Here is a 72,089-nt window from a genome sequence, read left to right on the forward strand (position 1 = left end):
AATGATACAGAAAAAGGAAAAACATATGACGATTATTTATGTGAATTAATGATAAATATTCATAACTTACAAGAATTGGCTCGAGAATGTTTAATAGCTTCAAAAATTAAATTTAAAATTATTATGATCGGAAAATTAATCCACAAAAATTTCAAATTAATGATCAAGTTTTCCTTTTATGTGAACCAAGAAAAGGAAAATTAGGAGATCAATATTCTGGACTACATATAATAACAGATATTTTATAAAATGGAAATATCAAAATTCTTTTTAAAGGAAAACCAAAGAGTGTTCATCCTAATAAAATTCGAAAAACCAAAAAATGACAATTACCTAAGAAATTAAACTTGTACCGCGCAACAACTTCAATTTCATTCATAATAATATTTCTTTTAAAACAGATGGAAGCGAAAATCTTCCTCTTAATTCTCATGCAGAACATCTTGATAGAATAAAGCTATGGAATTATCTTGACTGCGGAACGTCAAACCCGAACGTAACAACATTGTCGTTAATGGAAATAGAAGAATGTAATATATCGCTATAATCGAACCACAAATACAAGAAACTAAAATTCAATTATTACAATTGTCAAAATTCGAATCTATCAATATTATACAATGCAAAGTCTCAATTTTGCGAACAATTTATTATTGCGGCATGTATTCACATATACTATACAAACTGCGCAAACAGAATATATAATCGACACAACATTCGACCAATGCAAAAATATGCTCAAAACCGGGACATTAACTGTAAACATAAATAACATAATTAACGGATTAAAAGTAAATTATACAACTTCGCGACCAATTATTTTTGCTGGATCTGTAACAACCGATGGAAAATGCTTTAGAACACTCAGATCCATATGGAACTTGGCAAAATGTAGTTGTACAAGGAATAATGACTATAAGTTTATTTTCATATCAAGCAATAATAAATATTGAAACAAATCAAATTTATTTAAAAACAGGAACAATTTGTCAATATATTCAGAAATTGCATAGATATCGAAGGTAGATATACTTTTTGGGAAACCATACCAACGAATTTTTGTAAATTTAATTATTATGACGTATTATATGAAAGAAAAGCGAACAAAATGATTAGTAACATAAATGAAAAATTACAAATAATTTATTCCTTGTCAACTCAAAATATAACTTTTACACTTACTCAAACTGAAGAAGAGTTTCTTTGCGGATATACTTTAATAAAAACAGAAAATCCAAAATTATTAATTCTTGAAATTAAAATTGAAGGAATTTTTATTCAAAAACGAAAATTATCAGTTGAAAATTTAGATATTTTTGCTTATGTAAATTCAAAATTTATTTATGAAGACACATGAACGAACACAAATGAATCATTTATACACAGATGTACTTAAACAACGGTGCAATTTGGAGCAACAAATTATGAAAAATGCGCTTAGCATAGCCACACATTCTCCAGACGATTTCGCATATCAAATTATGAAAGGATCTGGATATATGGCAATAATATCAGGAGACGTTGTCCATATAATCAAATGTACTCCAGTCGAAGTTAAAATTCATCATACGAAGGAATATTATCAACAATTATCAGTATTAAAAGGAAATGAAACATACTTTTTAGCACCACGAACTCATATTCTTTTCAAACCCGGAACGCAAATCACTTGCAGCAGAATAATTTCAACAATGTATTATTTAAACGATAGATGGTATAAAATTACACCAATTCTGGAATACAGCAAATCTCCATTAAAACTAACACTGATGACGAAATCGACTTGGCAATACAACGACCCTGGATCATTGGCAGCAAGCGGCATATACAAACAGCGAACTCGAAAATTTACAAGACCATATCATGTTTCCAACAGAGAAGAACGGAATTTTAAACACAATGGCTCGTGGCGCAAGGAGAACCGACCTTATCTCAAGGAATATTATTCTCTCATCTTATCGACGAAAACTCTCTATATAAAATTACGGAATCTGCATGGAAGAAAATTTGGGAAACATTTCTATCTATCGGCAATGCAAGTGCAGGACTAATCGAATTGTATTTCTATATAAGAACAATCAAGTTAATAATAGACACACTAATTCATGGCTATGCACTTCACACAATTTATGATTGGTCAGTATATCTCATCGGAGCGCTTTGGGACTCACAAATCTTTTATTACATCAGGCTAAATAAAAACCTCAAGAAGAAAGAAAATTAGAAGAAAAAGATTAGAAGAAGGAAATCAATAAACAAATGAATAGCAAGAAATAACACAAATACCTATACAACAACAAACACAAGTCGAAATAGAAAATGAAATTGAAAATTCAAGTCAAACTTTTATCCGCAATGAAACTCAACAAACGCTATACCCGCGATTGTAATAATAAGAAGAGATAACAAAAGACAGCACAAAAGGCGAGTCCTATATCGATCAGACAAAACATGTATCAAGCGATAAACTAAGATAACAGATACGAATTCTTACGGTAGAGTTAATTAACAGTCGAAGTTCAATTGTGCAAGGAGAAAGAGCAAAGAATTATAATAGTACATCAATAATAAATAACTTTACAAAAACAATTCAGGTAAATTTTAAAATACTTTTAATTCATCTAAAAAATTACCTTTGTTGTACCCCGGATGGGCTACAACGTTAATTTTTAGAGATAGTCGGGTCCGTTAAGCCTAAGGAGTTGGGACTCCGAGCAGGATCAAACGAATGGAAGGAAATCTTCTTAAAATCACTAACACACTTTCTTTATGATATTTGATTTATTTAACAATTGCACAATTTCTTGGATTTAATATTTATATTATTTCTTTCACACACGGTTAGACACACACGGTAGACGTCGGCGGGCGCGTATCGCGTTACTCTGGCGGCCGTCGACCGAGTATGTCACCTGAGACGTTGATAGTACGGCTCGCGTGAACTTCGCTGTGCTCGTGTAATATCTTGCGCGATAATTATAGTAACGATTCCGAACGACACGTAATGTTTGATTGATTCCCGACTCTGACTCTTCCGCCTTGTGTAGCCGGTTATATAGTCTGATCGATGCCTGGTCAGCATTCTGATCGTTTGCGTCGATCGGTTGCGTGATATTGATCAATCAATATCACGCTCGATTTGATCATCAAATTTAGGAATTTGCTGATCAGCTTTTTCGCAATGTTCTCGCGATGCATTTCTTCGTCTTTCGAAAGACTGGTCGCGATTTCGGCGATCACACATTTGTGTAATCTTTCGAAAGACTTTTCGAGGTTCGTGCAACCTAATTTTGTTGCCATGCGGACTACTTTTATTATTGGTTGTAGGCCTGGCTACAACACCTGTGTGAAGATAGCCTCCCAACATTGAAAAACATAAAGTTTCTATAGCTCATTCGATTGCTCATCGTTTGCACATGTATGCACATTTCGAATTTTCGTTTGCACACTTCTAGTAAAAAAGTTATTAACAAAACAAATTTCGGGGGGCCATCTTCACACTAGCCCCCCAATTATGAGTAAATTAAATAAAAAATAGCTCAATTGGTAGATATTCGTTTGCACATTGTCAAACAAGTCGATTTTTCGTTTGCACACCTCTAGTTAAAAAGTTATTAACAATTAAAGTTTCGGAAGCGAGCGACTTCGGCAGATGAAATAGGAACAAGAATATTGTGCTTAAAATGGTATTATTCGATAGATTTTTGTTTGCACTTTTCCGAACAGGTCGATTTTTCGTTTGCACACCTCTAGTTAAAAAGTTATTAACAAACAAAGTCTTGGGGAGCGGCAGTTCTACATAAAAAAATTCGTTTTCAGGATGAATTCCGAAGATACGCGATTCAAAATAGAACCAATCCATAGATATTCGTTTGCACATTGCCAAACAAGTCGATTTTTCGTTTGCACACCTCTAGTTAAAAAGTTATTAACAATTAAAGTTTCGGAGGCGAGCGACTTCGGCAGATGAGATAGAAATAAAAATGTTGTGCTTAAAATGGTATTATTCGATAGATTTTTGTTTGCACTTTTCCGAACAGGTCGAATTTTCGTTTGCATACCTCTAGTTAAAAAGTTATTAACAAACAAAGTCTTGGGGAGCGGCAGTTCTACATAAAAAAATTCGTTTTCAGGATGAATTCCGAAGATACGCGATTCAAAATAGAACCAATAGATCGATAGATATTCGTTTGCACATTGCCAAACAGGGCAATATCGAATATTCGCGAGATTTCCATCTCTCAAAATTTTGTTTCTAGCAAGAGAGGGAACGCTTCGCATTTGTCATCTGTTAATTCCGAATAGCGCGAGCAACAGAGGTACAGCAGCGACTGTGTGTCTCAGATAGTGTGTCTAGTATTTTCAGTCCGCGTAACGCGTGGAGATTACGCATTCGATTTTACGTTTCTCAGCGTTTAAAATTGTCTTCGATTAAAATAAGATATAAGTATGCCTCGTAAAGCCTGTGTAACAGCAGAAGAAATATATTTGAGGCTGTAAAAGATAGAGATTGTTTCACAGATGGAAATCTTAAATCGCGATCTGATTCCATATGGATAGACATTTGCCGGTCTTTAGAAAGCAGAATACAAGTAACAAATCTGTATTTATACTTAAAGCAAAACAGAAATAATGTTCTCTCTCGTGTAATGAATTATAAAGGTATTGCCATTGTACAAGAAACAGAACATTCACTCTCTTTTGAATCTTGTAATATGAACAGCACTAAAGAAAACGAGAGTATTGAAAGCATCATCCATAGTGATAATGAACAATGCGTGTGAAAAATGGCAATGAATGTCCAACTATTTTATACACTATAACGATCGATGCTGAAACATGGCAGCGTATAGGTCCGAAGACAGTATTATACAAAGAAAAAGGCAAATGTAACAATAAACGAAAATATTCGATATTACAACGAGGATGGACAGATGTGATATCTAAACTATGTTGGCTTAAAACTAAAATCCCATGCGCGTATATTTTCAGAAGAGCGAAAGTATACGATTCAGTAAATAATATGTATATTACAATTTTTGGCAGATGTAAAGATTGTAGTGCATATTTTAACGCGCATTCTGTTAAAAAACCCGAAATAGGAAGTGATTTAAAATTATTTGTAAAAACAGTGGATACAAGAGGAATACCCCATGAAAAAAAAAGAGCATTGAAAGGCACGGAAAGAACATCAGTGCAAAATGATCTTCTGCATAAAAAAGCAATTGTTTGGCGTCGCGAAATGACGAAAGAGATGGAATATGGCGATCCTGAGCCGAGTCATTTATATACAACTGATGTATTAAGAAAAGCACGTCAAGAAGGTAAAGATAAAGAATTAGGAGTGCACAAGATTCAAAATGTTATCGAATCTATAAATAATTTAAAATATAATGTTCAATACGCTGGTATAATACAAGAAATCGGATTAGACAAATTTTATTGTATGTATTGGTCACCATTACAAATAGATATATATAAGGATATAATAAAATTGAATAATCCCATCTCTATTGACGCTACTAGTTCGCTCGTGCAAAAGATAGACAGAAAGAATAAAAAATCTGGTCCAATTTTTTTATATCAGGCTGTTACAGCTGGAATATGTGGCATCGTACCATTATTTCAGATGTTGTCTGAAAAACATGATGCTAATACAATTCAATATTGGATAAGTGAATGGTTACGTTGTGGGAATAAAATACCGCATGAAATTATCACTGATTTTTCATTTGCATTATTAAATGCTGTTGCACGTGCGTTTAATAGTTGCAATTTATCTCAATATCTTCAAATATGTTTAAAATATCTAAATTGTGAGAAAGTTACCATGCCAATATGTCGTATACGTTTAGACATCGCACATGTCATAAAAATGATTACTAGATGGCAATGTTTTCGTGGGAAAGCTCCACGAATTAAAGATTTTTACATGCGATGTGTTGGATTTTTAACTACTATTCAATCAAAAGATCAATTTGAAGATATTCTGCACTCAATATTAATTGTAGCACTTAGCGAATGTGATGATAAAAATACTGAGTGTGCAAATAAACAGGAATTTCTTTTAAATATAATACGTAATTTTACAATTGATGAAAAAGAAAATCCAAATGAGAAAGAAGATTCGGAAAAAAATGATTTCAATAATAATCATTCCATAGATGAAATAGATGCAATGGAGGATGATAATTCTTTTCATTTTGAAAAATTACACGATAGCGCAAAAAATTTCGCTGCAGAAGCAAATTCAGGTCAGCGACCTAATGCATATTATTGCCCAGAATTTGTAACACCGTTTATGCGATTTGCAATATTACGTTTTATGGACAAATGTCATGATGCAGAAAACTGAAACTGAAACAAAATATTTCGTAGCTTCGTCCGCTAGATCAGAGGCCTATTTTAATGATATAAAAAATATCACATTTTGCGACGAAGGCAAATCGATAAGAGCAGATAAATTTATTATCAAACATGTGCGCTCTATTAACAGTATCTGCAAAATTGAGCGGGCAGCGCTTGACAATCGCGCTACTATAAAAAAAGATAATTCCGTTGAAATAAAGGAAAATTTTAAGTGCAACGTTCAAGTAATCGATGAAGCAGCTATGAATCTTGAGCCATATTCAGATGTCGAAGAAAATTGGCGTGGTTTAAATCCACCAAAAAAACGAAAAGAAGAAGCCACAGTAGATATCGCAAGGAAGAGAGGAAAATATTTAACAGCCTGCCCAGATATTACTTTCATTCACAATCGTCCTCTCCGTAAAAAAAAGGGCGCTTGCATTCAAAACGGCTCGTTACTTCCACCAATTAAAATTGGCACAACCAAATTACAAGCATTCTCCACCTGTCCTTTTGATGCTTTAACGGAATTATTAGCAACAGCATACGCAGACTCCATTGTCTATAAGCAGACGATAGATGAAAAATATAAAGATTTAATATTCTTCCAAGTAATGTTAAATTACGTTACTAATGGTATCAGTAATGCATTTTATTTTGAAAGACTCTCTTATCTACTGACACTTTTTGACATAGAAAAAAGCGTAATTGATTGTGCTTGTAATATCTCTACATTCATTGCAAAAGTATTAATCGATGCGCCAAGCGTCAAAGAAAAGAACTCGTGTACACAGTGTCATCACAATGAAACAAAAAATATTCCCATCATAGAGGTTAATACTAAACCAATCCTTACACATGGTCTGCACAACGGATTGCAAAAATCTGTAGATATATTTTTCAATAAAGAAGTATTGTGTAAAACCTGTGGTAATAAAATATTGAATGATATAAATCCAGAAGCACATTTGCTAATAGATGTCGAACATGCATATCACAGTACACTCTTAGCTAAAATGGGATTTTTAAATTCACCCATAGCCCTGTCGGAAATACCAACATATTTATATATAAAAAATGGGAAATATCAATTAATAGGATTGATTTCTTATAACGGTTCTGCCGAACAAACATTAGGGCATTACATTGCTTATTGTCATAGAGTTACACATGCAGGCTTATGGGAAGAATATGATGACCTACGAAATAAATGTGTATCATTACAGGCAACAACAGCAGCCACTAAACATGTAAGACCATCCGTTATAGCATATATAAGATTAACGCAGTAACTGTGTTTTCGCTTTGATGCATTTCAAGATGAAAGAAATATATTATAAACAATATCAATCAGATTATTACACAAATATGTCAAATGATTATGCTCACATTTACCTACACCAAAATTTTTTCTATATACATACATGACACACACACACACACACACACACACACACACACACACACACACACACACACACACACACACACACACACACACACACACACACAAAGAAGCGTAAAACCGACAGCAACCTCCACGTGGTACGCTTTGGATAATGCTAATGCCGGCGGTATTTAATATTCTAATAATAACTCTTAAATAACTCTTTAATACTATTGCACTAAATTACAAATTCTTGATTCAAAAAGTCATCAATCAAAAATTTTATTTATGCTATTATATTAAAACAAATAATAAGCATTTCAATGCTAAACTTATCAGTTATTACAAGATATAACGTTTAGGTACAGATATTAAAGATGAGCGAGAACATGCAATAGATTTATGAGAAATAAACAAGAATCGAATATGAATGAAAACGCCACAACTTTTCGATTGATATCATTTTAAGCACAATATTTTTGTTTTCACCTCATCTATCGAACTCGCTCGTTTCTGAAACTTTAATTGTTAATAACTTTTTAACTAGAGGTGTGCAAACGAAAAATCGCCCTGTTTGGCAATGTGCAAACGAATATCTATCGATTGGTTCTATTTTGAATCGCGTATCTTTGGAATTCATCCTGAAAACGAATTTTTTTATGTAGAGCTGCCGCTCCCCAAGACTTTGTTTGTTAATAACTTTTTAACTAGAGGTGTGCAAACGAAAAATCGACTTGTTTGGCAATGTGCAAACGAATATCTATCGATTGGTTCTATTTTGAATCGCGTATCTTCGGAATTCATCCTGAAAACGAATTTTTTTATGTAGAACTGCCGCTCCCCAAGACTTTGTTTGTTAATAACTTTTTAACTAGAGGTGTGCAAACGAAAATTCGACCTGTTCGGAAAAGTGCAAACAAAAATCTATCGAATAATACCATTTTAAGCACAATATTCTTGTTTCTATTTCATCTGCCGAAGTCGCTCGCTTCCGAAACTTTAATTGTTAATAACTTTTTAACTAGAGGTGTGCAAACGAAAAATCGACCTGTTCGGAAAAGTGCAAACAAAAATCTATCGAATAATACCATTTTAAGCACAATATTCTTGTTCCTATTTCATCTGCCGAAGTCGCTCGCTTCCGAAACTTTAATTGTTAATAACTTTTTAACTAGAGGTGTGCAAACGAAAAATCGACTTGTTTGACAATGTGCAAACGAATATCTATCAATTGAGCTATTTTTTATTTAATTTACTCATAATTGGGGGGCTAGTGTGAAGATGGCCCCCCGAAATTTGTTTTGTTAATAACTTTTTTACTAGAAGTGTGCAAACGAAAATTCGAAATGTGCATACATGTGCAAACGATGAGCAATCGAATGAGCTATAGAAACTTTATGTTTTTCAATGTTGGGGGGCTATCTTCACACAGGTGGCTACAACACCTTTTCAAAAATTAAATTTTATTAATTTTTATAATATAAAAGAGAAAATGAAACTGCCAGCACAAAAAGAGGAAAAAAGCCATAATTAGATGGCGTACTGCCACAGAATCATCCAGACGCCTATGAATCTTTACTGTGAGGAACAACAATGTGCGTAATGGCAATTAATGAAGGAGAGACAATCTACAAGGAAAGAGACATACCCTATAGACGAGTATGCGATGAATGTTTTTGGGATATTGTTCTTGACATTCACAATTTTATCGAAGAAGTAAGGAACTGGCACACGCTTTGTAAGGTCGAAGAACAAATTGAAGGAATAAAACGAACATTATTGTTATTGTTGCGGAAAAATTGTATTAAATTTAAGACCAGCTCAAGACCAGTGTTAAATGCGTAGAAGAATTTATTAATAATGAAGAAAAATTTTATTGGAAAGATGAAACAAATAGATATGCAAATTATGAAAATGTTGAAAACTAATTACTACAATTATATATTATATACACATACATAGAAATAATATAATATAGAAATAATACAGTATTAATAAATTAATAATTTTATATATAATACAAATATGCAAATATAAAATAACTTTATTTTTATAACTTAAAATTTAATTTGTAATTTAAAAAAACATATATATATATATATATATATATATATATACATATTAAAAAAAAATAATCCATAAAAATATAAAATCAAATATATATATATATATATATATTTTTATTGATTATTTTTTTTTAATATGTGTATTCATTCTCATAATATGTAACCAATTCCCAAATAAAAATAGTATAATAATAATAAAAATATAAGAATATACATATATAAAAAAATTCACATAAACATTGCGTATACACGCATACACTACCAAGGACATACATACACTACAATACATAAAAACTGAAATAAGAAGCAACAGATCCACACTAAACACTTGTCCGTAACGAAACCCAATACCCTTACTTCCTAAAACAAAAAAGCGTTATAAGATAAGAATATAGCTAAGAGCCAAGAGCCTTGCCGAATAAAAGAATCATTTAGAACAATTCTGTTCCTCGTTTGAGACAGACTCTACCGAATATACTGTTGAAAATTTTATACCAATAAATACAAAATGCAAAAAAATAAAAAAGAAATAGAAAATAATTTTAAAAAATTAATGAGAGATCCAGAATTTAAATGTACTGTAAGTAAATGAGAAAAATTAATTAATAAAATAAATATAATAATAAATTTATTTCCTTTCAAGATGCAGAAACGACAAAAACAAACAGAAAATTATAAAAGGATACTGGGAGATCCGGACCTGAAGTATATTTCAGGAACGGACAAATATAACCATAACATATTTTACCACACCTCCCGGAAGAAAAAGCTGCGAGGATTTTTGATCCATCAAAGGATGGCGCAATAGAATATAAAAAGATACTCGTTGGAGCATGGCACAGTTATTCAGTAGTAAATGAAAACAATAAAGACATAAAAATTAAATGCTCAATATGTTATAAAACACTTTTAAAATTAAAAAATTTAATAGATTATGCAGAATGTATAAGAAATTATATATTAGAAGCAAAACCAATAAAAGAAGAAATGTATTTATTTTAATACATATGTAACAAATAAACAAATAATTACCTATTACCCATTAGAATAAACAACAATAACTAAAATAATAAAAAAAAAACAGACAAACAAACAAACCAAAAAAAAAGGAAAAGTGGAACATATTTCATATTTAAACCACACTGCTTTCAATAAGTAAATAAAAAAAAACAACAAAACAATAAATAATAATAAATAAAAAAAACAACAAACAATAACAAATATATAAATACAATAATAATAATAATAATAATAATAGCTAACCTCTGTATAGAAATAAGCTAATTTTGTATCAGATTAATTAGTATTATTCATAAGTAGTAACATAAGGTACTTAAGGGGAGAGGTGTCACGGCTATCTAAATCTTATAATTTTAAATGAAGGAATGCGTGCTATATGATAAAAATATTGATTTATTGATTGAATTCTTGTTGGTACCATGTTACCTGGCTGTTGCCAACGAGGATTCAGATGACACCTCTGAGAAAGAACTTTCTCCTTCTTAATTATGGGTTCGAAAAAAAGAAGTGGTGAGAAGCTCGCGCGAGGGTTCTGATCATTTCCACTTATAAATATGCGTGCGGAAAAAGCGCTTAGTAGTAGTTCTTCAGGAAGCTACAACAGTAGTTAGTAGTAATAATTCTTCGGAAAAAGCAACAGCTAGCTAGGCGTGGCGGCAGCAATAGTCAGTTCAGTTCGTTTTATTCAGAGAATATTTTCAGTCATAAGTTGTGTGTGATCGACTTTAGGGTTAAATTCTTAAATTTATAATAAATTTCTGTTTATAATATTTCTCTTAGGAAAAATTTAAATTTAAAAGCTTCCTCAACTAAATAAAGGTAAAAGGTTTAAACTAAAATAATTAGAAAACTGAAATCTTATTCTTCTTTCTTAAATACTTCTTAATTAAAATCAAGATAATAATTATAAATCCAAATTCGATCGCTGATAATAGCGTAGCGTATCATTTAGTCGCAGCCAACGATATTGTGACTAAATAATTTGAATTTAGAGTTTCAATAATAAATAATTAATTTCAAGATATTCATGCCCAAAAGAGGAGGGCGCAGAGTTCAAATTAAAGACTAAGATTTCAATTAAATCAAACGATAATTTTAAATAAAGATTCCTTCCTATTATTCCTAAAACTTAAAAAATTAGAAAGTCAAAACTAAAACTAAAACTAAAATAATCAAGCAAATTTCCTAAATATAAATTAAGAAAAATTGATTTCGAGATAAATCATCCAAATTATAATCAAATTAATAAGAAAGATCTACGATATAAAATTTATAAAATTCATTTCCTATTCGGAGTTGATTAATTTCACAAACCGGTCCAATCCCAGAGTAAAGTACTTAAATGTATTGATGGACAATCAGAACGTAACAGCGGACAGGTTTATGTTGCCTTATCCCGAATGACATCTCTAGATGAATTTAATTAATTTTGATCCTTCATCCATATTTGCTAGTGAAAAAGCTATTATAGAATATAATCGGCTAAAACGAATATATAATCAGAAATAATTACTTCGAAGGGGCGTTATCGTAAAGTTAAACATGTTCCATGGATATTATTGAAAACAATTACTTCCATTCAAGAGTCAGCTCAAAATGCGCTCTCAAAAGGTACTAATTGGATTATGTATGGTTTTCAAAATATAGACAAGATTTCATGTTACGCAAATACAGTATTACAATGTTTATTGCATTTACATATTATCAGACAACAATTATTAAATTGATAAACTAAATGTATTAAATTTACTTGCACATCGATATGAACATAGAATGAACAATTTGGATACCTATGAAATACGGAAATCTTTAGGAGAGAACTTTTCAGTTGCTATTAAACAAGACCCATTCGATTTTCTTACACCTCTCTGTACAAAATACGATTACATAAAAAATTTTGTAGAGCATCAAGTTATTGCAAATTATCAATACAATCATTTGTGGTAATACAAAAGTTATTACTGAGACTAACACTATTCTTTCAATTTCTATTATTAATATTTCTATTAATAATATAAAAAAGAAAAGTTTTAATCTTAATGATTTACTAAAAATTACATTTTCATCAAATCAGTGTCAATCGTTTGACAAATCATGTGAACGTTGTGGAAGAAATGATATATTATTTAAAAATGAATTGGTTTTATCAAAGAAAATACTTATTATCCATTTAATATCATTTTCTTTACAAGATAGAGAATTAATAAAAATACTACACAAATTCAGTTTGTGTGCAATGCCGAAAACTAAAACTAATACTGGATTACTAATAACTGGACAAGCATAACATAAAATTATAAATGCAATTTTTCATTATGGAACTTGTATCAAAAAAGGTCATAATACGAATATGTGTAGAGACGGAACATCTAGCACTTGGATTTTGGAACATCTAGCACCAAGTATTTTTATATAAAAATTTTTTTTATTCAAATAAAATTTTATCATTTATTTTGTACTGTTACTCTTTAATTCTTTGTGATAAAAACTTAGGTTGAGTAAAGCAATTTTGTGAAAATGTAACGGAACGTCCCTGCGCGCTCGGAATTTTGTCGCTAGGCACGGACGCGGAGACGTGCGCTCGGATTTTCGCTCGTCGGATGCCGGGTTCGTATCGGTATGCGTGTTGCCAGGCAACCGGGCCCGCGCGTGTGCGTTGCTAGGCAACCGCTGACGCTCGCCGTGACACGTGGGGCGGACGTCGCGGGAAAGTCTGAGAACGCTCTGACTTTCGAGATGAGATGAAGTGACAATACTGAGAACTCTCGGTATTGTCGGGAGGAGAAAAATCTGAGAACACTCTGATTTTCCTTAGACGGGAGATGCAAGAATATCGAGAACGCTCGGTATTCGTTGCGAGAGCGAGAAAGCTGAGAACACTCCAAATTCTCGAGAAAGGATAGAACAGGAATACGGAGAACGCTCGGTATTCGCTGAGAGAATCTTCTCTCGCTGTTCTGGTCGGAACGGTTGTCGGTGTTGGTCGGAGGAGCGGATAGGACTGGTCTCTTGTCTTAAAATTCGTCGGGTATTTATACCCCTATCCGCGCCACGTGTCACCGTTTAGTTTGTTAGCGTTTGTTAGCTATTGTTACATTAGCTGTCACGTTGTCGCGTGACAGCTCGTCGGCGCGCGTGTGTCGGTCGGTCGCGGTCGGGAGTGTTCGGGCGGCCTCGGATGGCGCGGGCTGTATTTGCGCGCGCTAGTAACAGAGCATCTTTCGGATGCTTTGTTACAAAAATAATAATATTTTAAAGCTAAATAATTACTACTACTTGGGTTAGAAAAGAGAGTCTTGAATGAGTAAAAAGATATACATATCATTTGGATTTTATTATTTTTAAATTAAAGATACTACTGCTTAGATTTTATTTTTTAAAAATAGTGGTATATCAAATCTTTTATGAATAAAATATCTTTTACAAATGAAATATATAATTTGATTAACCGTTTGAGTCCCAGGGGGTATTGAAAAAACACTGTCGAAGAATCCTAAACAGCGCAACTGCGCTTTCTCTAAATGAGTACAAAAAGACCCAAGCAGCGCGATAGCGCTTGTTTTATTTTATGTCGAGAAATACCAAGCGGCGCGATAGCGCTTTGTTTATTTTATATCGATGAATCACAATCGGAGCAATAGCGCTTCTTGTATGTGTTAGGTAACGTGATTCTCGTCTTTTTCTTATCGCTCCGTCACATTTATTGCAGTTTGCAAAGTGATCGGACGTATTCTTCCGTAAGTGTTTCTCATTGTTCATAATTGTGTATTTCAAAATGATTAGACAAAGCAACGCAAAAAGTAAGTAAAAAATTAATCTAGATTTACTATTTAACTTTTCTAAATTTGGTGTATCCCCAAAAAGGTACAATGAATCGAAAAAGAAAATCTATGAGCATAATCACAAATCCATGTGATCATATTATTGACGACGATGACGACTACATTGTTCCTGTAAGCGAGAAAAGACAACGCATTTTGAGTACTTCAGAGGATAGTGATAGTGATTTATCGCATCAATGTCCACTGAACAGTCTACGAGTTGCTGAAGACGTTTCTAATCAACGTGATTCTCTCGAGCATAGCAAAGAATCTGGTTCGCGATGTAACTTCTCTAGCCAGAGTAAACCCATTGAATACTTTGAACTATTCTTTGATTTGACACTATGGTCACTAATAGTTAAAGAAACTAATAAATATGCGGAGTATTCAAGGCATTTACCTAGAGAATTAGAATCATTTGAAACAGAGATTTGGACATCAGTTACCGTTTTAGAGATGAAGGCATTTATAGCAGTGCTGTTGGAAATGGGAATTACAAGAAGACCCAGTATACGTTTGTATTGGTCCGAAAATTCACGTAACATACCGTGGAAGAATGTTCTCTCGAAATAGATTTCAACAAATTTTGAAATATTTTCACTTAATTGATAACTCTTTATGTTTTCCACCTGGTCACGAGAAATATGATCCCTGTGCAAAATTTAAGCCACTTGTTGAACACGCTAATAAAGTATTCAAATTACATTATAAACCACACAAAGAATTATCAATTGATGAATCATTAGTTGGGACGCTGTATCATTCTAGCATAACGCAATACTTGCCAAATAAAAAGCATCATCGTTGGGGAATAAAATTCTGAATACTGTGTGATTCCGTATCAAAATATTGTTTGGCGTTCTCTTGCGTTCTCTATAAAGGTGCAAAAGAAACAACTACTAGTGATAAAAAAAAGTTTGGACTTGGATATGATGTTGTGGTAAATTTATTAAAAGATAGTTATTGTTTGAATACGGGGCATCACATTTTTGTCGATAATTTTTTTACTAGCGTAGAATTAGCTAGATATTTATATTCTATGGATACCTATTTAACTGGAACTATTAGGAATAAGAAATGTATTCCCGATAACTTGACACAAACTAATGTAAACGAGGTAAAATATTTTCGAAACAATGAAGTATTGTTCTGTGCCTATCGCGAAAAAAAAGTGTAAAAAGTCCTGTATTATTAATTTCAACGAAAGCAGAAGAGCAAAATGTGACTATAACAAAAAATCGACATGGCAGAGAAATACGTTCGACAAAACCCGCTATTATTCAATCTTACAATGCCTTCATAGGTGGTGTCGATGAATCGGATAAAATGCTATATACCTATCTCGATGAACGAAGATCAGTTAAATATTGGAAAAAGGTAGCCTTTAACATAATCAACCGCATGATTTTAAATGCATATATAATCTACAAGGAAAGAGTTAAGAGTAAAGCAATATCTCGGTTAGATTTTATGTCAAATATTATTTTTGAAATTGAGTGTCAGTGGATGAACGAAAAGCAAGCACATAGTTATGTAAGGGAAAAAACATTTGGTTTAGTAAAGTTGCCACAACGTAACTTGCGACAATGCGTAGTCTGCAGCACCAAAAATGCAATAAAAAGATCACATTTAATTTGCGTGCGATGTAAAAAAGAAATTCATCCAATATGTTTTGATAAACACCGATGTCACAAATTATAAGTATTACTCTTCATTTAAATTATTTGTTCATAACACAAAAATATTGTTTATTTGTAATTCGTTATTTTATAAAATACATCTGTATTATTACATATGCGTACTGTAAATTTAAAAATATTTCAAATTTTGTTCGATAAAAATTATTGAGGAGATAACAATGAAATAAAAATTTTTATTTTGTAATGTATTATTGCATTATTATAGTATTATTCTACCTATTGTAAAATGTACTATTTACATTAAAAGGAGCTGTATGATGTACTTGCGTCAATAAATCTGACCGCGCGACTTCAACAATCGGTAACGCACCGTCAGTTGTCCACAATGCTCGAAATGTGCTGGGTTTTCTCGACATAAAATCTCAACAGCGTGATCGCGCTACTTGGGACTCAAACGGTTAAGGTGAACTTGTAGCTTAATGTTTATGAGACTATAATAAGAGAATATAATATATACTTGGCGCCAGTTATTGATATCAAGTCTTTTATACAAATAATAATGATGACGTTTCTTAAAGTAAAAATTTACGAATCGAACTTTATGTAGCAATATCTCCAAATAAGAAGGGAGGATGTGCGTCACGGTGGGGCCCGACCACGAACCAGTCGTGAAAACTCGTAATTATTTTGCGAAAAAATACCACCTCAGCCAGGAATCGAACCTGGATCTCCTGCTTACTGGTTAGGCATCTTATCCTTTCGACTACCGAGGCATGTGATGATATTTAACGCAAATAACGTGTTAGAATAACACATCAACAATACAATGATACACACACACGCACGCACGCACGCACGCACGCACGCACGCACGCACGCACGCACGCACGCACGCACGCACGCACGCACGCACGCACGCACGCACGCACGCACGCACGCACGCACGCACACACACACACATATTACAATATACATATTACAGTATACATATATACATGTATTCTTTCGAATCCCCACGACCGGTATTCCAGAGCGATGTTGGTCTCTCACTCGATGGATATCTCCGCTCGTAGGGCACGTATGTGCTCCCCTCCCCTGTTACTTAATACATATCACTTGGGTTTAGTAGAATGATGCAATTTTAGTAGGATTATAACTTAGCACCAATTATTGATATCAAATCTTTTATAAATGATATCATTTGAGTTAAGTTAGCAATGTTGAAATCAATTTTTTTTTAAAAGAATTAAAGCTATTATCACTTGGAATAGGAAGACTCTTCAATGAAAATACAAAGATCATCACAAAGATACTAGCACTTAGATTTTATTTTTTAATTTGATCACAACTAGAATTGAGTTAAGTATGACAATAAAAAGACTCTTCAATGAAGAAACAGATATACGTACCACTTAGGTTCTATTTTTTTTAAATAAAAGATATTGTTAGTTACATTCTATTTTTAACTTGATACAGTTTTTTTCAATAAAATTTTACAAGAAAATAGAATGCACGCATTTCATTATTCGAAAGTGCAACATTTGATGCCACAAGATTATGCACGGCGAATAAACTTTTAAACACATGGTTATTAAATCAAGGACAACAACTTGCATTTGTACATCATATAATGTTTAGCGATAAATGTTATTTTACCCGTGAAGGAATTTTCAACAGACATAATTGTTACATTTGGGCAAATGGAAATCCTTATGAGCATAGTAAATTGCAGTAAATTACTAGCATAGATTTAGTATCAGTTTATGAGCTGGTATAGTGGACAATATTTTAATATTTTTAGTATCTATTATAGTGTTAGCTTTTAACATGTTTATATTCTTTAATTGTCAATCATGTCATTGAATATTTAGATTTAAAAAAATAAATAATTTGAACTTTCTTTAGATTGGACCATTCGAATTAACAGCAAAATTTATTTAAATGATTTGCCAATATTGTTGGAAAATGTCCTGTTGACAATAAAAAAAAATATGTATTTTCAACAAGATGGCGCACTTCCACATATAGAGATACAAGAAATGTTACAAATTATTTGAATGTAATATATCCAAACAAATGTCGGACGCCATGAGTGGGCCTCAAAATTAGTCAGATTGGCTAGATCGCCAGATTTAACCCCATTAGATTTTTTTCTGTAGAAACATTTAAAAAGTTATATCTATCGTGAACCATTACAAAGCCGAAGAGAATTAAATGATAGAATTTAGAGGTTTTAACAAATTTATTTTGAATTATTATGCATATTACTTCAATAAAAACATAAAAACATTTAAAATAAATTATAAATATTTAAAATAAATCTTTGTTTTCAGAATAGCATGCTTAGGTTCTGTTTAGATAAAAATGGAATTATTACTAAATCTTCAGTAATGTTAAAAAAGTTTATAACAGCACAAATTGCAATGAAATTTACAAGTTCTAAGAAAGTTAATAAGTTTCTTATGTAATACCGCCTTTTTTTAATTGCATGAAGAGCATGAAGAGACATGTTTTTAATATCTTTACGTTATAAACCATATTTTATTCAATTTATATAAATGTTTCAATTTTTATTTTTATCAATTTTCTTTTTTATATTATTATGTGATACCACTTAACGAAAGTATTGTAGAGATATCTGTATCAGAAAAGGACATTTTGAGTTCCTTAGGAAAAGTGTTATCAAATGCTCAAGACTGGGATAGTGGAAGAAAGCAAGTTAATAATGTCACTGCAATATCACCTACTTCAAATTTAACATATAGTATGTCAGAAAATAAAAGTAATAGAACGGCACAAACATTTCTTTAATAAATTAATAAAAAATAAAATAGAAAAAATAGAATTTGTTCAATCTATGTAAGAAGAATCGAACAATTACAAGAAAAAAAATAAAAAATTATATAAATTTTTTTCTTATTCTATATACAATTTTTCCATTCTATTGTGATATTTTAAAGTTAGTGATCCTAATAGGTTAGTAACATTGTTCTCAACATATCCATTCTTTAATTTCTACTTTTGTCAACATTATATCTTATAATTTGTTTTTATTATTAGCAAATATATATAATTATAATTAATTTTTGAAAATAAAATTTTTTTTAGAAAAAAAATATAAAGTTTTCATGATATAGGCAATCCGAATGTAACAATAAGGTTAATGAGAATCATAGTGCAAAAAATTTTCAGAATATAATGCTTTACTATTTTTAATATAATATATATTATGCATAAAAGATTTCTTGCATTATGAATCTCTTAGCCTTGAAATTTTACAATTAGCAAATAAACACAAAATATGAAATATTATTGGAACAAAACTGCTTAGTTTATGAGCAGCAAGCTTGCTTATTAATCAACTGAAGAGTTCATTTATTTATCTTATTTTTGTTCAGTAAATGGATTAATGCTTTTGTGCATTTTTTGTGTGAAGTAACTGCACGAAAAATATCTGTACATTACATCCTGATAATCATTGATGACATCTTGATTTCTATAAATAAAAATGTTAGGGATATTAAGTAGCACACATACCTTGCTAATCCCTACGCACTCTCTATTTAAATGCATAGATCAAAATTATGATCCAAATTAAGCTTGCCTAACAAGAAATAAAGATTTAAATAAATTACTGAAATACAGCAAAAAATTACACAAAATAGGTACAATAATGATTAAATAATAACATCAATTCATCAAAATCAAATTAAAAGGCAAATATATAGGCAGCAAGTAAAAGGTGTGCAAATGTGCATATAGGGGCAGCCAGAGAATAGCATTATAATACAATAGCTATCCGGCGACTGATGTGAACTTAACGCCCAACTTTAAAAAATTAAAAAATTGTTTATACCATAGGTTTGTACCACTTTTTATTTTGTTTGTATCTAACGGATTAAAAAGTTACAAGGGGAGTAAAAAAATCGTCAGCACTTAACTTTAAGATATTTAAAAATCACCAACACCGAAACAGCATCGTACCTCTTTTCAAATCGTTTGTACCTCAACAGAATCGGAAGTACAGTCTTTTCAAAATACGTCCAAGAGATACTTTTGTCATTTTTCAAGATAGCTCAAAACGGCCAATGCCATTCGAAAGAGCATTGTTTGTACTGACGAGTTTTTCACCCCCTTGTAACTTTTTAACCCGTTAGACACAAACAAAATAAAAAGTGATACAAACAGGTACAAACGAGGTACAAACCTATGGTATAAACAATTTTTTAATTTTTTAATTTTTTAAAGTTGAGCACTAAGTTCACATCGGTTATCCGGCGCCCATGAAAATAGTTTCTCAAAAGAAATTAATTGATAGATAAGTAAAGTAAAATGAAATTAATGGATAGAATGTAATTATATCAATAAAAATTACATCAAATGAGCTAAACCTGATTAAAATAAATTAAATCAAAATCAAAGTTAAATTAAAATTAACATATGAGAAAATTTGGAATTATTCATTTAATAATCAAAGATAATTAAAATTAAATAAGATAAATTAGAATAACAATTAATGATTAGAGTAAGAAGATTTAGGTAGTAAATAGTGTAAGAATATAAGAAATTTGAATAAAACTCCAATTGAATTAATTAGATTAAATTAAAGTTAAGCTGAGTTAAACTGAATCAGAGATTGAAATAGAAATGAAAATATTGATGAGTATATATAATACTATAGAGATAAATAAAAATTATATAAATTTAAACAGAAACAATAAAATAATAAACAAACTAAATTAATATGCAATTTAATAAGTAAAAGAAGTTAAAATGATGCATACTAAAAATGTAAACAAGCATAAATCAAATTAAATAAATATACATTCCATATTGCAGATAGTATAATACTGTCAAAACAATTGATAATAAAATGTAAATAAATAAATAAATGAGTAAATAAGGCCTAATAAAACAAGTGATTAATCAAGCAATTTATTAAAGTAAAGCAGTATGTATCAATATCTGATAATCAATATAAAGATAATTAAATATAATAGTGATGCAGTATAAGAAAATTAAATAAACAAGAGTGAAAAAGTATATTATTAATAAAATCAAAGAGTTTAAAAAACAGCACATACAAAAAATTTATTATCAGCAAATAGTTGAATATATAGTTGAAATAAAATCAAAATAATATTAGCAACAAGAGCTAATAAGCAAATCACTAAGATTAATAAGCTACAAAGAATAAGATATAATAATTACGGTAATAAATAAGCTATTATCACTCACTGTAAAAGGCATAGTACACAGCGTCACAATTCAAATAAAGTGAAATAAATAAAAAAGAACATACCAGGTTTGGATTGAAACAAACTTGTAGATATGATATGTAGATATATGATAAATATCAGAACTTCAATATTTCAAAGCAATTTCAGACTGAATCCAATATGTAGATGTATGTCGACATTTGTCCGCAGAGGGAATGTAAAAGATATCCAAGAGCACGAACTTCAAACCACTCCACCGCCAGATCGGCAAAATGATATTGACGGAATAATTCGCTGAATCCGTCACAATAGATTACATACTACATAATATCCAGAGGACGCGACCTACTCGCAAATATTATACGAATATTGCGTATTATTTATTGCCACATGTCGATGTTTCGGTCATTGTATTCACTTATATCACACAATCTAATGATAAAATATTAACAGTAATCAAGCCGCGCACAGTCATACCGACTTCTCGGACAACACACACGGTCCCACTCAAGAGAGTTAAAAGCTATATACCATATATATTTCTAGCAAAGTTCACTGAAATCTAGAATTCACTTCAGACATTCCGGTCAATCGTTATTCACGGCCATATTAATTTCGCTTTCGTTTCCGGTGTTTCAACTCATGCGCATGCGCCATGTCGCATTCACAATACGCACGCGCAAGCTAGACTGGCTATCGAGCAGATAAATGTTGTGTCCTTTTACAGGGGACAGAGGTACTTCTAAAAGCAGTTACAATCCAATACATAAAATCTCTCAATCAAATGCATTTCAAAGGCAACGAATGACAATTCATTCCATTCAGTAAATTGTACAACTATGGGTCTGTTCTTTTTAGTTGAACTGGCTGCACTAGTTCAAAGTTTATCTTTCTTCTTTTAGTGTAAAAACTAGTATAATCAGTTCAGCCAAAAAGAATTCTTATCTATTCTTATTCTTCAGGTCTTATCTTATACGTACACGTCTCGCGCATATGCATAACATCCGTACCAACATATTGAAGAATCATAAAAATTATAAAAACTATAGAACTTAAATGCCGTTCACAAAGCTTATCACTTATTTATAAAGAATAAGAAGAGCTTTATAAAGAACAATTAGATACCTCTAACACGAACTCATTGCCTCCGAACAAAATGTTATCAGCCAACGCACACACATGTACACATACATACGTCGCCACACTCACATCAGTGTTTATTTCTTCACTACTTTTTTATTCCAGGACGTATTGTTCTTTTTATTTAAAATCTCAATCAAAATATTCATATTCTCATTCATTTTTTCACAATTATTCTTCAAACGTGTAAAACTTGTAAAATTCTTGTATAGATTAAATGTTATTCTTAGAAACTATACAAATAGTGAATAGCACTCAATCTGTGCAAGAATAGAATTTTTATAAGTTTTACAAGTTTGAAGAATAAGTGTAACAATAAATGAGAACATAGAGAATATTTTGAATGAAATCTTAAATGAAAAAGATTTAAATATAATGCTATGGTCAGCATTTTCCGACGTGTTCGTTTTTAAATCTAATTTAAGTAAAAATAATAACTTTGTATTTGCTTGCAAATTCTGTATGAGTAAAAAAATTATCCACCAAGCAAGACTTCATTAACAAATTAAAAGAAATATATAAGTTTTTAATTACATCCTAATATTTATATTATATTTTATATATCAGGAAACACGGTAGTGTCGGTAGTTCTCGGATGTCAAGTCAACCGAGAACTACCGTGTGACTTTATGCGAGTCGGCGAGATGCGAGCATCCGAAATTATCGAATCTCAATAACGGCTAAATTGATCAAGTTCTAGGCTTGATCGAGAGCTTGAGTCCGATTTGCATAATAAAAATAAAATATTACAAAAATCAAAAAAATAGATGAAATTCTTTTCATGAGAAAGTTCATAATCCTTTAATATTATAATAAATAATGAATTAATTTTTTAAAATTTGTAAAAAACACCCTTTTTGATGTAGATGAAGAAATTGATTTCCATTCACTTTTACGATTAAAAGCTGGCTCAAAAAACCTTGAAACTCTTATACCAAAAATAGATAAAAGAATCTTATTTAAAGAAAACTTTAGAAAAATTTAGAAAAATTTCAAAAATCTACATCTAAAATGCAGATAATTTGCGATAACAAGGTAAATTACTTTTATTTTTATTATTATTATATTAATAAAAATAATTTGATAATTTGATTAATATTGTAAGAAAGTTACTAAGAAGTCCCTAGGACAACCGGTGGATGGCACCATGAGTGCTGTTCAGTGACCAAAAAGAGCGCCTCTCGATCGAACACGACACGAGTGAGTGATATTAGGAAAGGACCAATCAGACAAGGGCTGATGCAATCTTTGTTAGCTTTGAAATCACCGAACGTGCTCCGATGCGCGGAGCAGCGAGCGACGGGAACTCTCTCCCTAGTCGGCGAATAAGACAGATGTGTCATCCGTGAGAGTTCAAGTCGTATAGTCGAAACCATTGTAGTGAATATAGTCGAGATATCGTTACAGGCGATATCTGTTTAATCGTTGTATTACGGGTAGACTCAGTAAAAATATAGATAAACGGCATTATATTAAAGTTGTTGAAAAGTTATTGTGCCTGCTCCATTATCCAACACGTGCCGGTTACCTCTCTCAGTGCGTGTATTAAACCATAGACAATAATTATAAAAACGGACATTAATTCCTGACAAACGGTTACTTTATTTAAATTCAAAAAGTACAAGAATCTTACAATATGGTGGCATGTTTTTGTTATTGTACATCTAATATTAATTTATTTAAAAAAAGATTTATTCAAATAAATAAATATAATTTAATAGCAAAATCATATTACTAATTCAGAGTATATTTTAATATACTCTATTAATATAGTATTAATATAGATATTTAATGCTTAGCAAAATACAATATCATCTGATATCGATACAATATCCAGATCAGAAAGCCCTGTAAACATAAAAAATACAAGGAATATTGTGATATTTAAAACATTTAGTCTTAAAATTGATGAAAACATGAATAATCGTGAAACAGTTGATAATACATACTGAGAATATTGTATAAAATATTAATAAAGAATATGTTTGTTTAAATAATGAAAGACATATTAAAGAAAAAAAAATCAAAGAAATCAAAATATAGAAACTGAAACATGTAAAATGGATGAATTACAGCTTTTCGAAGCAATTTATGAGCTGGTATTTACATTTAACATATTATTATTTTGCCTTATATTGATTAAATATTTGAAAAATAAATATTTATTTTTATCTTGTAAACTTTGATTACAAAATCTTTACTTATAAGATTTTTATATATAAAGATTTAAAATAATTGTAAATTATAATTATTTATATTATTATTATTAACTCGATTTATAGGATATAGAAAAGTTTTTAAAAAAAACTGGCCTTGTAATTTTAAATCATAAAAAGTATGGTCGATTAAATACAAAAATACGTAGAAAATTAGCAGATGTTATTATAACACATTTATCAATTGCTATTTTTAAGAAACCATATCCGTAAGTAATACAATGCATAAAATAAATAAAATAAATAAAATATGTATACATATATGAGTATGAAAAATATAAAATATTTAAATAATAATTAAGATTGATAAATAAAATTTAAATTATTTGAATAATATAAATAAACTAAAATAATATAATAATATAATGTAAAATAATATAAATTGATAAAAAATATTTTTGTTTATATTATTATTATTATTTAGGCTCGAATTAAAAATATATTTTAAAAAGTTTGCTATAAAAGTATCTATGTATTTTAAAGAAAAAATGGAAATTTATTATGTGCCACCATTGCATGAAGGGAAATATCAAAAAATAAATAAAGGGATATTTGTTGATCGATATTGCAATAATCACAGAGACTGTATGATCTCTGGATTAATAAAAAATGTAAGGTCCCAAAAAAATAACAATACAACAACTTTATCTATAATTAATGCTGTATATGAAATGAATATTGAATGTAAGTTAAATATTTTTTTTGCATTGATTAGTGTGATGATTATGTATTTAAAAACTATATATATATATATATATATATATATAGTATATACATAGGTACATATATATAGTATATACATATATACCAGGTATATGCATAAGTTTTTTCCAGTTTTTTAGTAAAAAAAGACACGTAATTTTCAAGGGAAATTAATTTTTTTTTTATTCAAAATATTGGCCATCGGCTTCTACACATTTCGCCCATCTTTCAGGTAATTTATGAATACCATGCCAGAAAAACTGCTTGTCTTTTGCGGCAAACCATTCGTCGAGCCATTTTCCAACTTCCTCGAAATTGCTGAAGTGCTGCTCTGCGAGCGCGTGCCCCATTGCGAAGAGGTGATAGTCAGATGGCGCCAGGTCTGGGGAGTACGGCGGGTGTGGAAGGATGTCCCATCCAAGCGATTTCAAGGTGTCTTTCACTGGTTTTGCTGTGTGAGACGGTGCATTGTTGTGTAACAAAATCACTTTGTCATGTCTTCTGGCCCATTCCGGTCGTCTTTCGATTAATGCGTGGTTTAAATTAATCATTTGTTGGCGATAGTGTTGTGTATTAACGGTTTCGCCGGGCTTCAAGAGTTCATAATACACAATACCGCTCTGGTCCCACCAGACACAGAGCATGGTCTTCTTGCCGAAGCGAGGCTTTTGGCCTTGGTGATGGATCGGCTTCGTCAGGTGAAAGCCACGATTTTTTCCGCTTCGGGTTTTCAAAATAAATCCATTTTTCGTCATTCGTCACAATTCGATACAAAAATGATTTCCTTTTGTGGCGTTGAAGCAGCATTTCACAAGTGACTTTGCGATTTTCCATTTGACGTTCATTCAAATCGTGTGGGACCCATTTACTGAGTTTATTGATCTTTCCCATTGCTCGTAAACATCTGCTGATTGTTTCTTGTGATACATATAATGCTTCTGCTAATTGCCGTTGAGTTTGAGTTGGGTTATCATCCAATAACTCCTGCAATTGCTCGTCTTCGCATTTTTGTGGTCTACCAGAGCGCTCACTGTCTTTCACATTGAAATCACCACTTTTAAATTGTCGAAACCATGTCTCACATGTTCTAATCGATGGAGCGTGTTCACCATATGTTTCTACCAGCAAACGATGACTTTCAACAGCCTTTTTCTTTTGATTAAATAAAAAAAGTAATGCGTGCCGCAAATTTTCTTTTTCAGGCACAAAACTCGACATGATCACTGAACGATAAAACAAAGACGCTAGTTTTTGGCGGACTCAACTTGTGTGTGTTTGTAGTTTTAAATGTCAGACGAACAAAATGATGTATGTGTCAAATTAATACGCTGCGTACTTTTCGCTGGCGACATCTCTTAGTTAAACCGGAAAAAACTTATGCATACACCTGATATATACATAGTATATATAGTATTTGTGTGTGCATGTATACATATATACATATACATATTTATACACACATATATAATATATATATATATATATATATATACATATTTATATAAAACATACATATATATATATATATAAATGTATGTATGTATGTATGTATATATGTATGTATGTATGTATGCATGTGTATATGTATGTATATACATTTATAGGTTCAAAATTGTGCGAACTTCATCTGCAATGGTTAAAACATAATAGAGAACCATGATCTGATGTTGTTAAACATTGGAAGACAAGTCAATTTGTCAGAATAAGGATATGGCTAAATGGGATGATATTCAACTATTTTTTTTTTAAATAGCCCATTTTGAAGCACCACAGAATTACACATTAGTGAATATTTTAATAATAATATTGCTATATTAAAAAGTTAATAGAAGACATATATGTGATCATTTTCAATAATTTTTACAGATTGAATCTGATTATGTTGCACAATTCGGAAACATGTTCTTTATATACAATGAATGGCCAGTTTTCACGAAAAATTTATACTCTTATACAGACTAAAATTAAAGATAGAATATATCGAGAGCAACTTGATCAAATAAATGAAAATATATCAGAAAGTAATAAGAAAATGTTAAATTTTCTATTATTATCTACTTAAAATTTATTACTTTACTGTGCTATTATATATTTTGTAATCTCCATTTTTAGAGGAAAGAAATATTAGACTTTTAAAATTATTGTCAGCATTATGTATCCCAACAATAAAAATTTCTAAAGGTACAAGAAACATCACATCTACAATAATTGAATCATTAAATTCTTTCATTTTATCAGTAATATTATTTCTTAAATAAGTAATATATTTCTTTATGTTTCATATAAAACAATTTTATGTTAAAAATATAATTACTGTAGTTGAACTGAAAATAATGTTCACTTCTTTTTATTCTTTAGAGTCCTGCTAATCTCGAACATAATATTGAACGTCAGAGGGATAGAATAGCTGCATTAAAGTTGACTGTACAACTATTTATTATTATCGTTGGACATAACGTTAGTTTGGTCAATACATACTACATTTGCATTGATAATACATTATACAAAGTTGAGAGTGTTTTCAAAGCTACTGAGTGAGAGATATACTACAAGTGCTTTTTCGTATTACATGCCTGTTAATCTAAAAAATCTCAAGTATGTTTTCGCATACAAAAATGTTTGTATAAAATAAAAACTGATTATAGCGATAGTTATAGCGATGTTATAAATAACATAGTTGCATCCATCGAAAAGGAATTTTATAATATGTAAAGATTACAATTATCTTGAATTTATGATAATATTATACTGTTATAAATAACAGATACTATTGTTACTGTTTGTGTTTTTCATTTTTGTTTAAAAAATATTTCTAAATGACTAACGACATAATTACATTTTTGCTTTAAATATATATCATACCCGATATTATTCTTAAAATATTTTAAAATATTTTCCTCTCATTTATCTATTTAACAAATATGTATATTTATCAAGTGTGCAGAATAAATTTGGATTCCATAAAAAAACTAATAAAACATTTAAGACTGCAACATACTTTTAGTATTTTTGATAAATATACTTACAAGCAATCGTTATGCATTCGAGAATTTCAATGTGTGCGTCAATTTGAAAAACATTTATTACGTGATCATCCTTCTAACGGATGCAACTATGAAAAAAAAATACATATACCTCTTCAAATGCAATAACAGTACAATCAGCTTATGTGCTAAATATTGATTTAGAAGATAAAAATAATACTATTAAAACAAATGAAGAATTATCAAATATCTTCGATTCTTATAATTTTAAGTTTGACTATATACAAGAAGCTGCTGCTTCTTCGTTATCATATTTATATTATAGTAATTCTATGACGCGACAACATGTACAGATAGTTGTAGATGTCACTTCAAATTTAGTAGAAAATATTATAAGCATGATAGAAAATAAAGTAAATCAAAGTGAATACTTTACAAGTTCCAGCAATCATAAAACAAGAACATGCGTCTTTTTTTAATCAATGTAAAAATCCTTTTTAGGCCTAGATACAGAATATAAAAGAATTCAATACTTTTCACAAAAAGGATGTTATATAGAACCTATTATTTATATAATTGGACAAATTATGGAAAGTAGAAGGATTAACAATATTTTTAATTCCAAGAAATGTCACAGGGCAATTTATTTCTGTGATGTTTCCCAAATAAGAAGGGAGGGTGTGCGTCATGGCCCGACCACGAACCAGTCGTGAAAACTCGTAATTATTTTGCGAAAAAATACCATCTCAGCCAGGAATCGAACCTGGATCTCCTGCTTACCGGGCAGGTATCTTATCCTTTCGACTACCGAGGCATGTGATGATATTTATCGCAATAACGTGTTTAGAACAATAAGTCAACAATACAATGATATACACACATATACATATATTACAATATACATATATATATATATATATGTATATTCTCTCGAAAGTTCTTAAGGCAATATTTGAAATACCAAATATTTTAAAAGATATATTACATTACATGGAACAGGTGATGAATGATTCGCATTGTGTAAGTAATATAATTCAGAGTTGTGGAAACATTTAAGTCACAACTTTCATAGCAAATTTGTTTTACCATTAATAATTTATTATGATGAGTTTGAGACAAATAATCCATTAGATGGTCACGCAGATGTTCATAAAGTAGGAGCTGTGTATTTTTCATTGCCATGCATGCCGCCAGACGCTCAAAACTTGAAAATATTTTCTTAACGTTATTTCTTAATGTTATGTTTCTGAATAAAAATAGAGAAGTTTACGGAAATGAAGCTACATTTCTTTAATTAATGAATTATAGATCTTAGAAAAGTCAGGATTAGTTACTAAAGAAGGTATACATATTTATATAAAATGTGCTCTTGTAATAGGAGATAATTTAGGTGTACATGAAATTTGTGAATTTGTATAAAGTTTTGTTGCGAATTATCCTTGTAGATTTTGTAAAACTTCTCTTAATGAAATAAGATATCAAACAACTAAAGATGAATAATTATTACGTACAGTTAGTAAATATACTAATGATTTGCAAAAAAAAAAGATGTCTCTATAACTGGTTTAACTGAAATATGTGTTTGGAATCAATTAGATTCTTTTCACATTTTACAAAATATGAGTTGTGATGTAATGCATTATGTATTTGAAGGTGTTTGTCAATATGATATGAGTAAATTAATACTACATTTTATAATCAATTTTACAATCAAACCTGTTTAAATTAGAAAATCTTAATGATAGAATAGGTACGTATGATTTTGGTTCTGAAGAAGAGAACCGTCCACCATTTGAAAATAGAACCACCATTAAAAATAGAAAGATTAAAGAGGTTTAATCTAAGTTTTTCTGCGAATAGAAACGATAACGTTTGTTCATTTTGATCTTATCATTGGGCATAAAATTCCTAAAAACAATGATTTTTGGGATGTATAGTGTCGCTTAAACAAGATTGTAACTATATTATTTTATGTAACTATATTATTACACCATTTTTTACTTCACATTGCCTAGATTATTTAAATGCACTAGTTACTGAGCATCATCAACTTTATTTATATTTATTTAAAGATACATTTAAAACGTCTCTATCTCGGGTAAGATGTGTTTCGCGGGATAGCGTCGGTCGGATATGGTCAGGATTATTGAAGAGAAATAAAATATCGAGAGCCTTTTCGATTTTATACACCAAGATCTATATTTAGCGTTCAACTTCATGTATTTACAGTTTTACTGACTGAGTTTTGGTATGTACAATATTTACAAGGATTTGTCCCGGAATTTCGCTTTCGGTTCCGTGAAAAGCGGCGCGGGTTCCGGGAATCGTACAATAGATTTGGTTTGCGGTCGGTTCCGTGAATTCAGCGCGTTCACGGTAGGCGCGGCACGGGCGCGACAGTGCGAGGAGTCTTCGGCGCGCTTGTTATGATGGATCTGCTGTTCGTGCGTTTCGTCGTGCGTACTGTCCGTTTGAGGATTTTGTGCTGTGGTCTTTGGAATGCAGGAAGCTCCCTGCTTCTTGACCATCAGCGGCGGAAGGTGCGCACAAGGGCTTGCTTTTTAGAGCCCAGATTGAAAAGCCCCTCAATCTGTGATAAAGTTTGTGCGCTGCGGATGAAAGGAGCAATCGGCCAGAAACTCCTGGCGCGATAAGAAGCACTCTAGATCGCTTTGTGTTGGACAGGACTGGAAGTGTCGAGAACAGTACTGGACGTCTTACTGTCTCGCCGGTGATAGGTAGCGATCATCCATCGGAGTTGCTTAATATACCCGAGTCAGCCGTCGGTCGGGAGTCGGGTACTGGTCGGCCGAATTCGGGTCGGGGTAATTCCGGGGGATGCTCTCGTCGGAATATTCGCGATAATTCGCCGAACGCACTCGATTATTCCGCGAAGATGTTCGGTGGCGCGGTCGGCAGCGAGGCCGGCGGCGGTGGCCTAACCGGTGCGTGTTTATTCACGCTCTGCGCACGTGAAGCCGTGTGATCTCCGTTTTGCTTCGTCTGATGTTCGACGTGATTTTACGACGGTGGGATCGCGGAAGGATGGCCATGTCGATGCTCCGACGGTTGATCGGTCGGGGACTCTTAATATTATTTTAAACAATTAGGGGGGTGAGTCGGGTGTCGTTTCATCACCCCTTCCTTTATGTGCCCGAATTTTGGGGCATATTCAATATATTCTGCGCCACGTGCGTAGGCGATCCTCGTCGAACCGCACAACGTATTTCTCGTTACTGCGGCGGGCTCGATATTTACGTCCGATGTACGCTGCGAAGTACGATACCGAGAATTTGAGGCCTGGCGCTAGCTCGACTTCCACGGGTGGTGGTCTGGCTGGTCCGAAGAAAACTCCTAGACCCTGGTCGTCGATCGCTGTACATCCGATGTTGACACAGGAGTGTTGTTGTTACAGTCCGGAACGGTTGCTGTCTTGCGGATCCTGGTGGTTGGTTCTCGTGGGGCGGCCACGTTTCCTGGCCGATGGCGGTGGTGGTGGTCATCAACGCTAGAGCTTTCCTATGCTGCTGGACGTCGGATCGTTGAATGAGCGTTCCGACACGGGGCACTGTTCGTGGGGGGTGGCTGATTCCGTGGAGTCTCGTTGTGCCTGTTGCTGCTGGTTCCGCTGGTCCCGCCGGGTAGTGTGCAAGCTTTGGAGGAGCGATTGCTTTTTCGGGGCCTTCCCTGCTTTCGGCCTGTCCGGTAGGTGCTTTCAGGCCGCTGCTCTTCGGCATCAGGAGTCGGTCCCAGAGCTCGTCGAGTCCCGGTCTCGCGGGATCGTATCCTGGCGGATCAGCGCACTCCAGTAGGCGATCGATGTCCTCTAAGATATCGTCCATGATCGTTATCGATTTCTCGACTAACTCCCGCCGTTTTAGTCGGTTGTCTCGTCGTCTAGATCCTCTCTCTCCTATGCTGATTCCCCCGTCGCGCCGGCGCGTCATCGTGATCGAGATCTTCGTTGTTCTCCGGGGCTAGTTCGTCAACGTTCGGCTCGGTCGAGGGCTCGCGTTTCGCGTGAGATTTTAGGTCCTGCAAGTGCGTATGGCGGTACCACTTCCCCCGTGGACCTCAGAGATCGAAAATTATCGGGGAAATAATTCTGTGTACCTCCAGGGGACCGATAAATTTCAGCGCTAATTTCGCATTAAACGCAGTACTTTTGTTGGAGAGGGAGTGGTTCCGCTTCCATACCCACTCTCCTACTTTTGGTCGCCAGGTCCGGCGGCGCAAATCGAAATATTTTGCCTGCTTTTGAAATGCTCGCGCCAGATTAATTCGCACAAGTTCATATGCGTCTTGCAAGCGGCGGTATACGATGCTAAGCTTGTCGGGTGCGGAAGAGCGGCGGGTGGTGATGGTACGGGGAGGCTGGATTTCGCGGTCGTATATCAGGAATGCAGGCGTGTAACCCGTCGTTTCCTGGACTGCCGAATTATATGCGAAGCGCAGCTCGTTCAAATGCTCGTCCCAGTGTTTATGCTCGCGGCCCACATATTGCGAGATCATTGTTTTGATCGTACGATTCGTCCGTCGAGTTACAATGCGGCGCATAGGGGGGTGTGAACCGCTGTCTAATGCCGAGAGCTCGTAAAAGACGCGTGACGGAATGGAACTGTGTCCCGTTGTCGGAGAGGATTTCGTCGGGACACCCGTGTCGGTAAAAGATATTTTCGGCTAGGCTTTGCGCGATCGCTTCGCCGGTGACTTTTCGCAGAGGGCACATTTTCACCCATTTTGAAAACCGATCCTGCATGTTTAACAGCCACGTATATCCGCGATTCGAGCGTGGCAGTGGTCCCACCAAGTCTATGGTAACCTGCTGCCATGGTTGATTTACCATGGTGGCGTGCATCATTCCCGGAGGTTTACTCTGTTTTACCTTGTAGGCTTGACAGCTCTCGCAATTCCGAACAAAGCGCGCGATGTCGCGAAACATTCCGGGCCAGTAGAATTCTCGGGCGGCCCGTGGTTTTCGCGATTCCGAGATATCCGGCGGTAGGTTCTTCATGCACGTGCCTCATCACCCCGGTGCGTTCCTGAGAGGGGACGCATTGCTTCCATTGTTCCTGGGGCGGAGTCTCGTGGAAATTTAAGTCGTGAAGTACGTGATGGAACAGTCGTTTTTGTCGAATACAATAAGCTGGTAGTTCGTGGGGATTGACGCGAATTTTTTTCCATATCCGATCGTACCAGGAGCACCGTGCCTGTTTGATCGCGGCGACGGTTGTTTGCCGAGAAAGTGCATCCGCCACGCGGTTGACGGTTCCCTTTCGATAACGGATATTAAATTGGTACTGCTGCAATTCAAACGTCCAACGTCTCAGTCTCCCTGTCAGTGATTCTAAGCCTTGTAGTCACTTCAGCGATTGATGGTCCGTTACCGTGAATTGATATCCTTCGAGATATCCCCTCATTTTATTAATTCCCCAAACGACCGCGAGACACTCCAATTCCGTGGCGCTATAATTCTGTTCCGCGGCATTTAACATGCGATTGGCGTAGGCAATTACACGCTCTCCTTCCGTAAAAAATTGCGTGAGTACTGCGCCCAACCCGGTCGTGCTGGCATCGGTTTGCAGGTAAAATTGTCGAGAAAAATCCGGGCAAGCTAATATTGGCGCGGTAGTTAGTCGGTTTTTCAATGTTTCAAAGGCTTGTCTCTTTCCCCCCAGGTTCAGCGAGCGTTCTTCTTTGTTAGTGCGATGAGCGGGGCGGCGACTGTCGCGAAATCTTGTATAAATCGACGATACCATGAGGCAACTCCCACGAACTGTCGGACTGTTTGACGGTCGTCGAGGATGGCCTTTGTTTTTTCAGAGTCTGTTTGAATCCCTTTCGGCCCACGATGTGGCCGAGATATTTTAATTCGTCCACGCAGAATCATTTTTCCGAGTTAATCCGATCCGTAGACGGGCAGTGCGTAGTCGTTGGAAAACCTCGGCGAGGTGTTCGAGATGTTCGGGAAACGTACGACTCGCCATGATAATATCATCTAGATAAGCGAATGCGTAAGGTTCTAACTCTGGGCCGATCACGTCCAACAGTCGCTAGAACGAGGCCAGTGCTGCATGCAGTCCGTGGCATTACTTTAAATTGCATTAATCCCCGATACGGTATGGTAAATGCCGTCAGCGGTCGGCTAGCGGGAGTCAGTGGTACCTGCCAGTAGCCGTTCTGTAAATCTAATGTTGACAAAAATTGTGCGTAATTTATCCAGAGTGATCTGTGGAAGTGGATACGCGTCTCGTTCGGTGACCTCATTTAGACGTCGGAAGTCTATGCAGAACCGTGGTTTGCCATCACGTTTTCGGACAATTACTACCAGCGAACTCCACGCGCTTTCAGATGGCTCAATTACCCCTTTGCGAAGCATGATATCCACTTCGTCGTCGATCACGCGCTGCGTCGCCGGATTACGCGGCCGGTATCTTTGCTTGATTGGAAGCGTGCCTTTTTTCAGGCGGATATGGTGCCGCAGAAGTTCGATCGGACTCGAACCTCCTTGAATTTCCGCATTTCATTTTTTAAAAAGTAATGGAACTTGATGCTCTCGGTTTCGCCGTGTTGTCTAGCGGCGGAGACGCGGGCCGGCGTGATGTCCTTCCCCTTGTCGAATTGCGGTGGCACAAGTTTTATATTCAATTTTCCCCACAGATCTACCCCGATGAGCATTTCGCTCTCTAACTCGGGTAAGATGTGGAAGCGGTGCTCGTTTGCCCTTCGATTCGCACGGGAAGCTTAACGATGCCTGATATCTCCACGGGTGAACCGTCCGCGAGTTTGGCCTGGCTCGCAGTGTCGTCGGGTACGAAGCGGAGTTCCTGCATGCGGCGTGCAGTATCCCGATTGATGAACGAAATTTCGGATCCGGTATCTATCAGCGCGATTGCCGATTGATTGCAGATCTTGATTTAGAGGTGCGGTCGTGGCGTGAACGTTACTTGCGGGGCCAGGATTTGTTCGCGTTTGTCCCGGCCCCGGCGGCTTTTTCCACCGGTGGGTGACATTCTCGGGTGAATACTCCGTCCCGTCCGTATTGTGAGCAGAATTTACGCGGGGGGCACTGACAATTAAAGCTCGTATGTCCGCGTTGTTTGCACCGCCAGCAGTGTTCGACTCGGTTATATACGACGGCGACGATTTTCGTGAGTGCAGGGGAGTCGTGTTTCACGGCTGTCGTTGCCGTTTTCCGTTGCCGTAAGATATCTTCAAAATCCGCCGCCAGGTCTTGGAGCATCTCGAGATCGGTAGCGCCTTGTCGGCGGATATACATCTTGTACTCGGGATGCATTTTCGTAGATTTGCTCCACCTGTGCGGCTGTTGAAAACCCTCCAGCGCGACGCATCATGGTTTCTACTTCACTGGCGTACTTATGAAATTTCTCATCTGGTTTTTGTGTACGACCGGCGATATCTTTTAATAATTGATTGCGGTAACGACGTGGACAATATTGTGTTCGAAAGGTGTCGCAAAATTGTTCCCACGTACTCCACTTGTGTCGCCGATTTCGGTACCACGAGAGCGATTCCCCTCTCAGCTCTGGTAAACCGAGTATGAGATGCTGACCGTCGTATCCGTACGCGAGACTTAATTCTTCGACCAGTTCTAGAAAAGCCCACGGTCCTTGCCATCGAAGTGGCAGTCCACTTTTTAATTTGATTAATGGTTTTCGCGATGGCTTGCCCTGAATCGTTCTCGATCATTTTAAATACGGTCGTGGCGGCTGGTACGTCGAAAGATTTAGCCGCGCTGGCCGCGTTTTCCGCTTTTCCCGTAATCGTTGGCGCAAAATTTTTGTCCCCTCGATTTCGACGTGACGGCGTGTAAGTTCGATCTCCAGCTCTTCTTTTTTAAAACGGTACACCCAGTCAGTCGTTGGCATTTTTTTTCCGATATTTTATTTCTCTGTTACGGTCCCTGTTCGGGCGCCATAAAACGTCTCTATCTCGGGTAAGATGTGTTTCGCGGGATAGCGTCGGTCGGATATGGTCAGGATTATTGAAAAGAAATAAAATATCGAGAGCCTTTTCGATTTTATACACCAGAGATCTATATTTAGCGTTAACTTCATGTATTTACAGTTTTACTGACTGAATTTTGGTATGTACAATATTTACAAGGATTTGTCCCGGAATTTCGATTTCGGTTCCGTGAAAAGTGGCGCGGGTTCCGGGAATCGTACAATAGATTTGGCTCGCGGTCGGTTCCGTGAATTCGGCGCGTTCACGGTAGACGCGACGCGGGCGCGACGGTCTCCGGCGCACTTGTTATGACGGATCAGCTGTTCGTGCGTTTCGTCGTGCGTACTGTCCGTTTGAGGATTTTGTGCTGTGGTCTTTGGAATGCAGGAAGCTCCTTACTTCTTGACCGTCAGCGGCGGAAGGTGCGCACAAGGGCTTGCTTTTACAGCCCAGATTGAGAAGCCCCTCAATCTATGATAAAGCTTGTACGCTGTGGATGAAAGGAGTATGAAAGGAGTACAATATACACATATACATGTATTCTTTCTTTCGAAAGAATACATGTATATGTGTATATTGTAATATATATATATATATGTATCATTGTATTGTTGACGTGTTATTCTAAATACGTTATTTGCGATAAATATCATCACATGCCTCGGTAGTCGAAAGGATAAGATGCCTGCCCAGTAAGCAGGAGATCCAGGTTCGATTCCTGGCTGAGGTGGTATTTTTTTGCAAAATAATTACGAGTTTTCACGACTGGTTCGTGGTCGGGCCCCGCCGTGACGCACACCCTCCCTTCTTATTCGGGGGCTCGAGCCATGCTTGATGCAATCTCTCCTGTCGTGCTCCAGGAGGATTATTTGTATATTTGCCAATGGCGTTGGAGGGTGTCGCCGCTGCAGTCCGACCTGCATTCATCGAGAGAATAGGACCATCATCTCTCTGAAGTACCGGTCGTGGGGATTCGAAAGAATACATGTATATGTGTATATTGTAATATATATATATATATATATATATGTGTGTATCATTGTATTGTTGACGTGTTATTCTAAACACGTTATTTGCGATAAATATCATCACATGTCTCGGTAGTCGAAAGGATAAGATGCCTACGCAGTAAGCAGGAGATCCAGGTTCGATTCCTGGCTGAGATGGTATTTTTTCACAAAATAATTACGAGTTTTCACGATGGTTCGTGGTCGGGCCCCGCCGTGACGCACACCCTCCCTTCTTATTTGGCCAGAAGCTCCTGATGCGATAGGAAGCACTCTAGATCGCTTTGTGTTGAACAGGACTGGAAGTGTCGAGAGCAGTACTGGACGTCTTACTGTCTCGCCGGTGATAGGTAGCGATCATCCACCGGAGTTGCTTAATATACCCGAGTTGGCCGTCGGTCGGAAGTAATCGGGTATTGGTCGGCCGAACTCGGGTCGGGGTAGTTCCGGGGGATGCTCTCGCCGGGATATTCGCGATAATTCGCCGAACGCGCTCGATTATTCCGCGAAGATGTTCGGTGGCACGGTCGGCAGCAGGACCGGCGGCGGTGGCTTAACCGGTGCGTGTTTATTCATGCTCTGCGCACGTGAAGCCGTGATCTCCGTTTTGCTTCGTCTGATGTTCGACGTGATTTTACGACGGTGGGATCGCGGAAGGATCGCCGTGTTGATGCCCCGATGGTTGACGGGTTGGGAACTTTTAATATTATTTTAAACAATGAGGGAAGTGAGTCGGGTGTCGTTACACATTGAAACCGAAACACGATTTTCTCCTTCATTATACACGCGTTATGAAATCTTCAGATCTATTAATAAATATTTGGTGTATGCGATATGAAGCAAAACACAGACAATCAAAGATTGCTGTTCATATTTCTTCTTCCACGAAATTTGCCATTAATTTTGGCAATTAAACATCAGTTAAAATTTTACTACAAACTTTTTCAAAACATTGATATAAAAAGACGTATATCGTTCCGAAAGGAATTTTCAATGCAACAAATATCAAAACTTCCTAATTATCATAATTTTAAAGTATTTTTTCAAGCGTAACATTTCATGCTATAACATGGATAAATATAAAGGGCATTATTTATAAGCCAGGTTTTATTTTAAATATTTTTTGTGAAGAAATATTTCCACTTTTTGAAAAAATTGAGTTGATATTTGTTGATAAAGATAAAAATATATTTTTTATTGTGCAATGTATGGACACTATTCGATTTTCACATCATGTACAAAGCTATGAAATAAAATATTCAAATGGATATAAAATATTCAACTGGAAATGTATATCATACAACAGTTTATACAATATTTTACTTTATTACATAGTATTATATCAACTTCCAACATTTTATATGTAATTTTAAAAGAATAAAATATGTTTACGTAATAAAATATTACGAGGATAGTCTGAAAAGTTTTGAGCCTTAACATGAAGATGACGTTACTCGTCAAAACCATTCTAGTACTACAATAGTATATGCTTTGAAAGACTTTTGTGAAAATTTCAGCCATTTTGGATGCTCAGTTATTGTTTGACAGTCGTTTGTGTCAGTCGATGTCAGTGTTTTTGTAAAAATGGAAAAAATTGAATATCGTGTCGTGATTAAATTCTTACATTTGAAAGGCAATACGCCTGCGCAAATTAAAATCGAATTGGACGCTATTTACGGGGACTCTGCCATCATTTGCCACCGTAAAAAGAAGGATAGCTGAATTTAAACGTGGTTGTACCAGCTGATGATGAGCGTTCAGGATGGCCAAAAACTGCGACCATCGCTGATAACATCGAAAATGTTCACCAAATGGTACTGGACGACCGTCGAATCAAGGTTAGAGAGATAGCAGAGGCTATGGGTATATCGAAAGAACGCGTTTGTCATATATTGACTGAAGAATTAGATATGCGCAAGCTATCCGCGCGTTGGGTGTCGCGCTTGCTCATTTTGGACCAAAAACGAATTCGAATGAACATTTCTAAGGCCCTGTTGGAGCGGTTCAAGCGAAACGAGTCAGATTTTTTGCGTCGATTCATAACTGTAGATAAAACTTGGATCCACCACTACACTCCAGAGACAAAAGAACAGTCAAAACAGTGGACTGCAAAGGGTGAACCTGCTCCAAAAAAGGTGAAGATGGTTCCATCAGCTGGGAAGATAATAGCGACTGTTTTTTGGGATAGTCACGGAATTGTGTGTATCGACTATCTTGAAAAAGGTAAACAATAACGGAAGCGTATTACGCATTATTACTTGATAAGCTGAAGGCAGAAATTGCAAAAAAACGGCCGCATTTGAAGAAGAAGAAAGTGTTGTTCCATCAAGACAACGCACTTGCTCACACTTCGGCGGTGGTCAAAATTCACGAACTGCACTTCGAATTAATTGACTACTCACTGTATTCACCAGATCTGGCCCTCAGCGACTTTTTCCTGTTTCCTAAGCTTAAAGTTTCGCTTGGAGGACAGAGATTTTTATCGAACAAGGAGGTCATCGCATACGTAAACGCCTATTTTGCGGAGCAAGACGCCAATTACTACTATTTATTTGGAGGGGTTAAAAAGGTTAGAGTATCGATGGGAAAAGTGTATCGACTTAAAAGGAGATTATGTTGAAAAATAAAACTATATTTGACCGAAAAAATACTTGTTTCTATGTTAGGCTCAAAACTTTTCAGACTACCCTCATATATTAATAATTGCATATTACATAAAATCTAATTTGCTAATCTTTTTATTATATTTTAACAGACATCTTTATTCTCTATTTTTATAACATTTAATATACACATATGCTATTATAATAAAAAAATACCAGCTGGGATCCATATAATAATTAATATGCACAAATATTATAATATTCTTTATATATATAATTATGAGAACAAAAGAATTTAAATTTTACAGAAAATAGATCATTTAAAATAAGAAAATATTCTCTTTATTTTAACCAAATTTTTTTGGATATATACTATTCTTATATGATTGTTTTGTTCCGATAACAAAATGCTCTATTTTAAACTACAAAAAATCTTTGACTATCATACCAAACAGTTTTGTGTCATTAAATGATGAGTTTATTTAATAAATTCAACAAATTAATATCAGAATGGTAACTAATAGTTTAATTGATCACATACCAACAAATAGTTTTATCATCAGTAACAAAATTTTTGTTATTCATATCAAACATTTTTCTTAGTGTAGACGGCGTTCCGGAAAGACGAGAACAGATCGCGGCATGAGTGTACGTGACTTTCTTCGTTTATGTGTTACTGTGCAGTTCATAGTTTGTTTCTGATACAGATTAAAGACAAAAGCACACAATTTTGCTGTCCATCGTGCGTGTTTTGTAGTGACCAACGTATACGATACATATAAAATTGTGTTGTGAATTGTGAGTCGTATCGTAATGGATGAAGTAACAATAGATTTATTGAAGTCGTGGGATTTCAATAATCTCATCGATCATTTTAAAGATACATTTTTTTGTTATTACTGTATGTTATATTTCTTAAGACCAGTTTCACAAACGCCGATTAATTTAATCAGCCGATTATTGCATTGGAATTGATCAATTTTATTTGTACGTTCTGCTTAACGAGACAGATGCGATTGGTCAATTGAATAACCGATTAAGCCAATTAAGTTAACCGGTGTTTGTTAAACTAGTCCTTAATAATATATATAATATACTAGTTCTTAGAAAATAGAAAATTGCACGCAATGCATTTATATTTTCGATAAAATAGATAATATGTGTTAAATATCTTCAATTGTATATATATACTGTTACGTTCGGGGGACTTCACTTCTTCTCTTTCGGAAAAAGATAACGGCTGCTAATCCGAACGCCTCGAACAATCTAGAAAGACTCTAAATAAATATACAAAAATTCCTCTCGAGACACGTCTCACTATCAAAAAATAATTCTTGCGATAGACAACTTTGTCGGCACCGAAAAATTTATAACATACCAATAAAAATAAAAAATATTAACAACATCAAATTCTTAATGAATAAGAAACGCGTCGGATCATTCGAGGGTGACACTCCCCAAATTGGTGGGGAAACTAAGGAAAACGCCAATCAAGAAGAAACGATTAGCGGCCGTTGGCAGGCATACCAATGAATGATTGAGGGTGTGAAATGGCGAGTGAAATTTTCACTAACTAATTCCATCATTCGCTAGGAAATCCAGAAATATAAAAACAATCACAATTCACAGAACACCGCTCCCCTCCTTCTTCTATACTCGCAATTTTTCTAAACTATCATTCGACAAGCCAACGCAGAAATCCATCACGCCCTCAGATATTTCCGCCCTTGCGGAACTCTTTAACCGCGACTTGGAACGGATCTCTCTCTTCTCTCTTCTCATCGCTCCACCGCTCTCTTCTATCGCCTTGACGGACGGGACTATCCGAGGTTGTCGCAAATTTTTTTTTTCTCAGTTAGAATCTGTGCGCGATACTTTCATTTTCGATTCGATCCATGATCCAGCCTAGGCACCACACCTCTCGTCCATCACCCGTCAGTGCCCGCCACAACAAAAGTAAGTCCATTTTTATCACTCTTTCCCGCGGTAGACTGGCTGTTTGGTTCGCGACATCTATTCTTATCTTGACATAATTGTTTCCTTAAAACACTTCAACATTCCAAATTAGCAAGCCACCGATTAATTCAGTGAAGCTGCCTTCCCCAATTTCTCCACATTCCGACTTAGCAAGTCGCCGATTGATTCGGTGAAGTTGCCTTATCACGATTCCTCAATTCTTTTACCACTCTCACCTCACTCTCTCTCTCTCTCTCTCTCTCTCTCTCTCTCTCTCTCTCTCTCTCTCTCTCTCTCTCTCACCTAACTCTTATATTTACATAGTGAACCAAACGAAAGCCATCCCAAACAAACAAACAAAACGGGCATTGTGATACCAGAGAGAAGCTCAACAAATGAATTCGTCGCGAAATCGGACACGCTGAGGAACTCGCGGAGCGGTTAATTGAAATAGAATCAAGACTCTCTAACATCTTTTTACAACAATACGCCACCGTCCTCTGCTCCGCGACAGATTTCGAGAAACAATGCACTCCAGAGAACTTTGACGTGGAGAAGTTCTACGAGAAGTTCTCGTCCGCCAATTTCCCCGCTCTCCCACCCATCCACCGGGAACTTTTTACATTAAAAGAAAGTTTAAACCTGACAGTTTTGGAATCAAATCTCAAAACACCAAGTTCACAATATTATCCCCATGTACATTTCCCGTGACCCTCTTCCCTATCTTGTTCCTGTGAAAGCTTTCCGTAACGCTCACCCTAATCCTCCGCCACACCTGATCCCGACATGCTCGTAATAATCAACTTTTTGCCCCAATTAGAACAATTGGGAATATAGATATCGGATTTTTCTATTATTTGAAGTCCTATGTATGAAAATTTTGTAAGCAGAATTTCCATATTCAAATGTACACTAATATTTGCGTCACTTTGTAGGATCGTAGAATTAATATATTGTATTTCCTTTTTTTTTTATTAAATCATAGTTAACTCGAATTCCGTCTCTATTTATTTACTAAAAAAAACACTTGACCCCGAACCGTTCACGGCTCCCTAAAGATCGCACGAGATCCATCCTTGATTAAAGAGATTTGGAGATTTTCTCTGATCTAAAACGGACCACCGATAGCGCTGGGGCAGATAAGGGTTATAACATCAACGAAGCGACCCGGTTCCTCTTCTCTTAGGGCGCATTCGATTCGCGGATCGATCCCACGACGTCGATCTGTGAGAGCAATAACAGTTCCGTGCGTCCACCCGAGTTCTTCTCCTCCTGACTGAAGGTATTACCTTCCTTCTAGAACCTCGGACGTAACATACCATGCATATACGTACAGAAAATTGCATCGATAAAGAGATTATGAGCGCTTTAATGCCAGAATTAATAAAAGAATTAATTTCACAAATTGGATTACGAATAAAATTAACTAAAAAGTGAGAAGAGCATTTCAATAAAATTGAAGACTGTAATATGTGTAATATCTGTACACAATTCTGTAACATCTGTACACAATTCTGTAAATATAAATTATTTCTTAATTAATTATTAAGTAGTATGTATACATTACTGCAGAGAAAGAGAGAAAGCGAGAGCGAGAGAGCGAGAGAGAGAGAGAGAGAGAGAGAGAGAGAGAGAGAGAGAGAGAGAGAGAGAGAGAGAGAGATTGATTGATTGATTGATTGATTGAACTTTATTAGCTTTCTCAGCTATTTCATATACATATACATAATTATTATACACTATTTACCACATATACCTTCAACATTCTCTTAAACGATTCAATTTTTACGCACTGCTTTATCTCGGTTGGCAAAGAATTGTATATTTTTATTCCTTCGTAAAACAGACTCTTTTGCGCACTTCTAGTTTTACGAAATGTTAATACAATATTTCCGGCCTGTCTCGTTTGTCTATCACATTCACTTCCCACTATTTCTAATCTATTACTTAACGCTATCGGTGCCATGTTATTTAAAATTTTAAAAATAAATACCCCCACATTATAATATAATCGCTGTCTTACGGACATAATCTGCAGTGCCTGCATCATGTCCTCAACTTTGGTATATCTATTGCAAAATAACTCTCATGGCACGGTTTTGAGCTACTTGAAGTTTGCTCAATTGCGTTTCTCCCATTCCAATTAATAGCGTAGTACAGTACTCAAAGTGAGATGCTATGATTGACTTATATACAATACATCTAGTGTACGCTGATACGAAGTTACCTATTGTATTTAAAAAACTAGTCTTTTTTCCTATTTTCTTTAGCATATAATCATAGTGATCTTTAAATTGGAGCTTATCATCAATAATTATGCCAAGATATTTTATTTTTTCGACACGTTCCAACTTAATTCCGTCCGAGCATCTCACTATAATATTATTTTTTTGTTCCTTTCTTACACTTCTGATTATCATGTATTTCGTTTTATTTGCATTCATTTTCAACTTATTTACACTCATCCACTCTTCTATTATGCTAAGTATCATGTTCATTTTCATCTCTAATTCCGCACTACTTTCCCCACCTACATATACTAAAGTATCATCTGCAAATATTTTTATATTGCATTCTTCTGGACAAAATTTTACTAAATCGTTTATATAAATTATAAACAGTAAAGGCCCTAGTACCGATCCTTGCGGAACTCCATATTCCGTTTTGATACACTTTGACCATTGATTATTAAATCTAACTTGTTGTGTTCTATTGCTTAGATATGATTTAAATCACTCCAATACCATCCCTCTCATTCCATATTGATCTAATTTTCCCAGTAATCTTTTTCTATCTATCGTTTCAAATGCTCGTTTTAAGTCCAAGAATATTATAACGACACCCGACTCACCCTCCCTCAATTACTAACAATTTAATATTATGTGAACAATTATTAACAGTATTAAGCGTCCCCGACCGATCAACCGTCGGGGTGCCGACACGGCGATCCGTCCGCGATCCCACCGTCGAGAAAAGCCCGTCGAACAGCGGACGCGGCAAAACCGATGATCACGCGGCTTCACGTGCGCACCGCGTGAGACAATAGACACACGGTGAGGCCACCACCACCGGCTCCGCTACCGACCGCGCCACCGAACATCCTCGCGGAATTCCCGAGCGCGTTCGGCGAATTATCGCGGGGATTCCGAGAGACATCCCCCGGAAACTACCCCGACCCGAGTCCGGCCGACCCGTTCCCGACGAAACCCGACCGATGGCCGGCTCGAGTATATTAAGCGAGTCCGGGAGATAAACGAGACCGATTCCCAGCGAGACAGTTACCAGTCCGACACTGCTCTCGATATTCCGAATCCTCTCCAGAAAAAGCGATCTAGGGTGCTACCTATCGTGCCAGGAGCTTCTGGCCGATCGCTCCTCTAAATATCCACCAGCGCACAAGTACTCACAGGTTGAGGAGCTTCTCAACCTGGGCTCCACAAAGAAAGCCCTTGTGCACATATTCCTTTGACGAGCGAGAAGCAGGGAGCTTCCTACATTCAAGCCGTCATAAGCCTTACACACAACTGATCCGTCATATCAACACTCGCAGCTGATCCGTCAAAACAAGCCGGCCGAAATCCCCGCGCACCGTCGCGCCCGCGCCGCGCCTCGCGAAGAACGCGACGAAATTCGGAGAACCGACCGCGAGCAAAAACGATTGTATATAATATGTGGAAACCGCGCGTCTTTTCGCCGTACCAATGGTGAAATACCTGTAAATACTGTAAATATAAAAACAGCCAGTCGGCATTGTAAATATAAACCTAGAAATATCAAAAGACACGATATTTTATTTCTCGTACCGAATCCTGACAAAACCGATCGAAGCTATCCTGCAAAACCGAGCGACGCGGAGATAGAGACGTTTTAATATTACTCTTATCATTTTTCCCTCACTAATTATCAACTTCCAATCATCACACAGTCAATGACACTTTGTATCGCTGTTTCACACGAATGATATTTTCTAAATCCCGACTAATGTTCTGTTATAATATCATTACTATGCAAGTACTTTTCAATTTGTTCCTTTACAACTAATTCTAAAACATTCTCATAAACTGATAATATATTAATTGGTCTATATTCACAGGCTGTCTTTGGTTTTTCTATCTTAGTAATCGGTATTATTGTAGATGTTTTCCATCCCTCCGGACATATACCATATACATATACGGACCATTAAGTTAATGACTCATTTATTACTCTTAATAGTTCATCTTTTATCACTTGAAAATTTATTTTTAATATATCGCTAGATATCCCCTCATCTGTTCCCTTCTTCTGTGGCAACGCCATAACAATTTTTTCTAATTTCTGTACATTTATGCATTCGAAATTTTCAATTATGTCCCTGCTTTCTATAACAAAGATAGTTTTTGTACTTTTACTGTTATTTTTTCTTATAGATTCTATTATTTCCTTAATACTCTGTATATAAAATATATTAAATTTATTCGCTAAAGTACATTCACCTACATTCTCTAATATTTCGAAATCTATATTATTAATTTCTCTTGAACCCATAGTCTCTCCTCTTATGACTTCTTTTAAGGTTTTCCACATTAGAACAAGATCATTTTTATTATCATCTATCATTTTTTCATAGTATTCTTTTTTTTTATTTCTAATTAATTTAACTACCGTGTTTCTTTCAATTTTGAATTGTAGCCATCTTGTTCATTGCACGTATATATCGCTCTCACATATATTTCATCTCTTTTATTTGTAGCTAATCTTATATCATCCGAATACCATTTTTTCCCTTCCCATAACTTTGGAATTTTAAACTTTTTTTTTGGTGCTATGATATCTAATGCCGCTATCATATTCTGAACTTCTCTATTTTTTCATTTACCTCTAAATTACCTCTTCGTTCCAATCTTTTCCCTATTTCGTATAAAAATTCATTTATTTGAAATTTGCTGAAATCCCTACTAATAAATTCTCTATAGTTTACCTTATTATTACTTATATTAATTTCAACGCTTATTCATGAATAATCTGTTACTTTTGGCTTATCGTATACTTTACAGTTTATCTTGGTATTTGCGAAAACTAAGTCTATCAAGGTTGGACTGTTTTTTGTAATCCTCGTCGGCTTATCTACATATTGCTTCATGCCCAAGCATGACATTTCATTTATTAATTTTTTCGTGTAAAACATATCATTAAATCTATATTAAAGTCACCTAGCATAATACATTGACCTTTCGTTACTAGAAGATCCACTATATCCTCTAGAAATTTTATAAAATCGCCATCTGAAGCACTCGGTGAATGGTACACAACTATAATCACGCCTTTGTATATATTATCTCTCATCTCAATCGCAACGCACCAGCAGTTAGATTCTATCTTCTTCTTCGCTATTACCTGATATTTGATATCCTTTCTTATATAAATCACAACGCCTCCTGTGTTTCTGTTTTCCCCATCGCATCTAACTAAATCATATCCCGGCACATTTAATTCATTATCTTCGATTTCCGGGACTAGTCTGGTCTGCGATAACGCCATGATTGCCAGATTCATCCCCTTTATGTAATCTTGAATTTCGTCTTTGTGCGCCATAAGACTTTGCGTATTCGTGTATACAATTGACTCCTTCCGTGATTGCTATTTAGTAGACTCCCAGCCAGTTCTCTTTTTCTCTTTCTCCAGCGCTCTGATGAAAGTCGGACATTTTCTACTCAAAGCATCGTGTTCGTCATTTATCTTTAAAGTGTATGTTTTATTCTTGTGCATACAATTTACATATTTAATCTTTTTTGCCTTACACTCGCCTGCTCTGTGATTCCCAGCACATTTATGACATGTTTTTTGCCGCGTACAATTTTTGGCAATATGGTAGTAACCCTAGCATTTAAAACATCTCTTAATACTGTAATGATTGAACACACGACACTTCCTCCATCCGATATTTATTTTCTCTCTACTTAGCATTAGCTCATGAGTCATTTCATCTACTTCTAGTATTAAGGAATCACCTCTAGTATTAAGGAGAATTCACAATTCTCTTCACAATTTTTATGCCAAATTCTCCATCTTCTCTGCCGTTGTATTCTGCTTCTTGATCATATCAATTAAGATTTCATCTTTCAGGTGTATTTCTTTTTCTTCAACATTTACAACTTTTATTTTCGATCTTATTTTTTTCGGTTCTGTGATCTTGAAGTCTTCACCTAGCTTCTCGCGTATCTTTCAGTTTTTCCATTTCTCCCTCGCTCTCACATCCCAGAATGACCGAACCTTTACTTCCTTTCCTCTTTGTTATTCCTACCTCCATCTTCTTTATATCTACCTTTTCTTTTACTAATTTCTTGGTAGTTTCACTCTCCTGTTCCTTTAACGGTTGGACAATTAAGATGCTTTCTTTCTTCTTATTTTTTACTGCCGCACTATAACTTCCTAATCCATATCCTGATATTCCAGTGGTTTTCTCCTGCATATTCCTCTTCACTTTTTCAAGTTCACGTCTAAAAGTTTCCAACTCTTCCCGAATGATTTTTGCAATCATCGTCTTAATTTCATTCTTACATGCTACTTCATCTTTTATCTCCCTTACTGTTCTAATCAACCAATCAATTTTCCTCCATTCCAGTTTGTTTGCTCGCTCTGATGTAGTCACTGCTGTTCCCGTCGATCCTGTTGATCCCAATCTGTCTCTACTGCTATCCGCTGCAGGCGTTTTCTTCATTTCTATCTTTTCACTGTCGCCAATGATTTCTTTAAATGGTCCTTCGCATTTTACTAATTCATCCTGCTTATTGTATACTTTATGCTTGAAAGCGCATCCCGGATGAAAGAAGAATTTCACACAGGCCGTACACTGCAGCACAATGTTTTTTATTTCCTTCTTACACGCACAGCAACGATAAGAGAGAGAGAGAGAGAGAGAGAGAGGGGGGACATACACAGTATGTATGTTACAATTAACGTAATATCTCTCAAAAGAGATCTGCAGATAAAGCATGTTACATTGAATCAAAAAATTCTGTATTATTTTGTAAATTACGCGGAATAAATAATGAATAATTAATCAGTCGAAATCTATGAATAAGCATCCATCTGCACATTTTAATGACAAATTGTAGCGAAAACAAATGCAAGCGCATCGTGAAAAGTACAGCGCAACATTACTCGCCGCTCGAAGTTGTTTGATATGTGACGAATTGTTTAAAGATCTTTATTCGACATTCGTAATACTAATATTCTAAACAACTCGCTGCATGCCCAATAATCGCGAACAATGAATAACGTTGAATTGTGTCTTCTCGCCATTTGTTTGCATTTACCGTGATTTATCATTGAATCGCGCGAATACTCATTCATTCAGCGATGATTATTAATTATTTTCATTTTAATTATTCCGAAAATCATAAAATGGTACAGGATTTTTAAACTTAGTTTATTCTGCTATTCTAAACACGAGAGTTGTTAACTGAATTATGAGACATTCTGTATATATATGAATAGTATAATTATATATTTAGTATATAATTTAGTATACATGTGTTACGTCAAGACCGCGGGGACCCCTCCGATAATCTCAGCGGCAAATTATTGAAAACGAGTAGGTATACTAGGCGGGTTCTAACTCAGAAGCGTTGAGGGGGGTGCGGGTGTGCGGGGGGAACTGTGTGCAACCGAGGAGCTCCAGAGAGGGGGGAGGGGGGACGGCGCGTGTTGGGCGACCCATTGAATGTAAACAGCGTCGACGATTGATGCCTTCAGAGCACCGTGATAAATAATTACCAAAAGATAAATAACGAATTGGACGCGTGGGCATGACGTCAGAGGGGGGGGGGGAGGGGGGTCGCCGCCGCTGCCGCCGCCGCCGCCGAGTAAAAAATAAATATCTTTCTCGTATTATCTCTTCCGTTGCGGCTCTCTCTCTGAAGAATATTATTTTTCTAATTATTTTATGGTGGGGGAGAAAGAAATGAAAGAAATACATGTTTTTTGCATATTATATATGTTTATATTTTTAAACAAATTGAATACATTTTTAAGTGTGAAATTTTTTTATTCACATGTGTTTTTCTTATACACTAAAAACTAAAGCTAACAGCTCGCAATCGACGAGTTGACGTCTATCGAAGATATCGCAATCGCGTATCGCGTTCGGCACTTCCTCGGGATCTGTTACAACAGACGCGATGTTGAAGAATCGCGTATACTTGGTATCGATCGTATCGACGAATCTAACGAGTCGATCGAACGTCACATCGATACATTCGTCCAGATTAAACATACGGCGCAGGGTCGATTCGATCATCGTTACGCGTACGTTCAAAGATTCAAGACGTACGAGTGTAACGTCGTTCATTAGACAAATTCTGACGGTTAACGGTCCGACGCTTATAAAATTGTCTTTGTAATCATTTCGCAGCAATTTATAGATATTCCATCGCTACTCGTAGAGTCCCTTCCACGTTTCGAGAGACAGTATTAATTCCTGTCCTCGATGATCTCCCAGAGCGATCTCCACGTAGCTCGGTGGACCAACGTTGATTCCAATTTCCAGAAATTTGTAACCCGTGGCTGTCAGAGTGTAACGTCTGCTCAGTAAGCGCACCGCGCGACGCTCCACCGAAATACTGTGGAAATTAAATATATAATATTGCACAACATTGAAAAAAGAGAAAAAAATAAAAAAAATGCAGGTGAAACTTACGCGTTACATTCCTTCTTTTGTTTTTCGCCATTGTACGGTGCACTGTTTCCTTTGGCATAATACATTGCGTGTTGTTCGAACGATGGAGGAGCGGAGTACCTTTTTTGTCGTGCAGATCGTTCGATGGAGGAGGACTGATCGCATAAATTTTTTTGACATGGCAAACCGTTATCCCCCCACCTTTCCCCTCCCCCTTTTTTCTAAGAATTTCATTGTTGCAATCAAACATGTAGCGACATGTTCGCAAAGGAGCGCGATTCGTTCAAATTTTTTTCTAGGAAGAGCCCGTGAAAAGATAGCTCTTCGTAGAAATCGACGTACGTGTCGCGGCGTGTTAAGAGAAGCGTCGATACTCCGGTTATTATAAATAAATCGGGGAGATTTATGATGGTTTTTTTCGCCGAAATCGGCGTACGTGTCGCGGCGTGTCAAGAGAAGCGTCGATACTCCGGCTGCTATAAACAAATCGGGGAGACCTATGATGATGATGTTCCGATTTAAACAAAGAAATTGTCGATGATATATAATGGGTCATGGAGTGTGCAGGATCACAGTAGATGGAAGTCTAATGTGTGTGAAAAAAATAGGTGACGGTGAAAATGGATAATGTGTTGAATATAGAAAATGTGTTTAATATGGATGAGGAAGACTTTGTGGATATAGTGGACGAAGTGTTTGAAAATGAAGAAGAAATAGAAATTGACAATATTGACAATATTGACATTGATATTGAAGACGAAGAGCACGCATTGTCTGACGATAGCAATTACGTAAGTGATCAAAGTGATGACCTTACGGATTATGCAGAAAAAATTGTCACCCGTTCGGAACTCCTTGCGTTGAATAATAATAAAAAGTATTGTGCAATACAATTTTATTATTCAACGGGTGGTGCACTAACTCTGTGTGCCGAATGCATGGTTCGTCTGGCGGACACTGACATTGGAGTATTGTATGCCGTTAGGAAGCACGAGATAGATACTCTCAATGCGCTAAACAGCCGATTTTGCTCCAATTGCCAACAGTCCGTCTGTATGATAATGCCATGCATTATGTGCCCAATTTGTACAAATTGAAAAAAGACAACATTGTGAACGAGGCATATGCAAGTGGAAGAGTGTGATGTGATATAAAAACAATATGGAAAGGTCATTGGAAGAATTAACAAGTTTTCCGTTATGGGATTCAATCTCTCATCTATCAGTGAACGTGGCGGTGTATTTTATAAAGAGACACTATACCTCAACTCCCCATTTCCCGATTTCTCGTCCAAGAGTTAAGGGACGCTACAATTCGACTCTCTGCTTCTCCGCTCCTTCTGAGAGAGCGGAAATAATTCTGGAAGCGTGCACATATTATCATTATAGAGGACACGCATACAATATATTACTACCTCTCTCGCGGCAAAAAGTAGCAGAGATAATTCCAAGAAGCGATAATCATATATGGTTGTTCTATTCCCATCAATCTCCGGACATGGCGGAAATACAACGCTTTGTATACTGGCTTCGAGTTAAAGCAGCTATAGAGAAAAGAAAAAAAGAAAGTAAAAAAATGTAAAATTGTTTTTATAAGACAGTACAACAATTTAAAAAATCACGATTTTGCAATATGGAACACCTAGAGCGAGTGGAACGCGAGCTGCTGGAGCAGTGCAGCCAAGTCGCTACCTTGGTGGAGTGTTTCGCGTGGTTGCAACGATGTGAGGAGTGCATCGAACAACTCGAGGAACTTAGCCGTGTTAAGCGTCCTCGACTCACCGTTGCAAATAAACAATCTGCGGTGACGAGGATCGCGCGACTCGCGGGTGCAAAAGTACAACTAGAAAGACGTTTCGTGCACGTTGGCGGTGAGTACGCGAGCACCAGTAGACAATGGATCTCTCGTTTGGCGAGAAATCGATACGGCATTTGAAAGCCGTATATTGACTGGTGCGGTGATCAATGTGGACTATATCGAGCCGCGACAATTTTTAGAAGACGCTGGTGGTGTAGTGCACGAGCGAGTGCGAGACATTGTACAAAGACACGATAGTGTGAAAGTGAACACTGCATTTAACGGCGAGTTTGTGACGGGCGATAAACGCGCAAATAAAAGTATAAACACTAAAAATAGTGAACTCTTTCGAGTGTCAAATTTGGACGAGTGGTACGAGCAGCACGTCATCGAACCCACGTTGGCGTCGCTCGAAGAATTCCAAGAACGCGACAGTGGATGGGCGTTGTCGCGAATTCTAAATTTGACTATAAACGTGAATAAATATAATCCAATGCACGCGGGATGTTACATCGAATTACCGCGGGAAATTATGTTAAAGCGAGCGGTGATCAATGTACGATCCAATGACAATGCGTGTTTCGCGTGGTCGGTGATCGCGGCTCTGCATCCGGCTGAAAGGAATACAAATCGGGAATTGTCGTACCCGCATTATACGACAGTGTTAAATTTGCAAGACATTACGTTTCCGATGACGTTGAACCAAATTAAGAAGTTCGAACATCTCAACGACATCTCAATTAACGTCTACGGTATCAAGGAAAAGGAAATTCTCCCGATACGGCTGACATCAAGGAAGATGGAGAAGCACGCAAATTTATTGTACGTGCAGGATCCGCGCGACGACAACGCGGGGCACTTTGCGTACATCAAAGATCTGTCCCGTCTTGTGAGCTCGCAAATAAACAAGAAGAAATGCAAGAAATACTTTTGCGACCGGTATGTATTTTAACAAATTTTATTATTTCTCTTCTAAAATTGTTTATTACATACTAAAAATCATATTTTCCGTTTGCAGATGTCTACATTACTTCAGTTCGTCTGAAAGATTGCAGTCACATACAACGGACTGCGAAAAGATGAACGATTGCGCCATCCGACTGCCGAGCAAGGACGACAAGTGGCTCGAATTCAAGAACCACACGAATAAGGAACGACTTCCATTCATCGTTTACGCGGACTTGGAGTGCGTACTACGGCGAACGGAACCGGCAGAGAGTGAAGACGCATCGTACACCTACCAGCAGCACGAGGTATTTAGTATCGAATACTACGTGCGATGCTCGTACGACGACGCGTTATCGGTATATCGATTTCGTCGCGACGAAGATTGCGTTGCGTGGTTCGTTCGGCAACTCGAAGATTTGGCGCATTAAGTAAAAATTCTATTATCCGCGAATGTCCCCATGGAAACGTTGTCGAGAGAGCAGTGGGAGGCATATCGTAGCGCGACGCGTTGTCACATTTGCGAGAAATCATTTGCGTCGGACGACACGCGGGTACGCGATCATTGCCATCTTACCGGTCGTTACCGTGATCCCGCGCACTTAAATTGTAATCTAAATTATAAAGATTCGTATTGCATTCCCATAGTATTTCACAACTTATCCGGTTATGACGCGCACTTTATCATCACGGAAATAGCTACGGCGTTCGAAGGCAGGATCGACGTGCTGCCGATAACAAAAGAAAAATATATTTCGTTTACAAAACACGTTCAAGATACCACCGAGAGATCAGATTCGCGAAATTGCATACGCTTGCGATTCATAGATTCGTACAAGTTTTTAAATACCAGCCTTGATAAATTGGCATCTTTTCTAACGAAAGAAAAATTAAAAATTTTACGTTCCGAATTTTCCACGGTCTCAAACGAAGATTTTGATTTGTTGACGTGCAAAGGTGTCTTTCCGTACGAATACGTGGATCGCGCGGACAAGCTGCAGGACACGCGCTTACCACCGCGCGAATCGTTCTATAGCTCGTTGACCGGTGACACGGTGTCGGAGAACGATTACGCGCACGCCGCGAACGTCTGGCAGCGGTTCTCCATCCGAACGCTCGGCGAATACAGCGATCTATATCTCAAGACCGATATCTTGTTATTGGCCGACGTTTTCGAAAATTGCGTCGCGAGTTATGGACTCGATCCTGCGCATTACTACACATTGCCAGGTTTCACATGGGACGCCATGTTGAAACATACGCGCGTAAAATTTGAGTTGCTCACCGACATCGATATGGTTATGTTTATCGAACGCGGTATACGCGGCGGTCTCAGTCAATGTTCCGGCAGATACGCGCAGGCCAATAACAAGTACATGCGTTCGTACGACCCGTCGAAACCGTCATCATACCTTATGTACTTTGACGTAAATAATCTGTACGGATGGGCGATGTGTCAACCGCTGCCCTATGCCGAATTTCGATGGATGGAAGACGTTGAGAACTTTGACGCGAGCGCGATCGCTCCGGATTCGTCTACGGGTTATATTCTCGAGGTCGATCTCGAGTATCCGCATCATTTACACGATCGACACACTGACCTACCTTTCTGTCCGGCGCGCGATAAACCACCCGGCACGCGGCAGGATAAACTTCTCGCGACGTTATACGATAAGAAGCGGTATGTCATCCATTATCGCAACCTGCAGCAATGTACGCGCCATGGTCTTCGTATCGCAAAGATACATCGCGTACTACAATTTGCTCAATCCGCCTGGCTCCGCGATTACATCGAACTCAATACACACTTTAGAACGTACGCGAAAAACGATTTTGAGAAAAATTTGTACAAATTAATGAACAACGCGGTATTCGATAAAACAATGGAAAATGTGCGCAATCACGTCGACGTTAAACTTTTGACCAAATGGGACGGACGGTATGGCGCGGAGGCAATGATCGCGAAACCAAATTTCCACAGCCGCAGTGTCTTTGCGGAAAACTTAATCGCCGTCGAACTGCGTAAACTCGAGGTAAAATTCAACAAGCCGATTTACGTGGGTATGTGTATACTCGACATATCGAAAATCTGCTTGTACGAATTTCACCACGAATACATGTCACCGCTGTATCACGAGAAATGTAAGATCATATACACCGACACGGACAGTCTCGTATACCACATCGAGTGCGATGATGTGTACGAGACGATGAAACGCGATATCGCTAGATTCGATACGAGCGATTATCCGACGGACAACGCGTACGGGATGCCTCTCGCGAATAAAAAAGTACCCGGTCTAATGAAGGATGAGAATAACGGTGCGATAATGACGGAATTCGTCGGATTCAGAGCGAAGATGTACGCGGTGAGGGTGGACGGTAGAAAAGACATTAAAAAGGCGAAAGGTGTAAAGAATAACGTCGTAACGCGAACAATAACGTTCGACAATTATACGCGGTGCTTGAACGAAGAGATCGAAATGACTCGTCGCCAGTCTTGTATAAGATCCAAGCTACACCAAGTATACACGGTGTCCGAGTCGAAAATCGCTCTGAGTCCGTACGACGACAAACGATACATCGTACCGGATTCGACGGAGACGTTACCGTGGGGATTGGCGGATTCCGTTGTAATTATATATACATGTTTATACAATGTACATATATTTTTATATTTTTTATATAGTTTATATGTATGCATATATGCACGTATGTATGTACGTACCTATGTATCATATCTATGTATGTATGAACGTATGTATTTTTGTAGTTTTATACGATACTGTTTTATACGATACTGTTTTATATGTAGTATAGATATATGTATTTTTTTGTAGTATAGATGTATGTATTTTTTGTAGTTTTTATATGTAGTTTTTACAATAAAATTTAGTTGTTCAAATTTAGTTGTTCAAATTTATTTTATATATATTTTATAATAGCAACCGAGATCCTGCTTGCTGAGGAATTAGCTTTAATTCTCTCTTCGATTTATTTAATTTATACTCGGCTTAATACATATAGTTTTACATGTGTTCTCGTAAGTTACATACATGTATAGTTTAAAAAAATGTAATGGAAGAAAAAAATAATAAAAACTCTTTGTATACATGTATACAGTGTATATTTATTTTTTTAAATACATTATAAAAATAAAAAAATGAATTAAATCACACTGCTTTTGTTTATCCATGAGTTATGCGATCTATCGAATCCCAGCCACTTGACGTAAACCTTGTCTCCCTTCCTGCGTAATACTTTCTCCACGAGATACACGTCCGGATGAGTCGCGCGATGCAATTCGTGCTCGTAGAACGCGCCCGCGACCGATTTTCCGCGATAATCCTCGAGATAAGTTACGGGATTAGTACGTTGCACTTTAACGATCTTAAACACCTCGGTGGTCCAATTTGGCGTGTAACCTTTTTCGAAAAGTGTCTTGTACTTGCTCACGCGTACCGATTCGCCTACTTTGAATTTTGCTGGACCTGCGATCTTTATCGCGCTGTATACCGTATCCAAGAGTCTTTTGGCGATCGCGGGAGTTACGTCAACGGGTCGCATGCCGATAGTGCGATGCTTGCGCGCGTTGTAATCTGACACGAGACGCGGTAGCGCGTCGACCCACTTGTAAGTGCCGTTGAGCGTAAACATCTTCCACATGTCGTTCTTAAGCGTGCGATTGAATCGCTCGACGATCGATGCCTTCAACACCGTATACATGGAATAATGATTAACGTTGTGTTTTTTCAAGAGTTGTTGCACATTGGCATTGTAAAATTCCTTTCCCATATCCGTTTGCAAGTTTCTCGGGCATCTTCCGCTCTCTCGAATTATCTTAGCGATAGCGTTAGCCGTCTCGCTTCCGACCTTGCTCTTGAGCGGTACGGCCCAGGCGTACTTGCTCAACGCATCGATGACGGTGAGTATGTAGTGATGACCTCTGTTGAAACTCGAGTACGGACGCATCTCGACGATGTCAGCCTGCCACAGATCGTCGTATCCCCGAATTATGACACGTCTTCGTGGAAAATTTCTCCTCGCCGGAGCGTGCAATTCCTCAACGAGTCGTCGCCTCTCGGAGCTAATATTTTTTTCACGTCCATCGGATCGCATGTTTCAACGATGTTTAATAGTAAAGATAAGATATACAATTTAAAAATTGTTTTTTTCCTCACTGACGTTAATCGACTGGCTCGTTTCATCGATACGCGATTAATTTATAATAATGCCGGCTTCGCGAAGTTCCTCGATGATCGACAGCATCTCGTTGTCGTGAGCGTTGTTACCAGCTCGGTGCGAAGCGTCGAGCAATCGGAGTCGATCCACCAGTTCGTTGGGATCGTCCCAATGCACGTAATCGATCTTGTTGTCGTTTAACTTCATGGCGGTTGGTATATTGCTCACGCCTGCACCCTTTTTACGCCCGCTACTTCCATACGTAGATACGAGCGGAGCGATGATGTTAATATACTTGGATCCTCTATTGCCCTTGATGGGATTATGGGCGCTGTGACCACGTCTATGAGCATTTGTTGTTAACAATATACTTTTATACGTTTGTTTGTCATCCTCGGTAAAAACCACGTCATCGGGAAGTCTCTTGAAGATCAATTCGTACAATCCTGGTGTACCATTGTATCTCACATTGTCTATGATTATGGAGTCATTTTTGTCAACGTCAAATTTCTTGTCACCAAGCATCGCACCACTGTCTTTATCGAAATAAACACCGTATACGCGATCAAATGTATCGTTTTTTCCATTATCATCGAGAAGAGGGCTTACGTACTTTTGCCCTAATGGTCCTAGCTGATTATGCAACGCTTCTCGACCTTGTTGCATTTGCAGACTCTGTTTGATGGTTGTTTCGAATGACGGTTCACTGGCGTCTTTTGTTTCGAAAACATCTTCCTTTTGCAGGAACAGCGGTGGTTCTTTCCGTGGTTCTTTCGATGGTTGTATCGGTGTAGACTCGAACACGAGTGAATCTGACGCGGCTTTCAATTCTTTCGTTGTACGTTGTTTTTTAGACTGCGGCGTTAATTTCAACCATCCAACATCCGTCCAATATGAATCCTTGTCAGTAGTAGTAGTAATATCGTTATCGTTGTCGTCATCGCTGTCTTCACGTTTTTGTTTTTTCTTAATACCGAGATCCTTTGCTTCTCTTTCAATCGATTGAGATTCCTCGGTTTTTTCAACAATCTGTTTTAGAGGTTCGACGATGGGCTTGAAGCGTTTCTCCAACGCTGTATCTTCAGCTATTTTACCAATTTTTAAAGCGCGATATTTTTTGCGAATCGAATCGCTCGTTTTCGCAATCTGTTTCGCTATTTTCTCGCGATCTTTGGTGTTATCCATGTTGCCTGCTCCACGTATCGACATCGATTAACCACGTTACGGTACCGCGAACGTATTAAATTCCTTTCTGTATCGCCCATTGATAAGCGGACTGTCCTTATCTATCACTAGAAATCCATACTCGCGCTGCCAACAATCGCGGCATAACGCACAGAATTCATCGTATGACATGTCGGTATTCACGTGATCGTTGTAAACATGTTTCAAGTTGGTACCATCCTGTTTGAACAGAATCAGCAGGTTCGCATTGTCGCGTATCAAATGTTTAGGTATCCTCGCGTACGTCTGACAGAGATAGAAGCAATCGACGTTCGAGTGGCGGCCCATCGAAAAGTATTCTCTCACAGCATCTTGCTTATCGCACGCAACGTCGTCGAAGACGAAGATCGAATTGGGACGTGCCTCGCTCGGTGGAATGACGTCACTGTTGTTGGAGAACGTAAAGTAGCCGATTTCTTCTATCGATGTTAGTACATTTTCCAAGTATCGATATTTCGGTTGTTGCAGTGATTTTGAGTATACGTACACGTTCTCGAAACGTACACCGTGCGGACTCTCGAGCAAGCTTATGAGAACGTTGGTTTTATCACAATTCGATGGCTCGCAAATGATGGCGCGTATAGTACTCGGTAACATTTCACCGTGCTTGCGCTCCGTCGCGATGTCTCCCATCATTCGCGCTCTCTCGTCACAGTTCGCGACGCGTATCGTCAGCGGCTGCCGTACAAATTTCATGTTCGCACTGCGTTATCTAGGCTTCGATCGAACGCCTATAGGCGCGCGAAACCACGAATCGCTCAGTAGCAAAAATGTATCTCGCGCTGTCGCATCCCTCCGATATTCGGGATTTGAGCGCTGAGTAGTTGCAATATATACCGAAGGTCGTACTGTTACGCGTGTGCGGTAATTATATCGATCACGTGTGGGACAAGCTTCCGGAGTATATAAAAGCGGATTTGGAGGTTCAAACCTATCGTCGCTGCGTCGAGCATTATAATCAATCGTGGGATCGAGATCATATAGACGGTCCTGCACCGAAGATAAAGGATTGTGGCCTATGCCAGCAACAGCGTCAAACGAAGGCTACATTGGAGGTCTGCTCAATCGAGCGATAAACGCGCTTCCTTTCGAACTACATATCCCCGGCTATCAGTTTTGCGGTCCGGGTATTCGGCTGAAAAAGCGATTTGCCAGAGGTGAAACGGGCATAAATCCACTGAACGCGGCGTGCCGTGAACACGACATTGCGTATTCTCAGAGCAACGATCTCACCGACAGACACGCGGCGGACAAGGTACTCGCCGATAAAGCCTTAGGACGCGTCATCGCGAGAGATTCGGCTCTGAGCGAGAAAGCTGCAGCTGCAGCCGTTTGGACAGCGATGAAAGCCAAAACCAAGATCGGCATGGGTATGAAGACGAAGAAAAAAACCGGCAAAAAAAAGAAACGAATACTTCCAACGGCGAAACGAGGTGGTGTGTTACCGATTTTGCCAATTTTGGGCGCTCTCGGGTCCTTAATCGGCGGAGCGGCCAGCGTGGCGAAAGCGATAAACGACAGGAAAGTCGCGCAACGTCGCGCGATGGAAACGCACGGACAGGGACTGTATCTCGCTCCGTACAAATACGGACGAGGACTGTATCTCGCCCCGTACAAAAGCGGACGAGGCGTAACAGCGAAAAAAGAAAAAAAGAAAAAAAACGCCAAAGAGACGATAAAAATACCTACGGGTGTAACCACCAATGTACAATTGGACCAGCTGGCGAAGCGTATGCGCGTACCGTACTTTAGAGGTGTTTTCATGCGTGACGCATTACCGATTAGCGGCGCGCGTCGAAATGAAAACGGTATCGTAAATCTGGACGACACGACGGGCCCCGGTACTCATTGGGTAGCGTACGCAAAGAGAAACAATCGCGTTGTGTACTTTGACAGTTTTGGTAATCTTCGACCGCCCAAGGAACTGATACGGTATTTCGGAGACGATGCTACGATAGAGTACAATCGAACGTCCTATCAGACGTACGATCAGAGTGTCTGCGGACAGCTGTGCTTGTGGTTTCTTCTCCAAAACTGTCGACGCGCGTGAATTTATAAAATCCGACAAAATGTCGCGGCGTCTCAGTATTCGTCGAACGCTTTTTCCATCATGTCGCTGACGCTTACGCTGAGCGGGAAGAGCAGCGTTCTCGCGACAAATTACTCTCCAGCCATAGATTTGAGCGACGATGACTACGAGCTTGGTCTAACAATTTTGGAGACTTATCACACGATACCGAATGTAAACGCTTCGAACAATACATTTTATTTTGGCAAAGACGATGCAGAAATTACGATTCCCGAGGGGTCGTATGAACTGCATGCCATAAATGAATTTTTGAAACGTGAGATTTTACGAAAACGTCCGCGACGCGACGCGCCCGAGGGTAACGCTGGTGACACCGCGCGCGGCGATGACGAGATTGGAGAATACCCGATAGTGCTCCGCGCAAATTACAACACGATGAGGTGTGAAATTAAATGCGCCTACAGAATAAACTTTAACAAGCCTCGTAACATTGGATCGCTGCTGGGTTTCTCGAGGCGTATACTGCAACCGCGAAGGTGGCACGAATCGGACGTGTCGATCAACATAATGAACGTAAACATTATCCGTGTAGAGTGCAACGTGACCGCGGGCGCATACAGCAACGACAAAAGTGTGCACACGATACACGAATTTTTACCGAGCGTGCCGCCAGGATATAAGATATCGGAAAGGCCGATGCAGATCATTTACCTGCCAGTCATCATACGGAGCATTACGGAGCTAACGATACGCATTGTTGACCAGAACGGACGATTGCTCGATTTCAGAGGAGAAGAGATCACCGTCAGATTGCACGTACGACGGCGACAGCGATAACGCGAGCGTGACATTTGAGATGCTCGTGTTGAACGAAGCGAAGCATACACAGAGAGATAACGCATCTTGTTTTACAAAGAAAACATCGATCGACAATATTCGCTCATTCGGCTGCGTCAAGAAAAGGAAGAAACTTAACGCGTCGAACGTTAAATTTTTACAAGCTTTAGGATTCGCGGTGCGCAACTTGTGAAATGACTGATATCCTAAACATCGAAGACGAGCCAATCTTCGACGATCGCATCGTCAAGATTGAGACTCATGCGTACAACCCGTTCGCCAATACGACGTTCGGGTACAGCGATGAGATAAGAATACCTATACAGCAACAGGATCTGTTGCTGTATAGGTATGTCACACATTGCCGTACGAAAGCTTTCTATATATCGAGGGAAAACTAACGAAGAACAGAGTTGTCGAGGGATCTGATGTGGTGCTGGGAAATAATTTTGTCGCGTTCCTGTTCGATGAGATTCGATACGAGCTTGATGGTGTGGAGATTGATCGTAACAGAAACGTGGGCGTAACCAGCACACTCAAACATTACGTAACGACATCATCCGACAGAAGCGTGATTCTGAGGAATGCCGGTTGGGATGCGCATACCAGCGCGGATGGATATTTTAACTTTTGCGTACCTCTCTACGCACTGTTGGGATTTTGCGAGGATTACAGACGCGTGATAATCAACGCTCGTCATGAATTGATCTTGATACGATCTCGTAACGACAACAATTGCCTGATGGGAAATTCGGCGTTGGATCCCGTGATCGACTTATTCAAGATACAATGGCGAATGCCGCACGTGTTATTGAGCGAGATAAAAAAACTATCGATGCTGCGCACTTTGGAGAGCGGACGATACTTGAGCATGGCTTTTCGCTCGTGGGATCTGTACGAGTTTCCGCTGTTACAGCGTACAACCAAGCATTCGTGGGCCATCAAGACCGCTACTCAGCTCGAGAAACCGCGATACGTCATCTTTGCTCTGCAAACAGGTCGCAAAAATGTCATGGCTGAGGACACGAGCCGATTCGACGATGCAATTTAACCAACGTGAAACTCTATCTGAACTCGGAATGTTATCCGTACGACGATATGCATCTTGATTTCGACAAAAACAGATGGTCCGTGTTGTATGAAACGTACGCGCGTTTCTGCAAGGATTACTACGGATACGAGTATCTCGAGCCGAGTCTCACCGTCACGTCTTTTCTACATAACGGTCCATTCGTAATCATCGATTGTTCTCGACAAAACGAATCGGTCAAGAGCGCAACCGTGGACGTGAGATTGGAATTTGAGACTAAGGAGAACGTACCGATGAATACCACCGCGTACTGTCTCATTATACACGATCGCGTGGTTCACTACAATCCGTTGACCAATGTTGTACGCAAGATCACCTAAGAGCATCGCTGGCACATGAGAGAGAGACAATAAAATCTACGATACATCGAAATCGACCGCAGTCTCGAAAAAGTGCTCGTCATGTTCGTGCCAACGTTCGTAGACCTGCAAGGTTGGAGGACAGTTTGTTGTAAAGGAGTTTGCCGCTCTCAGAAAATGGACCGTTCTCTCTCACTATATTTTCGCAAGCCCTATACCATGGCATTTCCTCGCAAGTGCCGACAAGTCTCGCGCACGTTGGGTGATACGTCATCACCATAGACTACGATGGGACGACGGAACGATTCCATACAGCAAAGCTAAGAGTTTGATTACAAAGGCTGTGCATGGAACGGAAGAAGACGACGCCGACGACGACGACGACGACGATGACAGCGATGCTGTCGTATATGTCAAGGGACACGAAAAACGACAATGGCTGTGGAATTTGCTTCTGGACGATGAGCGCGTGTACATCGAGACTCTGGATGCTGATTACGAAAACGTAGATTCTCTAAACAATCTGGACGCTGATAATACTATGCGATGCGGATATCACTATACTAATTGCGCATTACAAAATGTATTCAAATTATTTAATTGGTGGTCAGATAACCATGAATAAAATGAATATGATATACGAATTACGTTTTTTATTTTTTTTCCATGCGTTGATAATTCTAACGATCGACGTACCGCTTCTTATCATATAACGCCGAGAAGTTTATTTTGTCGGGATGACTCGCGCGCGTCGAGCAGGAATGTAGGGGTGTTGGGCATGGACATGAAAAAAATTGAATCACGATTTAAAAAAGTGAAAAATTTTTTTAATATTTATTTAATGCAAAAGAATAATTCATACACTTTTATTTATTGTTTATACTATAATATTTATTGTATATATTATATATATTATATACTATAATATTTATTGTATATATTGTATTGTATTGTATATATATATTTGTGGATCTTTATTATTTATGTAACTATTCAATTATGTAATTATTCAAAAATAATAAATGAGAATATCCTATAGACACTGTTCACCACACTTCTTCATCCTCTTCATATGGACGTAACCCAAAGAGTCTCTGCAGATCAAATACGTCCTCGCGAGTAATTTCTTCCCATAGAAAATGTAAATATTCCTTGTGTTGGCGACGCTGATATCGTATCCATCGCCGATGATTGATATTCATAAAGCCATTAATCTTGATATCATATATGCATAAGTACTGCAAAAAATAATAAAAAATCTCAATTTCACACAATTCATTACATATCAAATAAAGGAAAAAAGACAAAAGAGAGAAAAAGAAAAAAAGGAGAAAAAGTTACGTATTCCATTCGGGTGGCGTATTTGAATTTTTATTAGATTCCGTACTTGCACAGTTTCCACGACTGAAATACCATCGAGATATAATGTCTGTCAAATTACAAAAATATTGAGTTTAATATTTTTTACAATATTGAGTTTAATAATATTTTTAAACATTAGAAAGATACATGTGAATAAATATACTTACTGCTTCAGTTGGATAAGTAATTTTTAACACATCTCTAATATACGCCAAATAATCGAATTCCTGTGATGTCTTTTTGTCATTTGCCATTTCTTCTCGTTAGACACTACGCGATACTTTTGCGTTTTTTGTATGCACGCTTTTCTCTCTCTCTCACATTAGACTTCCATCTACTGTGATCCTGCACACCGCATGGACCCATTATATATCATCGACAATTTCTTTGTCCCTTGTCGGAGCATCATCATAGGTCTCCCCGATTTGTTTATAGTAACCGGAGTATCGGCGCTTCTCTTGACACGCCGCGTTCAGTCTCATGAGTCTTGTGGAGGCATTGAAACGTGGCCTCCATAATAATTTTTGTGCGCAAAGAAGCACTAGTGCGTGAAAAAAAACAATTGTTTTTTGCGTGAAGAACTTTGAGTGCAACGCAATGGAATTACCACGCGTCATTCTCCGCGCAAGATTCAACGGAGTAGAGTACCGTGGTACCTTTATAGTATTTGTGGAGGAACAACGCATTTATTATATTGATAATAACCCTCTCATTGGTGCCACGCAATTGCCATGGCTAATGCCTTTATACGAACATATTCGTGCATTGGCTTTGGCACAAGAAGAGGAGGAAGAGGAGGAAAAGGAGGAAGAGGAGGAAGAGGAGGAAGAGGAGGAAGAGGAGGAAGAGGAGGAAGAGGAGGAAGAGGAGGAGAATAATTATTTAGAAGTCCTCCCCGCGGGTTAATCTCGCGATATGTGAATAAAGTCTCCCTCCTGCGAATAATCCGGAGGGAATAAAATTATTTCATGGATTATTAACATTTTTCTTTTTTGTGTGTATTTTGTTACAGTGACCGAGTGCTTTTTTTCTTGGATTTGTTAAACATTTTTTGTGTGTTTTTTTGTTACGACATTTTTTTCTTGGACATTTCTTTTTTGTACTTTTTAAGTACTTTCGTACTGACTTTTGTACTGACTTTCGTACTGACTTTTGTACTTTTTTTTAAGTGACTTTCTACCTGGTGAGTCTTTTTTAATTTTTTTCTTTTTTTTATTTTTTACCGGCGGCGGCGGCGGCAGCGGCGGCGACCCCCCTCCCCCCCCCCTCTGACGTCATGCCCACGCGTCCAATTCGTTATTTATCTTTTGGTAATTATTTATCACGGTGCTCTGAAGGCATCAATCGTCGACGCTGTTTACATTCAATGGGTCGCCCAACACGCGCCGTCCTCCCTCCCCCCTCCCCGGAGCTCCTCGGTTGCGCACAGTTCCCCCCGCACACCCGCACCCCCCTCAACGCTTCTGAGTTAGAACCCGCCTAGTATACCTACTAAAACGCTCTCGAGGAATTTCAGCAAATTACGCGGCTGACCTTGCGATTAACCAGACGTCGAGTAATTATTTGACCGTGAGCGGATCAGTGAAACGGAGAAATTGGTTAGCCGGCGCGATAAAATGCCGTTGGGAGCGAGATTCGTCTCGTCAAGGTAATATCGTTCGCAGATGTTTTCTATGGTGTTACCTAATTCCCTGAGTACTTCCAGAGATACGATAAAAACCTCGGTGCATTCAGGGCAAAGCTCGATGTCGCGGACTATTACGAGACTGGTACGGCAGCTATCACAATGATCCCGGGCGGAAGTGTACCCAAACTGGAACGCGTGGGCCAGTTCCAGACGTAAGCGTCCCTTCTGGTATTTCTTCCTTGCATCGAAAGCATAGATATTCGGCACTGTTAGGGAACGATTCGGCGATAGCGTCGTCTACGCGTCGATATCCAAATGTGGTAAGGCAACGCACTGTACTCATATGATATTTGTATACGGCGCCTGGGTGAGTGCGTGAGTCTCTTGGCTCGAGAAAACCAGGCGGGCACATTACGTCAAATAACAGGTGTTAATATTACGCGGCGAATATTCAACGTTAAATGATATTTCGAAACTAGAATATTTCTATACGTAACGATAAAGCGGCTCAAAACCCTGCATGCCTTAGGGGAAAATAGCAAGGGAGGCAAAAAAAAGGGGGTCGATCGTAAAACCTTTCCGGTCGAGTGATGCAACTATGCGGCGGTCGCTCGACGCGAACAAAGCGAATGATGTAATCCGAAAGAATCCTGAGCGCGACGAGTATACTTATATTCGTTTACATCTAATTTCCTTATACTCTATATTTCACTGGTGTAAACGTATGCCCGGTGGGAAAACGCGAAAGCAACCGGAAATAAAACTCAATGCATAATTCTCACTTACCTTTTGGTGTTTGCTCTACGCAGATACTCTTCGAGAGAGATATGTGGTCGAAAATTGCTTCCTTGGTAAGCTGCTACGAGCACGGATGGGGCTGGCAAGGCGCTCCAGAGGCGATCATGCACGAGGAGTTCATACTCGCCGTCGTAAGTCACTCCTTCGCCGATGATTGCATTGTGGTCGTAAATCGCGGCCACGTGGAGGTCGTATTCGAGTCGCCGAAGTGCGTTGTTACGACCCGCGCGATTTTTCCGTGCCTTAGGCATTCGACAGAGGCTTTAGGCGTATATTATATTTAATTAAAAGGTTAGGGATTACATTCGGCTGCGAGCCAATTACGCATTGGTTCGGCGTCGCGTTGGAATGCATGAGCTATCGCGTGTTCGAAGTCCGATGTTTCCTTTGTGATAAGTGCGGATGACGCACAACACCTTGCCCCCGGAAACGATCGGAATTCTTGCTTTAGCTGCTAATTATTCAATAAAAGAAGACTTGAGTTATTATGAACGCCCGTTGCCTCTTTAACCTCGCGAACACATCCGTTATTAACGGAATCTCGGAGACGAGGGATGAGATAATGAAGGACACGTGGCGTTAAATAAAAAACAATATATTTAGATATTCACTGAATTTACTTACACTCACGAACAAGATGGTACGGAATACTAATACTATATATATATTAAACTAGAATTTGAAATATTAATAGCTAGGATTTGAACTAAATCTAGAGATTGAAACACGCTTAGACTTGAACGAGACAAGGATTTAGGAACGACGCTCGCGCGGTGTTCACTGATCGACGACGCGCACAAGAGTGAACGAGTATGGCTGCGCGTTGTAACGCGTGCCTGCGGCGGCGCTGTTGCGTAACATGGCGGTAGCGTGGGTACGCCAACGCTCGTGGCGTTCGCGGCGGTCATAGACTATAGAGCTAGGCTAGATGTACATATCTATAGTGGTCGTTGATCGGCCAATCAGCGCGCGGCTGACTGGAGATGATGCGCGCAACAGCAACGCGAGCCTTATTATAGTAATAATTTTACAATTAATTAGATTTATTGTTAGCATGATTTGTTATTGTTATTTATTATTTTATTTATTATTATTATTTAATTTTATTACTTATTTTAGGAAAAATGCTTACTATTGTCGGTCATTTAATAATTTGCAACCTATGAGATTGCTTATAATATAATACTTATATTTATTATGGTGTATATTTACTGGCGGTAAGGCGCATCACGTGGTACGTCGACGGCAGGAGAGCCGGTTGTTGCCAACTTCGGCGGCTAGAATAATGGCGCTTCTGCGCAGGTGGGATGAAAAGAAGAAGGAAAAATTTTACCCGTTGGCTCTCCCGACGTCACACATGTATATATTTGATTATACTTTATAGGAATAAAATGAAAATAGTAATTTACATGCACACAATTTAGCAGATGAAGATAGCAGTAACGACGAAACTACTACATCATTGATATTTAGAAAGTTACAACGACTGTTAAAAGATATTTTGACGAAGACAGCACAAGATCGTGCAGTTTTGAAATCATATAAAAAGCAAAAAATATTAAATATTAACGAGATGATTCTCGGTATTAGATACGATGTAGACAGGTAATGAGAATCAGTGCTGTTTACGGTGCGCAATTTATAATACATTCTTTATTACAATTTAAAATACATAACATAAAATGCATAACATACGTACTCTAGTTTGAGTCATCTTCATATCATTCTGTATACAAAAAATAAAGATAGAACCGGGTTCATCCGACATGCTCACTAACGTTAATCAACTCAAGAACAATTGAGTGATCTAATCAGATTAAGGTTGCCCAAATATGGAGCCAAATTACTAACATCAAGGTTGAAAGGAAAGAATCTGTTGTCCAAAGGAACGACAGTTTCAATTTATCGGAAGAGAGATGAATCATTCAGAAAATACTTCACTCAAGACGAAGATCTGGTCTATTGTAATGATGTTACAGGACTGATAAATGTAATGATGTTACAGGACTGATAAATGAATTGAAAAAAATGTATACAAAGCTAAAGCGTGGAGATTGTTTATAGATTCCTCCAAGCGAAGCCTGAAAGCCGTGTTGTTACATAATTTTAATAAATATGCGTCACTACCCATAGCATATTCAGTAACACTAAAGAAGAATACAAGAATATAGAGATAGAGAGTTTTAAATAAAATAAAATACTCGGATACAACTGGCGGATACAACTCGGATACAATTTTGGGGTGATCTCAAAATTCTTTCTATTTTGGGTCAACAGTCAGCTTTCACGAAGTTTCCATGCTTTTTATGCTTATGGGATAACAGAGACCGTGAAAATCATTACATCAAAGTGCATTGGCCTGCGACAAAATCCATGGAACCCGGTTCAAAAAAGTATCATCAACAATCCTTTGGTAGAGCCATCCAAGATTTTTCTTCCTCCTCTCCACATTAAACTTGGTTTGATGAAACAATTTGTCAAAGCACTGAATAAGGATGGTTCATATTATGCATACTTGGCAAAAAAATTTCCAGCAATAACTGATGCGAAATTGAAAGAAGGAATCTTCGATAGTGCAATCCGTACAATATTAAGAGATGGAGCATTCATTGTTACAATGAATGTTAAAGAAAAGGCTGCGTGACTTAGTTTTAAGAAAGTGATTGAAAACTTTTTAGGTAATCACAAGGATGAAGTGGATGCATTATAGCGTTGCGTTGAAGTGTGTGAAACAATGATTTCTGACTTCCAGGACAAGATGAAACGCATGATAACTGGAGATGAGACTTGGATCTATGCGTATGACCCGGAAACAACCGACCAATCGAGCGAATATCGTACAAAAGGTGAGGCAAGATCAAAAAGATCGCGCCAAAGTCGCTCAAAAATCAAGGTTTTGTTAACAGTTTTCTTCGATTATCGTGGTGTGGTGCATTATGAATTCCTTCCGCCGGGCCAAACTGTCAACAAGGAATATTATTTGAGTGTTATGTGTTTGCGTGAAGCTATTCGCTTCAAGAGGCCAGATTTATGGGCAGACAACTCATGGTTTTTGCACCACGATAATGCGCCATCTCACACTGCATTGGTTCTTCGTGACCATTTCGCCAAAAACTCGATCCATATCGTTCCACAACCACCGTATTCGCCTGATTTAGCACCGTGTGACTTCTGACTATTCAGTAAACTCAAAAGACCGCTCCGGGGACACCGTTTTGAATCGATTGAGGAGATACAAGCCCAAACGAAGAATGTATTGAAGGTCATTCCGGAAGAAAAGTTTTCAGAGTGTTTCGAGGATTGGAAAAAGCGTTGGCATAAGTATATTGCATCGGGAGGGGATTATTTTGAAGGCGACGAATTTGATTTTGAAGAATAAATAAAGATTTTTCACTCTATAACAAAAATCTCTTATATATTTGATCACAGCAGTACATTCCATTTGTGGCTTATTCGAAGAATTTAATGCAAATTATCCGTGTCGCATGTTTAAGACAAAAGTGAAATGACCACAACTGTTCTCGATTATAAAAAAACAATGAAAACAATTATGAACAATAGAAAATTACTTTGATGATATTAATATATAGACTTTGGCAATTATTGGTATTAAAAAACAATGTGTGTGGGATAAAATTCCTAGTTTTTCTTTTATTTTCTTTTATTTTGTTTCGACATTATGCATGACTTGTTGGAAGGAGTATGTTCGTATGATTTAGCTCATATAATATATAATTTAGTTTATGTTAAAAATACTTGTCTCTTGAAACTTTGAATAACTGAATATTTTATTTTAATTATGATCCAACAGAATCGGGTAATGCTGTGTCACGTATAAATAAATAACATTTGCTTACAAGGGGAACACCAGATGACTGATCGGGGTATTTTGATGCGCTTTATATAGGCTATTCTTGAGCGAAAAAAAAACGACACGTGTCCGGTCATTCTTGCCAATCGTAGTTTCGAAAATTATAGTTTCGAAGAAATTGGTTTTTAAAAAATGAGTCTAGTCGGCCGATATACGGGCGGGAAGCTTTATATGTTTAATTATCGATATTGAGCAAGAGCAGCGGTAGCACAGGCAGTAAGGCATTGACTTTGTACAACATAGATCGCGTATTCAAATCTTGTCGCGTATATTTTTTTTTTTCTTATTAAAAATTTGTTCGTATTTGTAATTATTTATTATTTGTAATTATTTTGTTACTGTAGATGTTCAAAAAAATTATTTATTTAATTATATTTTATATCTGTATATTTTTTGTAAATAAAGTTTTTAGGTAGTTATTGTAATTTGAAAAATCTCTATAAAGAAATATTAATATCTTTATAAGTTTAATTTTAATTTAATGTTATTAATTATAATTACTTTCTAATTGTAATAAAATTTCATAAATTTACAAATAAATAATTAAATACTCCTGTATGAAATAATTACTATTACCATCATTGTCATCATCGTCGTTATTCATATGGACGCATAAATAAGAATGTAATAAAGACTGTTATAATTTCTGATGAAATTGATGATTAGGAATAATTTGTTCTTTATAATTATAATCCGTTTGTCCTTTATAATCATCGATACATTCGACATACGGTCATAACGGTGTTGATCATTGAAAGCACGAAGGTTTAAGAAGGCTCTCTACAGTTACTATTTATAGTGAAGTGCAAATTTATAGGTAAGTGCAAAGTTAATGTTATAAAACATTTTTAATATTTTTAAAAATCTTTAAATCAAAAATACCAAAATAAATATTCTATATCATATGTATGTAATTATTATATAAGAAAATGCTTTCTGTATAATCTAAATAATACTTTTGTTTGTAGAGTATAATATTTTTTTCATAAAAATCTTGAAACTTCTCTTTCTCTCTCTCCTCTCCTCTCTCTCTCTCTCTCTCTCTCTCTCTCTCTCTCTATCTCTGTCACATACTCAAGAAAAATATTCTATTCTTCTTGATTCTAAATGATTTTCCTCTGATATACGGTCTCAAGAAAATATTCTAAAATATAGAGGAATATCATAACTTTGAGATGTTGGATTTAAGATTGCAATCCTCTTAATATTAAAAAAATCTCCTCTTCTTGTAAATCTAATATTATTTTTATTTAAAGCATTTATAATGATATTTTAAAACAAATGTTTTCTAC

At 37.1% G+C, this 72,089-nt stretch overlaps 1 protein-coding gene, 1 long non-coding RNA gene, 1 other non-coding gene and 2 pseudogenes across 3 annotated transcripts; 4 read left to right on the plus strand and 1 right to left on the minus strand.

The window, feature by feature from the left end:
- Nucleotides 1-678: 678 nt before the first annotated feature.
- LOC148935884 (uncharacterized) lies at nucleotides 679-3,534 on the plus strand (annotated as a pseudogene).
- Nucleotides 3,535-14,690: 11,156 nt separating this feature from the next.
- Nucleotides 14,691-28,271, plus strand: LOC148935885 (uncharacterized; annotated as a pseudogene).
- An 8,898-nt stretch (nucleotides 28,272-37,169) lies between these two features.
- Nucleotides 37,170-37,241, plus strand: TRNAT-AGU (transfer RNA threonine (anticodon AGU)). The gene has a single exon. It is a non-coding gene; the product is annotated as a tRNA-Thr (tRNA).
- A 12,626-nt stretch (nucleotides 37,242-49,867) lies between these two features.
- LOC148935887 (uncharacterized) lies at nucleotides 49,868-53,527 on the plus strand. Its single transcript, XM_089080555.1, has 2 exons — nucleotides 49,868-49,872; nucleotides 52,612-53,527. Exons 1-2 carry the CDS (start codon nucleotides 49,868-49,870, stop codon nucleotides 53,483-53,485), a joined length of 879 nt encoding a protein of 292 aa, XP_088936681.1. The 3' UTR covers nucleotides 53,486-53,527.
- A 10,417-nt stretch (nucleotides 53,528-63,944) lies between these two features.
- LOC148935888 (uncharacterized) lies at nucleotides 63,945-65,590 on the minus strand. Its single transcript, XR_016140020.1, has 2 exons — nucleotides 64,669-65,590; nucleotides 63,945-64,568 (listed from the first exon to the last, which is right to left on the minus strand). It is a non-coding gene; the product is annotated as an uncharacterized LOC148935888 (long non-coding RNA).
- Between the last annotated feature and the right edge of the window lie 6,499 nt (nucleotides 65,591-72,089).

Source organism: Pogonomyrmex barbatus, unplaced genomic scaffold (assembly GCF_055798465.1).
Source record: "Pogonomyrmex barbatus isolate J1 unplaced genomic scaffold, ASM5579846v1 scaffold30, whole genome shotgun sequence".
Taxonomy (NCBI): Eukaryota; Metazoa; Arthropoda; class Insecta; order Hymenoptera; family Formicidae; genus Pogonomyrmex; species Pogonomyrmex barbatus.